This window comes from Thamnophis elegans, chromosome 3 (assembly GCF_009769535.1).
Source record: "Thamnophis elegans isolate rThaEle1 chromosome 3, rThaEle1.pri, whole genome shotgun sequence".
NCBI classification, from domain to species: Eukaryota; Metazoa; Chordata; class Lepidosauria; order Squamata; family Colubridae; genus Thamnophis; species Thamnophis elegans.
Window position 1 is genome coordinate 3,556,855 of NC_045543.1, and position 72,089 is coordinate 3,628,943.

Sequence of the window (72,089 nt, forward strand, 5' to 3'; positions counted from 1 at the left end):
TGTCACGGCTAACATTGAACTCTTCTTCAGAATCAAATTAAAATACTCTCTACCATTTCTTCAACTAGATAAAAATATAGAGATGTAAAATTTTCCTGTCCTACCGACAGTATCTATCCTGCCACAGATGCTACACTATATTGCCAAAAGTATTCGCTCACCCATCCAAATAATCATATTCAGTCGTGAGAGAATACTGTATCTTTGATAAATGATGCTATTCTTCTTTATGATGTACAAGGCAAATTCATATTAGCAGCAGCCAGGGGTGGGCTTCAAAAGTTTTAGCAATGGGTTCTCTTCCCGTTTGCTGCGTGCGTGGGCATGGCTATGGTGGGCGTGGCCTAATTGGCCTCCTGCACCTGGGGGGGGGATTTTTGCCCTCCCCAGGGTTCAGAGGCTTTTTTTCGAGCCTCCCGGAGGGCAAAAACATCCTTCTCCTGGTTCACCGACAAATGCGCGCCCGACAAATGTGCACTGACAAAACCGCAGCGACAAAATGGCAAAATTGAGTAGGGCCTTCTCTGTTGCCGCTCCGGCCCTGTGGAATGAGCTACCCCCAGAGATCCGGACCCTACCCACTCTCATGGCCTTTCATAAAGCTATTAAAATCTGGCTTTTCCAGCAGGCCTGGGGCTGTTGACCTCTTGATTGAGGTCCAGCCCCCCTTTGATTGGGTGCATGTTGTATTTTCTTCTTAATCTTGTTGTATTTTATTGTTTTAATCCTTTTTTAGTATTTTTCATTCTGTAAGCCGCCCGGAGTCCTCCGGGATTGGGCGGCCTATAAATTCAATAAATGAAATGAAATGATGCCAATGTAGCTTTCTGCCTGCCCAAGGACAAGAACTTAGCCCTTCTATTTAGCCCCAAGGAGGGATCTTTGGTAAAGATAGTCATAATGTAAAGTTACCAAGACAGTAAGAAGGGGAAGCAGGTCTATAAGATAGCTTAAAAATTCTCTTGATCTTGCTGTGTAGGACATAGATGTAGGGACATAATATCAGTGATGCTGAGGGTCACTGAAGGAGAGAAGTCACTGGGATAATTGAGGGCTTTCTCTGAAGTGATAACCAAAGTCCCGTTTTTTTAGTTTTCCAATTAACTTATACAGTGTCTACTTGACACTAATAATTACAATATTATTTAGGTTCTTAATTAAGAGCCAAAGGCGGCATTTCTGCCAGCTGAAGTTAAAGCTCTTGCAACTGGAATCTATGCATCACTTGGGTTAAGTGAAGATTTCTCCTTAGCTAAATATGCACAGGCTGTAATTATGTTTCCTAAATCCACTGGTGATATTACCTGACTAGTTTCTTTTTTTTTTTTTTTAGTGTTTTTTTTTAAAATTATAATAGATAAGAAAATTCTGAGCTGGTAGATGTTTTGGATGGCAGTTTTATGGCAAATAAGGAGTGATGGGAGCTATATTCCAAAGTTCTCTGGAGGGCACAAGTGTTGATTGTTTATTGCTGGATCACGATGGAGTACAATCTTTAGTATATATTAATATAAAAGCTGGATATCAATTTAAATATTGTGGAGGCATGGATATGAGTCTCCTTGGACTGTAATGGTCAAGATTCCAGGTCTTTGTGTTCCTAAAACTGCAGTAGCCAATAGGGATGGAGAACACATTTTATCTCCATGCTGTGTCTTTTTGGTTTACTATGAATCTCAACTGCAAATCCAAATTCTCCTCTGCATTGACATGACAGCTACGGAAGGTCAGCTTGGCCATGAGCTCAGAACATTTGAGAAAGCAGGGTCCTTGGCCTAGAGAAATAGAAAAAAAAATGGGATTCAGTGTACCATATCATACATGAACTCATCATTCACATGTAGCTTATGGTAAATCTACCGAACTGAAAAAGATGAAAGGAAAAAGATCTTCGGTGGGGCCGTGTTTGCTGTTCATCTATAAAAATTTGAGACGAGGTGAAGAAAAATCACTGCAGGCATGTGGGGGTTGAAATGTCATCTCTCCCCCCCACACTCCCAATATAGGCATTTTAACATACGTTGTGGGATAGTAGGAAGCTGTTTGCAGCTATTCATCCAGAGCAGGAGTGGGCATCTATAGCTCCTTATGACCTATGGGCTTCAACTCCCAGAATTCCTGAGCCAACATGGCTTTGTTTTCCCACTATGGAAATACAACCTGGCTGTTACTTTCTGTCCTTCCTGGCAAAGAGTTTGTTCCTCTCCTTGTTGCCATGTGGCTCCTGAAAAAAAAGTGCTATAAACTAAGGAGACTATTTTCTCATCTGGCAAACTTGCCTAACAGGGCCACAACATCTTTCCTTCCTTCCTCCCTGCTTCAGTTCATATCAGGGACGTGCAGTCAGGGGAGGCAGGGGAGGCGGGGCCTCACCAGTGTCATGAGGAAAAGAAAAGGAAAATTAAAAGGAAAAAGGCTAAGGTAGTTGCTGCCAGAGTCACAGTGGATGACTCTCCTTAGTGCTTAACTGCAGCGGGGAGGCGAGAGAACTACGGGCCTCCTTTGCATAAGGAATTTTTCGCCTTTTAACCCTTGCTCAGAGTTAAGCAAGGGTTAAAAGGCAAAAAATTCCTTATGCAAAGGAGGCGCATGGTTCTCTCGCCTCCTGATCTGGCAGCAGCAACTCTTGCCTAAGTTGCCTTTTTATTTTTACATTTTTTACATTTTCATCATGGCGGGCGGACAAGAGGAGAGTTGAAATCCTCTGTGACACAGCTGGAAGAGTTATGTGGGTTGGACGGAGGGGGGAGAATTCAAAATTATTGTAATTTAATTTGTAATTTTTTATTGTGAGTAATTTGTGTGTGTTTGTATGCACGTGTTTCTTTCTTCACTTCACTCAAACAAACTCTCTCTCAGAGAGACGCCTGGCCTGTTGGACACAGCGGCGAGGTCGGAGGACGCAGGGGGAAAGGTGGCGGAGCATGGCAGTGGCAGGGACATTCTTGCCGCTGTGTCCAACAGACGTCTCACATTTATGTCCACCATAAACGCGAGATGCCTGGCCTGTCAGACACAGCGGCGGGGTCAGAGGAGGCGGGGGGGCGAGGCGGCAGAGCGCGGCAGTGGCAGGGATGTTCTCACCATTGTATTCAACAGGCATCTTGCGTTTATGGCGGACATAAACACAAGACGCCTGTCGGACACAGCAGTGGGGACGTTGCTTCTCGCTGCTGCCGCGCTCTTGCCTCACCAACCATAATCCTCACCGCACGTCATTGGCTCATATCCATTCCCACATTTGTCCACTATTGATTCAGGGAGTGGAAAACCCAGATATTGTCAAATGTGTCTGAAGTCTCATAGATTGGATGAAGCACTGGAAGGAATGGTCAGAAATTGTAATGACAGACCCATTTCAATGTGGGATTTCAAGAAAAAGGGGGCAAGATTATGGAGATAAAATATGAAAAAGATACCAATGTTTTCCAAAGATGTGTTTGGGACTATACTAAACCAGTTGCTGGGGCAAATCAGTTTGCACAATGCTCATTTGCTTTTATTTTATTTATATCTTTATTTTCAATTGATTGCATTCATTTATTTGTATCCCAGCTTTATTATTTTTACAAATAACTCAAGGCAGTGAATATATTCCAGAGACCTTCCTCCTCCTATTTTCCCCACAACCTCAACCTGTGAGGTGGGTTGGACCGAGTGACTGGTCCAAAGTCACCCAGATGGCTTCCAAGCCTAAGGCAAGGCTAGAACTCACAGCCTCCTGGCTTCTAGTTTGGTGTCTTAAGCACTGGACCAAACTTTTTCTAACACTGACTTGATGTTAGAGACAGGAAGTGCAACCAGCATAGAACCATGAATTCTACTGTCCCCTCCATCTTTTCCAGACTCCATTGGCACCATCTATGAGTGTCCCTTGACTAATTAAAAAGTGTGGCTCAGCAGTAGTTGAGACGTTTTCAGGGGTGGGCTCCTGGGGGTTCACAGGGGTTTGGGAGAACCTCCAGCAAAGATTTTGTGCAGTTCGGAGAACCCCCAAATCCCACTTCTGGCTGGCCCTGCCCACCTCTCCCCTCCCTTCCCAGTAGTCCTCACACAACCTATTTTGGATGCAGCAGAGGCTCGGGGAGGAAGTTTGGGAAGGGTGGAATGTTTCTGGCCCCCAGAGGGTCTCCAGAGCCTGGGGATGCTGTTTTTGCCCTCCCGGAGGCTCGTGGAAAGCCTCCAGAGCATGGGGAGGGCAAAAATACCCCCCCATGATGCAGCAGGCCAACTAGGCCACACCTATCCAGCAACTGGGCAGAGAACCCCTAACTAAAATTTTTGAAGCTCCCCCCCTGGCATTTTGTATTACCTAATTATAGACTTGTTGGATCCTCCCAGATTATAGCCGAATCTGAGCTTTTTTTAAAGAGCACTTATCAGCAGTTTCTGGCCAAAATCCATTATGTGCCCATCTCTTCTATGAAAAGACAAATGGCTTGAATGAAAGCATATTGATCAGCAGGGAATTGTTTCTAACAGAAAAGCTCCTCCTGCATTAGCCAGGGTATTCTTTCCAGAAAGGAATATATACTGTCTATATACTGTCCCGAAAATACATATGAAAATTTAAGATAAAAAAAGTGAAGAAAGAGGAGGGGGGAATGGTTCCCTTCCATTTAATATTTTTAACATTCAAAAGGAGAGGGTTGTGCTTTGAAAGCCCTTGTAGTTTTAAATAAAAAAAATCTCACCTCCTTTGAGATGCTCCCAGATATCCCTGAATGATTCTATTTACCTCTCCCTTGTCTTCCTTCTGAAACTCGTCCTCCCCTTGTACTCTTTTGTTTGAAAAATCAGCAAAGTTTCTCATGTTATTTTTAGTCAGGTAGCAGAGCTCTGGATGCTGGGGACAGCTGGAGTGTGTGGGATGTGGCATGCTATTTATTCTCCTACACTCGGAGAAGGCAACAGATGGGTGGCTACTCTGCTAAATCACAGCCCTTTGACAGTACCTTCCAGATGTTGGACACAGAAGCAATTCTACTTGCAGCATCAAGGCAGATCCTTTCATGTCCACTTTCAGAAGCAGTTGTCTCCTAAGTATCTCCTCCTCCGCCCCGTACTGCTGTTAAACTCCTGAATTTACAACTGTTTGGGAATTTTGATTCCATGATTGGTGGAATTCCATCAAATTGATGTTGACTGTTAGCAACCATATAGTGTAGATAGAACTTTTCCAGAATGATCTCATCTTGGCTGCGGAATGGGGCAACTCGCTTTGGCCAACTCACCCTGGCCAACTCACCACGGGTCAACTCACCCTGGCCAACTCACCACAGGTAAATTCACCATGGCCAACCCATCACGGGTCAACTCACCATGGCACAACTCACCATGGGTCAACTCACCATGGCACAACTCACCACGGGTCAACTCACCATGGCACAACTCACCACAGGTCAACTCACCATGGCACAACTCACCACGGGTCAACTCACCCTGGCCAACTGACCACCGGTAAACTCACCATGGCGAACCCATCATGGGCCAACTCACCATGGCCAACCCATCATGGGTCAACTCACCATGGCACAACTCACCACGGGTCAACTCACCATGGCCAACCCATCACGGGTCAACTCACCATGGCACAACTCACCACAGGTCAACTCACCATGGAAAAACTCACCACAGGTCAACTCACCATGGCACAACTCACCACGGGTCAACTCACCCTGGCCAACTGACCACCGGTAAACTCACCATGGCCAACCCATCACGGGTCAACTCACCATGGCACAACTCACCATGGGTCAACTCACCATGGCACAACTCACTGCAGGACAATTCAATAGTTCAATTTAATTGTTTAAAATAATTTTTTAAAATTGTTTTAATTTTTGTCATTCACATTCTGTCCCTCCTTTTGCATCCTTTCTTTCATGATTTTAGTCCACCCATTCTTTGATATTAATGGAACTCTCGTCTTGTGATGAGTTGTCCCACAGCAAATTGGCTGTGACAAATTGTCCTAGACCTGGGCTGGCCCTTCAAGTCTTCCAGCATTGCCCCCATTGCTGTAATTGAGTTCATCTGCTTTGATGCTGGTCATACTCTTCTTTTCTTCTGGATTCCCCAACATTATCGACTTCACAAGGGAGCTGTGTCTTTGCATCACCTGTCTAAAATAAGGGAATTTGAGCCTGTTGTCTGTGTCTCCAAAGAGAATTCCTACCCTTCCTCACTTCTCTTCCCTCTCTTCCTCCCCACGTTCTCCTATTTACGTTGGGTATTTTGCATCTTATTTTATCTTATAATTCAATAAAAAATATTAAACCAAATCAAGTGAGAATTCCGGATTCATCTGCATTATGATCCATTTGTTTGGAGGACTATCCATGGTATTCCCAAGAATCCTCTCCAATACCAAAGTTCAAAAACTCTTTTCTTTTCTTCGAAGTCCAACTTTCGATTCCATAAAATGTCCCAGAGAAGCTTGCATGGTTCTGATCTTTGTTGATAGATAGATAGATAGATAGATAGATAGATAGATAGAGATAGAGAGAGAGAGAGAGGGAAAGATAGATACATAGAGAGAGATAGATATAGAGATAGATATAGAGATAGATAGATAGATAGATAGATAGATAGATAGATAGATAGATAGATAGATAGATAGATAGATAGATAGATAGATAGATAGATAGATAGATAGATAGGGATAGAGAGATAGATAGAGATAGATAGAGATAGAGAGATAGATAGATATGATAGATAGATAGATAGATAGATAGATAGATAGATAGATAGGGATAGGGATAGGGATAGGGATAGAGGGAGAGAGAGAGAGAGAGAGAGAGAGAGAGAGAGAGAGAGAGAGAGAGAGAGAGAGAGAGATCAGAGGTGGTGTTCTGCAGGTTCTGACCAGTTCTGATCTGGAGAACCAGTAGTGGAAATTTTGAGTAGTTCGAAAACCTGTAAATACGACCACTGTCTGACCTCACCCTCATCTATTCTCTGCCTCCCGAATCCCAGCTGATCGGGAGGGAATGGGGATTTTGCAGTATCCTTCCCTTGGAGTGAGGAGGAAATGGGGATTTCTTCAAGTTTGCATGTAGCATCCTGGGATCAGCTTCAAAGCATCCTGACACTCCTAGAGTGCCTTCAGATTCCAATTGGATTCAGTAGGATTACATCAGCACATTAGATCCTGTAATATTATAAGTCTTGCATGCGCTAATGCTTATTGTGCAGCAGCTCCTCTTGAACTATCTTTGGAGATACTCAGTGCATCGGTTCTTTCCTAAAGAGCGTTGTGGAAAATTGTGTGTTTGCTGTTTCTAACACTGTGTGGAATACAGCCAGGCTTGGAGAGTCTGATAAAACTTAGACGGGTTTAACACTTTGAAGCAGGTACCCAAGGGTGGATGCAGACTTGGTTTTGCAAGTACATCTGTTCTGTTTATTTTTGCTTCTTTGCGGCATTATAAACTTCTGCTCCATATGGATGATCCATATTGTGCCTTTGTGAAATGATATCACATTATGCTTTCCTGCTTTTATCATCAAACACTACTCAAGGAAGAAGAAAAAAATCACCAGGTTTTACCTACATTCATCTGTTCAGCTCAGAGTTCCCTCCAAAATGCATTTGAACAAAACACCTAAAATAAGTGTAATGTATGTAAATGAATAAAGCATCTAAAATAAATGTAATGTATGTAAATGAATAAAGCATCTAAAATAAATGTAATGTATTTAAATGAATAAAGCACCTAAAATAAATGTAATATATGTAAATGAATAAAAAACCAAACTTCTTAGATTGAAAGGAAATTTTTTTAGAAAACACATGTTCCTTCCATTTCTGTCAAACCTGAATAGTTCTACTATGTGTCTGTAATTTTAAGAAAGTTAATAGCTGGCAGCTATACAGGCCTCCCAGCCAATTCTGGAATGCAGTGGGGAAAAAAATCTTTGGAATTTCAAGAAGATATTTATACTTTTAAAAATTCTTTCCAGGATCGTAGTTTTAACAAGCTTTCACACATATTCACCCAGCCTCTAGTTAAAAAACAAAATAAATCTAGTTTGGATTTTTTTTTCTTTCCTTGCTCCTTTTTTTGGCCGCTGTTTTAAAATGTTAGTGTCATCACTACGTATTCTATGAATAATATGTATCTAGGAGACACAGTTGGAGTTTTGGTCATTTGTATGAATCAGTGATTGTGTGGGTATTCATAAGACATATTAAAGTGTCACTGTTTTCAAGGAACAGTCCCGCATGTGGGCTGCCTTCATGAATCGAGCCTATTTCTTAGCAAGGATTGATATTCCCCTATCATGACTTTCATCAGATAAATATCCTACCTCTTCCTTCTTCTTCTGCAAGGGGAAGAACATTGGTCTGAGTATAACCATCTAAAGAGCAGAAATCAGGACTTTAATAAAATAACTTATAACTTTTAGAATCTGTGGAACTTAGCTCAGCTGACATCATACAGTTCAAAGGATGATGTAGCCGCTAGCTGAGTTTATTGCATAATTAGTAACTAAAATCTTTTAGAACTCCTAAAACATTGAAGAGTTCCCAGGAGAGGGAAAATGTTGTTTATTGTCAAGAAGACCCCTGAAAATCCCATCAATTCTATACTGGACAAGCTCTTAGAAGAAATGATCAAAGAATTATTTGTGAGCATTTTGCCTTCAACGACATGAGTTTATCACAGACAAATCATGCTGGATTAACTTTTTACTATCTCATTTTTTATGAGATAATTACTAATTTAGTAGATTGGGGGAAGTGCTATGAATGTACTACACCTTAATAGCAATAGCAATAGCAGTTAGACTTATATACCGCTTCATAGGGCTTTCAGCCCTCTCTAAGCGGTTTTACAGAGTCAGCATATCACCCCCAACAATCTGGGTCCTCATTTCACCCACCTCGGAAGGACGGAAGGCTGAGTCAACCTTGAGCAGGTGAGATTTGAACAGCCGAACTGCAGCTAACAGTCAGCTGAAGTGGCCTGCAGTGCTGCACTCTAACCACTGCGCCACCTCGGCTCTTTTTGCACTTTTGTTATCCTTAAAGACCTGGATGACAATGACTCAAATTTGCAGAAGACATAAAATCAGGAAAAGTGACTTAACCCCAGCAAAGCACTTGGCAAAGTCTCTCATCATATCCTCACTTACAAAATGATAAAATGTGGCTCCCTTATAGAATAGTTACATGGATTCACAGCTGAATGATTATACCAGAGGTGGTATTCAGCCGGTTCGGACCGGTTCAAGTGAACCGGTAGAGGAAATTTTGAGTAGCTCAGAGAACCGGCAAATACCGCTTCTGGTTGGCCCCGCCCTCCTGCCCCTGCTGTTTCCTGTCCTCTATCCCCTTGTTTTTTAGCTCAGCTGATTGACGCAGCAGTGTGGATTGCTGTGCCTGAGCTATAAAAAAAAAAACCACAGTTCAGCTCACCAGTGCTGACACCAAGGGCGCTCTTTGAGTCCTGCACATGCATGCAAAGCGCACGCATGAAGCACATGAAGTCTCATAGAACCAGTAGGAAAATATTTGGAATCTCACCACTGGATTGCACCCTCTCATAACTGCATCCATATGTAAGAGTCGAGGTGGCGCAGTGGTTAGGGTGCAGCACTGCAGGCCACTTCAGCTGACTGTTATCTGCAGTTCGGCTGTTCAAATCTCACCGGCTCAGGGTTGACTCAGCCTTCCATCCTTCCGAGGTGGGTGAAATGAGGACCCGGATTGTTGTTGGGGGCAATATGCTGACTCTGTAAACCGCTTAGAGAGGGCTGAAAGCCCTATGAGTCTAACTGCTATTGCTAGTTTGCAAAGTCGCATCGGGTGGTCTCCTGAGTATTGCACTTTTTCAACCTTAAAGACCTGGATGACAATGACTCAGATTTGCAGAAGACACAAAACCCGGAAAAGTGACTAACACTTTAAAAAGAAAAGTCAATGAGATATAATCAGGGTTGCATGTTGGGTTGAATGGCGAAGGAAAACGCAAACTCTTCCACCTGGAAGGGGAACATCAAAGGTAAAAGGTAGGATTTGGGTAAACATGGCTTTATAAAAGTGCATGTGAAAAGGACCTGGGTGCTTTAATAGATAAGAAGATGAACATGAGCTAGTCGTGTGATGCAGCTGCTAAAATAGGTTGTTACTATTCTGGTTTATCTGGTTTATGGATTTGGATTTGGATTTGGATTTATTAAATTTATAGGCCGCCCAATCCCGGAGGACTCCGGGCGGCTTACAGAAAATGTATTTTAAAAAGAGTTAAAAACAAACAAAGGAGAAGAGATTAAAAGAAGCACATCATGCACCCAGTCTAATCGGGGCTGGACCTCGGTCAAGAGGTCAACAGACCCAGGCCTGCCGGAATAGCCAGGTTTTAATAGCCTTTCGGAAGGCCATGAGAGTGGGTAGGGTCCGGATCTCTGGGGGTAGCTCATTCCATAGGGTCGGAGCGGCTACAGAGAAGGCCCTCCCCTGGGGTACTGCCAGCTGACATTGTCTGGCTGATAGCACCTGAAGAAGGCCCACCCTGTGTGATCTTATCGGTCATTGGGAGGTGTGTGGCAGAAGACGGTCTCGCAGATATCTGGGTTCTAGGCCATGTAGGGCTTTAAAGCTAATAGTTATCTATATTTAGATGATTAAAGGATTTCAATGCAGAAGAGAGAATGTCCTTGTTCTCTTTCACACAGCAGGGCAGGACCAGAAGCAAGAAACTGAAACTGCAGAGAAGTGCAAGTTCAGTTTATTGTGATATGTAACCTGATAAATAATCTGCCCAACCTTGTTGAACAACCATGAGTAAGGTTAGAGCCAGTGGGGGATTCAGCCAGTTCGCACCTATTCAGGAGAACTGGTTGTTAACTTTCTAAGCATTTCAGACAACCGGTTGTTGGAAAAAATCTCCTTTTGTTTTTTCCCACTTTACAGGGCTAATCCTGTAAGGAAGGCAGGAAGGAAACCTTCTGGTGTTGTTTCTAGCCTCATCTTTATTGCCCTGCTTACAGAAACTCCGACCCTCTGGAACGAACTCCCCGTGGAGATTCGTACCCTCACCACCCTTCAGACCTTCCGCGTAGCCCTTAAAACCTGGCTGTCCCGACAGGCCTGGGGCTAAAGACTTCAACCCCACCCGAATAGTATGACTGTTGTGCTTTTTAATGATGTATTGTCTTCATGTGTATAACTTGTTTTGTCCTTCCCTCCCCCTGAATTGTGAGCCGCCCTGAGTCCCCCCAGGGAAAAGGGCGGCATACAAATAAAGTTAAATCCTAAATCCTAAACTGCCTCTCCGGTTAACCCTCATTACATTGTAACAGCTAAGGCAAAACGCCCATCGACCTGAGTGACCTTGAGTTGGCCACGCCCACCCAGTCACATGACTACCAAGCCCCACCTACCCAGCTGGTCATTAGGGCAGAGAACCAGTTGTTAAATTATTTGAATCCCACTACTGGTTAGAACCATACCTTATAGACTCTTGGCCTGCTACACTTCAAAAGAAAGATAATTGAAAAGACAGGTACAGTGTAAATTACAGCATCATGTTGGAATGTTTTTAAAACCATCCATATCACCTTCTTATTATTTATCCCTTTCTACTTGTCCCTGCTGAATGAATATAAACAATTTGGTTTACTAAGCCCTGGGTTCCTAACTAATTCTTCCCCTTGTCACCATTCAAGGTCAATTCAGCTTGCTGTGAATGCTTTCTTACACGGACGCTTTAAAGGAACCTTTGATCATCACTCTCAGGATCTGATTTAGTTAAATATTTTTAACTGCTGTTGAAAATCTGCACAGTTTAAAAGGATGGGAGATTGTAACTCAGAGCTGCTAAGTCTGCCCTAAGGCGTTTTGCTACTTGTGGAAAAGCACAAGGTGGTGTAGTGTTTTGCTCTGCTTCCTCTGTATGGAACAGCCAAATGAACTGAGAGCTGGAGATTCCATCATTGTTGAGGTCTCTCCAACTCCAGATCAGTCATTCAATCACTATTCTTCCAGCTATCCAAAGAATTTTTTTTTCTTTTTACTAAAGTAGTTTATAAGTCCTCCGGTTTTTCTCCATCTTGCAACATATGCTAACTGTTGACAGAGATATGATGGAACATCGTCAGAAAAAATGCACTATGTCGCCATGAAAGAATCTTGCAAGCTATTTAATTAAAAGTAGGTTTCCCACTCACTAGAAATGCTGATGTTCCAGTCACATCAATAGTATATTTCATAGATTTCACATTCCCTCCCACCTCATTGTTTTCTTCACGATGTACCATATTTTTCGGACTATAAGATGCACTGGTGTATAAGACGCACCAAGATTTTGAAGAGGTGAGTAAGAAAAAAAGTTTTTGCCCTGCCTGCCCCAAGAGTGGAAAACAGCCATTTTTCACAAAATGGGGGCATTTTTGCCTTACCCCAACCCTGCTGAACCCTGAAGAGTACTTCTGGGGACTGGGGGAATCACAAAAAAGGATGAGGGGGCAGGACCTCAGGAGGCCAAAAGTGGAGGTATTCGGTCTATAAGATGCATCAACATTTCCACACTCTTTAGGGGCGGAAAGGTGCATCTTATACTCTGAAAAATATGGTATTTTATGGCAACATCCCTCAGTCTCTGCTGATTCATGTGAGCAACTCTTCAATAAATTAATCCCTTGGAAAGGGGGAGCGGCAGAAACAAGTTATGCTACGCAACCCAGCTCTTCATCTCCCTGAGGTAGGAATATTTCTCACCAATAGTTCTACGCTACAACCTGTTGAGCACAGGTCAACCGCCTTTTAAGATCCCTGCTATTTTTGGAGGCTGCTCTGAAGGGAATAAAAGAGTGGCAACCAGAGAGCTTGCTGGCTCTCTTCTCCCAGCGCACAGAAACGGGTTTGATATCACCACCTACTGAAAGACTTATTGATTCCTCAAAGCGAACTCATCAACCCACAATACCCTCGTTTCCCAAAGGGGGCCTTAATTTCCTGTGGCATGGCCTCTGCATTCTGCCCATTGTGAGGCCGGGTACGGAGAGTGTGTGGCACACTCTCTTCCAACGTTTCAGCTCCTTGACAGCTGCTGAAGTTTCCCTTCCGCCCTGAAAGGACTTTTCAGCTTCCATAATGGAGCACCAATGCTGCCAGGGCTATTTTCTCTCCAGCTGTGAGAGTGGCTCTCCAAAAAGCTGCTGGCCAGCTGCTTCACTTCGGCCTTCACAAGGACTCTTCATTGTGTGGTGGCTGCAGCCATGGCTCTAGGGAGAAGCACTCATTGATTGCAGGTTTATTCTCCATGCTCCAATTCGATCTGACAGAGGCCTTGTGGCAGGTGAGCTATAAAGCTGACATCACTGCAGGTGCTGGCTGGCGTCTTTTGCTGGTGGAAAGGAAGCGTCCTCTTTAGTTAATATCCCTTTCAGTCCTAAATAGAAGCCTTTCCAGGAAGTCACAATGCAACCGTAACATAAACTCCTCCTTGGCAGCCTGTGCGTGTATTTGTGTAAACATGTGCGTGCATCTTAGAATGGAGAAGTGAAAAGAGACTAATACAACTTCCCAAAGGGAAGCCTGTCCTGCTAGACGTTTGAGTGTTGTGTATGATTTTCAACATTTCCTCCTCCTTTTCCTGCTCCTCCTCCTCTTCTTCTTTCCCCTGTTCCTTTTTTCCTATCCTGAACTGCCTCTGCGTTCAATAATGCCTCAAGACAATGTACCATCCGATCACTACACAATAATAGATACAGTACATAGGTTGCAATAAAAGAGAGAATCCCCTAAAGTACCAATACCAAACTTGAGTAAGAGATTTATTAATTGCTGAAGGCACTTGGAGACAGTAGCATCTGCGAAGGGATCTCTCCAAACAGGAAAGAGCATCGCTATCCAACCCCTACCCCTTTGGCGCATCTGTTGGCACCACATGCACTTACAGCGAGGCGGGGTTCTGATTTGCATGCCATAAATGCCATCTTACCTGTTTCGATTCCCCCTGCAGTTGTTCCTGCTTAGAAGAACGGTATCATTTTAAAGCAGGTCCTGAAAACTAAACAGTGAAGGAACCAACTCATTTTTGTGGGAAGAAGGGGGTATTTAACCCTTGGACACTGTTTCACAGGAAGTCTGTCTTGTACCTCCAATTAGTCCAGAATGCAGCCGCGCGAGCGATTGTGAGTGCACCCAGGTACACCCACGTTACACCTATCCTCCGCGAGCTGCACTGGCTACCTATTAGTCTCCGAATCCGCTTCAAGGTGCTGGTCGCTACCTATAAAGCCCTACATGGCATCGGACCTGGGTACCTGAGAGACCGCCTCCTGCCGATTACCTCCCTCAGACCGATCAGATCTCACAGGTTAGGTCTCCTCCGGATTCCATCTGCCAGCCAATGTCGGCTGGCGACTCCCCGGGGGAGAGCCTTCTCTGTCGCAGCTCCAGCCCTCTGGAACGAGCTCCCTGTTGAGATCCGGACCCTTACTACCCTCCCGGCCTTCCGCAAAGCCATCAAGTCCTGGCTGTTCCAGCAGGCTGGGGGGGAGCTGAGAAGCATCTACCTCCATGGAAATTGTGAATGTTGGTTTTGTTTTTAATATGTTGCCTTTGTCGCATTCCCCCCTTTCCCTTGTCTTTTGTGAGCCGCCCGGAGTCCTCCGGGAGTGGGCGGCATACAAGACAAATAAATAAATAATACCTCCACTGCTGGCGGTTCGCAGGGGTTTGGGAGAACCTCTAGCTAAGATTCTGTGCAGTTTGGAGAACCCCCAAATCCCACTCCTGGCTGGCCATGCCCACCCCACCCCTCCCTTCCCAGGAATCCCCACGCAGCCCTTTTTGGATGCAGGTAAGTGCAGGACGCACACAGACACTCAGACGTTTGCACCTCCGGAGCCTGAGGAGGCCGTTTTCACCCTCCCAGAGACTCAAGGAAAGCCTCCGGAGCCTGGTGATAGCAAAAACACCCCCCCACACACACACACCATGGTGCAGGAGGCTAACCAGGCCATGCCCAGCAACCAGGCAGAGAACCCCTTGCTAAAATGTTTGAAGTCCACACCTGCCTCTACTGATTTCCTTTTCTGGGAAGCTGTTCCTACAACAGAGCTTAAGTTAATGAATTCCATATTTAGGAAGGTTTAAAATGGAGACATTTGTTCTTTGGGAAACCTGGATTCCAAGCCCAAGAAACGCTTGCAGAGCTAATGATATGTCATAAAACCATCTTTAGCTCCAGTGAAAAAGCCTGAGATCGATGAACTTTCATGTTCAAAGAGTTCTTCTAGCCATTGGTCAGTTTGTAAGGATTGCCACATTGCTCAGCAGGCTACAAGAGCAAAGTGTTCCCTTGCAGTTTCAATTTGGAGCAAAGATTTGCCAAGCTGGGCAAACATCCCAACCGCGCACAATTCATAGGAGTTAAATATGCATCAGAATGTATCCCAGAATAGTGGCAAATGATAGCTGCCGAGTCTATTGTGCAATCTCTGAAGAATTCATTTGAATTAGCCCAAGAGGGATTGCCAGATCTTGAAGCGCGTGGAGGAGATGGCTAGGATTTAAGGAGTCTCTTATAGCTCTATAAGGTGATACTAAATGAAAAACATGTTCTGTATTATCCCAACTACACTGGCTTTTTAAAACCATTGCTGACGGGGAAGAGCTTAGTTGAAACATTTTTCATGTTTAATAAAGACCAGTTTGGGCAGTTTTAAGCCCTGTTTTGGAAAATTCACTATGTTTAACAGATTTAGATTTACTCCCACCCCCCTGCCTCTGGAGAAGTCATAGCAACCCCACCTAATCTGTTTTACTGAATGCATTGTGAGTGCTGTAGAGTGACGAATGGTCTTGATTTGCCTCTAAGAAAGATTACATTGGAGATAGAGCCATTCCCCCACCCCCTGTGATTCAGAGACAGGAAATCTCTATTTTGGAAGTGTCGAACATGTGGCCCACAGACTGGACTAGATTCTTTGGGGAATTACCGACACCCCGCTGTTCTCCAATCAGGAGCAAATTGTTAGCAAATGCCTGCCCTTATGAGCGCTAAGGTGTGTGTTTGCTACTATCGGCATCATCCACCCACTCTCAGTTCTCAAAGTTAATGTGTGATAAGGAAACACAACTGCAAGGGAGAGGAGGACAGTACTCAGTGATGTGGGAAGAAAATAAAAAAAATGCCTAAAATTGCTGCGGAGGAAATAACATGCACAGGAATGGCCACAGAGTGGTGGAGCTGTGGGAAATTTAGCTGGAGAATTTCAGAAACCATTTCAATAAAGGAAGACAAAGCTGCCATTGAGAATGTGTGAATAGCAGCGATGGTATCAAAAGGCTTTGTCCTTACATAGTATCCCCCACCCTACCAGATATCTTGTGTTTTAATGTAACTTTGCAACTTTAATAGGATTTGTATGCCGCCCACTCCCTAGGGACTCGTGGCGCATCTGGCCCATGGGCTCTGAGTTTAACACTCATGAATTAGCCTATGAGAGAGAGGGGGGGGGAGACGGAGTTAGTTAGTTATTGGCTCCAATAGCTTAAATGGATGTGGAATCCCTAGACCAGGAATGTGCATTGCATGCAGTCCTGGACAGGTATAATGCAGCCCGACAAGTCATAAACTTTTAACATTATAGGATTTTATATACATTATTATATATATTTATATGTAGCCCAAGACAATTCCTCTTCACTCAAGGTAGCCCAGGCAAGCCAAAAGGTTGGACCCTCCCCCTCGTCCCACATCAACACACACTCCGAGCCAAAGATAAGTTATGGCATTTAATTAACAGACAAAGAGGTCCTTGGCAGCAAACCGACACAGAGAAGCCGTGGCAGCAATCCAGCCTGCCAAGCTCACAATAATGTTCGCTGACATTAGTTCCTGCGTTGACTTCTGCAAGAGGGGCGTGTGCACAAGCAGTCCTTTTATAGTCTGGAGAGGAGCCTAATGACCACCAGCTGAGTGCAATTACCTCCTGTAATTGCGTAATTGTTCCTTACACCTATTAGCTCTCCAGTGCTGGGCATCTAGGAACAATTCCCTTGGTTCCTCCCCACTGCTGACATCCGGATCACTCTCCCTTGTCTCCTCCCCACTGGTTCAAGGCTCAGGTGCCTCCTGGTGGCCAACCAGCCTCTCTGCGCACTGCTCGGAGTTGGAACCTTGTCCAGGGTCCTCCACATCCTCCAAAGCCGACTCATAGGGCCCCTCGCTGTCGGAGTCTGGTGGCAGCTCCAACGGCTCCTGCTGGGCCACAACAGACAACTATGCCACAAACCAAGACCAACTTTCGATGCACTGCGCCACAGTAACCCTCAGTGCAATCCTTTGTAGACAGAACCTCAATTATTTCTTAGCTTACTGCATTTTTAATCCGTTTCTGAGAATTAGTTCCTTACTATACTTTGCTGAGGATTATCCAAGCTGAGTAATATATTTATCAGGCGATGCATGGTGAGGAGGGGAAGGCTGGAGATTCTAATTACCCAGTGGACTGTTCTTTGCAGTAATAGTAGAACACTCTAAAGGTTTACATGTGTTTTGTCATGTTCTATTCTTTTTCAATATCATCATCCTTACGAAAATCGGAGGTAAAGTGAATACATCTTTCAAACCGATGCATTTGGCCAGTGTGATCGTATTACATTAGTTGTTGCCATCTGCATGGGATTCTATTCCATTTCGGGGCCCTGTTCTACATCTTGAAATTAACTTTTTAAGATCTAGATGATTTGGGCATATTCCAGTTGCTTGCAATTGAATTATTTCAGTCTGCCAAACGTTTACAGAGTGAATCACCTACATGAAAACATTGAACTGACTCCAAGCGATTCCCCTTTGCACAGTAAAGCTGTGACTCCATCCAAAATGTTTTAAAATCCTCCGGAGAAATGATGGCAAAAGCTTTGGGTTCCATGTGTCAAAAATTTGGAAAATGCCTAAATTGATTGCTGGTGTGTCACACCTCCACCCAAGTGGTGAAATTCAAATTTTTTTTACTACCAGTTCTGTGGGTGTGGCTTGATGGGCGTGGCAGGAGAAGGATACTGCAAAAGCTCCATTCACACCCCACTCTGGGGCCAGCCAGAGGTGGTATTTGCCAGTTCTCTGAACTACTCAAAATTTCTGCTACCGGTTCTCCAGAACCTGCAGAATCTGCTGAATTTCACCCCTGCTCAACCCCTGAAAAAAGAGAAACAATTTTCAATTTCTCCCTTCCGTCAGAGGTGGCATTCAGCAGGTTCTGACCAGTTCTGGAGAACTGGTAGCAGAAATTTTGAGTAGCTTGGAGAACCGATAAATGCCACCTCTTACTGGGCCCTCCCCCATCTATTCGCTGCCTCCCGAGACCCAGCTGATCGGGAGGGAATGGGGATTTTACGGTATCCTTCCCCTGCCGCGCACACAAGTTATGCCCACAAGCCACACCCACAAAGTCATGCCATGCCCACCAAGCCACGCCCACAGAACGGGTAGTAAAAAATTTGAATCCCACCACTGCCTCCCATCCTCAATGTTCCTCACCTTGGCAGCATTATTAAGGCTGGGCCTGAAGCAGAGCTATTCACTTTCCGTTGACAAATTTCTATAGTCTGCAGCTGCTCCAGGTCACACAAGAGCTTCATTCTTGAAGCAGCTTTGGAAATTGCTCTTCCACAGTCTCTGTAGCCTCTGAAATCCACGCCAAAGCACCCGCCCCCATTTTTGCGTGATTTTCAGAAGATCCCGAGGTTGCACACAAGCCTGACCTCCCTCTAGTAGCACGACTTCCAGAGGGCCCAGAGACCGTGTACATTGTTCCATTTTTTTTAGGTCTCATAGGTCCTTCTCTTATTTTTCAGCAGGTTGTGTGTGTGTGTGTGTGTGTGTGTGTGCGCGCGTATGTACCCCAACTCCCAAACAACCAGGGATCATATAATGTCTGAAATGATGCAGCATTCCTAATCATCTTTTCTTAGGTGGCAAGTTTGGTCTAGTACAGGGGTGTCAAACTTAATTTCATTGAGGGCTGCATCAAGGATGTGGTTGATCTTTGGGGGGGGGAATGGCCAACTGGGTGGGTGTGGCCAATTGGGTTTGTTTGTCTGTTTGTTTGTTTATTGGATTTATATGCCGCCCTTCTCCCAAAGGACTCAGGGCGGCATACAGCATTAAAAAAAAACATATTAACACATATCATTAAGATGATATTAACTTTTTTTAAAGTTTATTTTAGAATGTTTTTGTTAAAGATTTATACCCTGTATTGGTTCTGGGAAGCTGGGAGAGGGGGGGAGGTTGGGAGGGGGTTGGAGGGGAGGATGGGGGTAGGGAAGTAAATATTTGTAAAAGTTTTTTTTTCCAAAGTTCTCAATTAAAAAAAAAACACATATTACAAAAGTTAAAAGGAAATTAAAAGGGTGGGCATGGCCAGCTTGACGCCACTCCCCAAACTACTGATATGCTTCCTCTTTGCATTGGGTAGATTGGGCCGAATCCATGCTGCCCCAATATTTCTTCTTTGCATTGAGTAGACCGGGCCCAAGCAATGCTGACCGGCCCCTTACATTTTCCAGGACAGTCTTGTGGGCTCGATCCAACCACATTGCTGGCCTGATTCAGCCCATGGGGCTTGTGTTTGACACCCTTGGTCTAGTGATTAAGGCACCAGGCTTAAAAGCAAGAGACTGTGAATTCCAGTCCTGCCTTATCCATGAAAGTTGAGTAGCTTTGCGCCAGTCACTTTCTCTCAGCCCATCTCGCCTCACAATAGCAATAGCAGTTAGACTTATATACCGCTTCATAGGGCTTTCAGCCCTCTCTAAGCAGTTTACAGAGTCAGCATATTGCCCCCAACAACAATCCGGGTCCTCATTTTACCCACTTCGGAAGGATGGAAGGCTGAGTCAACCCTGAGCCGGTGAGATTAGAACCGCTGAACTGCAGATAACAGTCAGCTGAAGTGGCCTGCAGTACTGCACCCTAACCACTGCGCCACCTCGCCTCTTCACAGGGTTATTGTTGTGGGGAAAGTGTTGGATACGTCCGCCGCCTTGAGTTACTTGTAAAAATAACAAAGGTGGGATACATATAAATACATTCAATTAATTATAAAGAAAAGTGTGCTGCTTTAACTAAGGGATAGGAAACAATCTCCATTGCGCAAAGAAATTAGGGTGATTTCCCCTCCTTTGCAGTGCTTCACTGTAAGGCAACTATTTTTCACAGAAAAAGTCAGATAACAGCATGGTTGCCATGGAAACAGGGGCGCTCCCCTTAAGAGCAGTTTGGAGGTACATCCCATCACGCAATAAATTGTTTTATGAGAATGTAAGGACTTTTTGGGGAGAGGGCAGAGGGGCAATGCTAGCAGAAAGCATTTTTTTTTCAAGGACACAGTATTTCGAAATTGTAACTCTCCCCTTCTGCGATTGTTCACATTAAAACAATTAATAACATAGCTCACTCATGCAAGGTTAGAACATTTCATAGTAGAGAAGATTAATTCCTCATCAGCATACAACAATGTTTCATGTATAGCTTAGGGTAATTAATGTTCTTGCAAGTTAAAGTGCTATCTAATTATTTTTCTTTTCCTGTCCTGAAGCAAACGAAGCAAAAGTGTGTTAGGAAGGATTTGTTTCTGCATTAGGTAAATGCTAAATGATATTATGTTCAGTTAGTTCCTTGACATTTTTTTTTTAAATCTAAAGTCTTACTTTCTGCCAATCTACTCTCAACAGTGTCTTCTCTGTCAACATGGTACTAAAACACGCCCTGGGGGACCCTTTTTTAATATTCACAGGCTTTTCACTTTTAGGACATTATCATATTCAAATACAGTACCTTTGAAAGTGAAACTTCAGTAAATGAATGTTAATAGAAAATTTGCAAACTCCACAGGAAGAAAATTGGTTCCATTTTCTTCAGGGATTTGCACTTTTCCTGAACCGATTGCCGAAAGTAAAAACACACAAAGGGAATTGTAATAAAATCATCTTCCCCCCCCTCCCTCTGGGTAATATTAGTCAGCATTTTATTTGGAAAAGAACAGAGCAAAGGAGGACTTATGATAAAGGATCAAACTCTCTGAGGAACCAGTAGGCTATTAACTGGGTGCTGTGATTTCACAAATTGTTTCTAAATATTCTAACTGTTCAAGTGAAGGTAGCAAAAATAATCTTACGTACAACGAACAGTTTGCAGAGAAAATAAAAGTGCAATTTTAGATAGAAATGAAAACCTCACAAAATATCTTCTGACCCTCTTTTACCTTGTGGGTAGAGGAAAACTACTGGCCTTGATCTGCCATTTTAATTTAGAATTAATGTAAAAGACTCAAATGTTACAATGAACACGCTGTTCTGATCTCCACAGGTAATATACCTGTTTTTAATGAGATGTGATATGAAGCATTATCAAGAACATTTTCCTATTTAATCAGTGGCCTTTCTCACATATCCACTACACGAGATTTAGTGAGAGGACATGAAACAGAAGGTTTAAAAATGCAACAATTATTCTCTACAGAGGAAGAAAAGTGACATATAGACTGAAGTGCAGTTACATTTTGGACCAACTAGCAATTTAATGTTATTTCACATTCTTTTGAAATTTTCTAGACTTCATTTTAGTATATGAAACCAATTAATGTAAGATATACATCATCCCAATATTATTAGCAATCTTGTATAATGTCAGAATGGATAACCATAATAATAAAAAAGAAAAAAATAATAATTTGTAGAACTAGAAACAAAAGAATTCCAAAAAAGGAGGCTATATGCCATGAAACTCTTGTTCTTTGATGGAAAAATACAGTTCAAACCCTGATATCACTTATTAAAAAATCCATTGCTATAAATCAGGTATAGAATGTTTGCTTCCGATGTTATTATACAGTACTAATTTTTTTAAACTAGCTCCCATACTTGAAAAATCTGCATGAAGTCTTGATGTGGGTGTGATTGAGTGAAGAATACACACACACACACACACACACACACACACACACACACATGCATGTATAATATGTGTGTATGTATGTGTGTGTGTGTGTGTATATATATATATGTGTGTGTGTGTGTGTTTGTGTGTGTGTTTGTTTGTTTGTTTTATTTGTGCTGATAAATAAATAAAGGGAGACTAGTATAGATCTATTTCAAGCTATTTAGCTCTCATCAGCTAGCCATACTCTTACTGGGATTTGAACCTGGGCTATATTACATACTAGGCAGACATCTTAGCCATTAGGCCACAGGCTGTTATCCGTTATCAGCGAAGCCAGGGTGAAAGGTATCTATTAGATTTTTACAATCCCTGGTATTTATTTATCAGCACAAATAAAAAAACACAAATATAACAAAGGCAACAGTAAAAAAAAATATTGGGTTTCTGTCGTGATGGACTCTTGTGACGAGCCGATTGACAGATGATGGAAGCAGTTAGCTTCCTCCCATAATTGGGGCTTACCAGGGGTTGTAAAAATCTTATATATATGTGTGTGTGTGTGTGTGTGTGTGTGTTTGTGTGTTTGTATGTATGTGTATACACAGAGAGAGAGAGAGAGAGAGAGAGAGAGGGAGAGAGAGAGAGAGAGAGAGAGATACGCATACACATATACTGTGTTTTCCCGAAAATAAGACAGGATATTATTTTCTTTTGACCCCTAAAATATGCACTTGGCCTTATTTTCGGGGAGGCCTTATTATTTTTGAGGTGCAGGAGGCAACAAGAGTGGTCACCTCATGGCTGCTGTTGTGTTGAAATACTTTCAAGGAGGGCTTATTTTCAAGGGAGGGCTTATTTTAGCACATGCGCTCAAAAGCCCAATTGGGCTTATTATCTGGGGAGGTCTTATTTTCAGGGAAACAGGGTACAGAGTAAGAGAGAGAGAGATAAGAGAGAGATGAAGTCTTGGTTGATATATATATACATATGCATACATACATACACACACATATACATACATACATACATACATACATACATACATACATACATACATACACTGTACATATACATTCCAATACATTTTAATTCTGGAATTGCATCTACAGCAACAATTATTAACTGTACTCTAAATAGTCTACCACATAGGCATAAAAATATTTTTGCTAAATTGTTTGTTAAGATCACAGAAAAATATTTTCGTTATTTAAAGGAATACTTCCACTAAACAGAAAATTCAAGCTTGAGAATCCATGTAATTAACTCATGCTAAGGGCATCAGCTTCCTTCAACTTTCAGTAAAAATGGGACACTGACCTAGGGACCAGAGTTAATTCTACCAATCTCTCCAACTACTCTAGCATTTTCGAGGCAGTAATGACATACGGAACAAATAACAAATGTTTGAACTGAATCCACTAGGAAGAAGTAAACTTTTGGGTTTGGTTTTGATTCTGCCTTTTTTGTTGTTGTTGTTCTGAAGAAACTTCTTGGATGAGAAGCGAGACATTTTCAAGGAAAAACCCAGAAAGTCCAGTTGTCTTTGGAAAAACACTTTGGGGACGACCATGAGAATGATTAAGCAGTAGAAAACCTACCCTCTGAAGCCATGGCGGCTCCATCCCTGGAGATTTTCAGGAAAAGATTAGACCAGTGGCCCCCAATCTTTTGGGCACCAGGGACCAATTCTGTGGGGAGAGGTTTTTCCATGGACCAAAGGGGTGTGTGGTTTCATGTGCTGCCTGCATCCCACAGATGGGCCTTTGGTTGTTTGCATGTTTCTGACATGTCGCGGCCTGGTACCGGTTCATTCATTGGGGACCCCTGGATTAGACAACCACTTATCTGGTATGGTCTGATTATTCCCGCTCTGGGTTTTCACACACATCAGGCTCTGTGTTGACTGGATGATCCCTAAGATCCTCCTTCCCAGGGTTGAAATTCAGCAGGTTCTGATAGGTTGTGGAGAACCAGTAGCAGAAATTTTGAGTAGTTAGGAGAACCAGCAAATACCAGCTCTGACTGGCCCTAGAGTGGGGAGGGAATGGGGATTTTGCAGTATCCTTCCTGTTGAGGACTCGGAAAGTCCTCGACATACGACCGGGCAACTAGCAACAGGCCAGGCAACGCCCTGATTGGCTGGGGCGCAGCATCGCCTGTTGCTAGCCACTAGAGGCGCCCTGATTGGCTAGGACGCAGCATCATCAGTTGCCAGACGTTGAAAGCACACCCATTGGTTATCCCTGCTGTGACAGCCCGTTTAAATAGCTGTCAAGCAGGGATGGTGCTGAATCGCCTGTAAATAGTTCGATGTAAATAAACCTCTTGTTCTGGCAGTCCTGGCTCTCATCTCGTCTTTCCGCCGATCTTCAAAACTTTCCCTGGAGTGGGGTGAGGATGGAGATTTTGCAGTATCCTTCCCCTGCCCTCGCCCACCAAGCCACACCACACCCACCAAGCCACACTCACAAAACTAGTAGTAAAAAAAAATGACTTTCACCTTTCACCTTCTTTCCCACCCCTAAGATTCTATTATCTGAAGCTCAGCAATGCTCCACATTTTTTGCTGCCTTTTCAGCTGGCATTTCTGCAAGACTGGGGCTGGTTATCACCTTTAAAGCCCTACATGGCCAAGGACCCAGATACCTGCGAGACCATCTTCCCTACCTCCCTTAGACCAATAAGATCGCACAGGATGGGCCTTCTCCGGGTGCCTTCAGCAGGACAATGCCGGCTGGTGACGCCTAGAAGTAGGGCCTTCTCTGTTGCCGCTCCAGCCCTATGGAATGAGCTGCCCCCAGAGATCTGGGCCCTACCCACTCTCATGGCCTTCCGCAAAGCTATTAAAACCTGGCTTTTCCGGCAGGCCTGGGGCTGTTGACCTCTTGACTGAGGTCCAGCCCCCCCTCTGATTAGGTGTATGTTGCGTTTCTTCTTAACTTTGTTTTGTCCTATTGTTTTTAATTTTTTTTTAATATTTTCATTTCTGTAAGCTGCCTGGAGTCCTTCGGGATTGGGCGGCCTAGAAATTCAATAAATGAAATGAAATGAAATGAAAGACACCTTCCACAGTCTATATGGGTCTCACTTGAAGCCTTATTGGTACTCTCTATTTGGCTTTTGAGAGATTTCCAAATGAACATCACATTATCAACTTAGAAACTTATGGGAGAGTTGGATCCAGGTGTTCAACAAGGGATAACCAATCGGCTCTCTCTACCCTCCATTACGAACAGAGAAGTCCAAATAGAACATGCGTGATAACGATGCGCTTTCATAGGGCTTAAAGGGCTTAAAAGATTGAAGCAGCTCTTACATTTCTCTCTCTCTTATATTCCCGTATATAAAAAAATATAAGAGGTGCTGGTTGTTACTTTTAAAGCCCTACATGGCTTGGGACCGGGATATCTGTGGGACTGCCTCCTGCCACATATCTCCCAATGACCCATATGATCTCACAGGCTGGGCCTCCTTCGGGTACCGTCGACCGGGCAATGCTGGTTGGCAACTACTTGGGGGAGGTCTTTCTCTGTAGCTGCCCCAGCCCTGTGGAATGATCTACCCGCAGAGATCCGGACCCTTCCCACTCTCTCGGCCTTCCGGAAAGCCGTTAAAACCTGGCTGTTCCGGCAGGCCTGGGGCTGTTGACCCCAAAATACGGTCCAGCCCCATTTAGAACGGAGTGCATGGTGTGCTGTTTTTAAATCTATCTTTTCTTTCTCTGTATTTTTTTTCCTGATTTATTTCTGTACTGTAAGCCACCCGGAGTCCTACGGGATTGGGCGGCATATAAATGTTATTAAACTTACAAACTTACAAAAGAAAAACCTGGAGAATGGCATCCCTGCCCATTTTTGCAACCCAACCCCACTCATATGCCTACACTGTCTTTGCTCACTTGTAGCTGGAAAAAAAAAAAGGATATAGGCTGCCTGTGATGTACAGTGTCAATAAAACTCGAAAGGTCCCATGCTAACCCCCAAGTGAGTTACATCTGTGTCTCCATGTTTGCCAGAAAATCCCTTGCAACATGAGCCAATTCCGGGAACCAGCCAAGTCCATGTGCCAAATGTTTCCTTAGAGTAGATTGAGTGAACTCATTGATGTGTTCAAGTCAAGTCTGATTAACCAGAGGTTAAAGCTTTGCCATCATTAACCTGTTTTTTTTTAAAAAAAAAACAGAAAAGGCTAACACTTAGCTATTTGGTACAGAATGTTTAGAAACGCAATGGATCAGTGTGCACTTAAAACCTGCGACTCTCCCCTTGGTGACAGCTAGATACATACCCCAATCCTCTTTTTCTTATTTTGTCACCAGCTTCACTGGAAACCCTAAGCATTCATGTCATTGGCTCCGGAAAGACAGAATACTCAGCTTGAGCATAATATGCTTAATTGGAACTGCTGATTTATTGGCATGTTTCCAAGGAAACTAATTTGGCTTAATGAAGGTGAACGTCAATAAATGGTGTTTAATTAGAACAATATTATCAAACTTTCTACATAGTGGACGGGTGGTTAAACATTGCAGTGAGCCTGGGCTTTATGTCTGAAGAGGACTGCGCTCCAATTAAGGGATAAGTCGGGGAGTGAAAAATGTAACACGTTGACGTTTGTACGTGTTTATTTGTCTGTTTAGAAAGAGTAATAGGCTGGAGCTCTTCTCCAAAAAGTCATACTTTTTATTGTGAATCTAACAATAATTCCTTTACTTGACATCCCTGGTGGTTACCAGCCAAAACAAAATCCAAGGGATAATTCTAATGATTATAGAGAGAACCTAGAGTGGTTTGCTCGAATGAATTAATGAAACATCTCTTCATAAGAAGCTACTTTTTTATAAGCTTTTTCTTTGAATGAAATGTTTATCTCAAATGTGCCATCATGAGGATGGTTTCCCATGGAAGCAAAGGTCTGCAAAAGCTATAAGAGCAATCTAATATATATCAGAATCCAAAGTGGGATCGAGCGTCTCCACCCACATCTTCACCTGAGGGCATCGCTGGCAGCCACTTCCTGAAGTCCATGCTCTTCCCTCTTTTGCCTCCACCTTCTTCTTCTGCCATCACCCTCTGCCCTCATTCCTGCCGCAGTGATTACCTGTGTATGTTTGCAGGAGGAGGCAGAAGATGCACGTGGCAAAGGCGAAACAAGGCCACGCATCCAAGTGGGCAGACCAGTTGGTCCAGAATGCAGCCACCCGAGTGATAATGGGTGTACCTAGATACACCCATGTTACACCTATCCTCCGCGAGCTGCACTGGCTCCCCATTGGTCTCCGGACCCGCTTCAAGGTGCTAGTCGTTACTTTTAAAGCCCTACATGGTATTGGACCTGGCTACCTGAGAGACCGCCTCCTGCTACTTACCTCCCAATGACCAATAAGATCGCACAGGTTGGGCCTCCTCCGGGTGCTGTCGACTGGACAATGCCAGCTGGTGGCCCCCCGAGGGAGGGCCTTCTCTGTAGCTGCGCCGGCCTTATGGAACAAGCTACCCACAGAGATCCAGCCCCTTCCCACTCTCCCGGCCTTCCGTAAAGCAACCAAGACCTGGCTGTTCCGGCAGGCCTGGGGCTGTTGATTAAAATCCAGCCCCACGTGATTGAATGGATGAATTTATTTTAAATAATTGTATTTTTAATATTTTTTATGTTTTTATTTTTGTTGTGAGCCGCTCAGAGTCCCTAGGGAGTGGGCGGCATACAAATCTTATTAAAGTTGCAAAGTTGCAGAGTTCTTAGCCAAAACTCTTGAATTATTTGCATTTAAAAAAGTCTGTGATAGAGGTATTCCCCAAGAGTACAGATTGAGGATACCCAAATGTAAGGAGAGCATATTTGAGGCTGTTCCATGTCCAAAATGACAGAGTACATGAAATCCCATGAATCCCATTGTCACTGGATTTAGAGCGATCCAGAGGAGTTCAGCCAGCACTATGAACATATTCCGCAACACATCATTGAAATAAAGCAGACCATATTGAAATACAAATAAAACAGAAGTATGAAACTTGCACATCCCTTACATAAAGAGGACTTTTTTTTTTACAAAAAAGCCCAGTTTTAATAGTCATATGGTCATGTCTAAATCTTGACTAAGATGATCTACAAATAATCTCAAATATGTTACTTAGTAAAAACAAAAAAATTAAGCTCAGCCACAGAGTATTTTACAGGAGAGCCAGTTTCTTGAAATATTTATTTTGCATGGATCTGGTCCCATATGGTTTGGAGACGGAATGGAGGAATTAGGCAAACAGGAGAATAAGAAATAAAAAAAAAACTAGAGGAGGCCTTTAGAGAAAGACACAATAAATTTCCAAGTGGGGAAATAGGAATCTGACTGAGGAAACAAGCCTGAAAGGGAGGACAGGAAAGGAAAAAAGTTTAAAAACAAAGGGGGGGGGATCTCTGGTGGATTCCTAAAGAGGAGGAGGAGGAAGAAGAAGAAGAGGAGGAGGAAGAGGAGGAAAAAGATGAAGAAGAGGAGAAGGAGGAGAAGGAGAAGAGGAAGAAGAAGAAGAAGAAGAGGAGGAGGAGGAGGAGGAGGAAGAGGAGGAAGAGGAAGAAGAGGAGGAAAAAGATGAAGAAGAGGAGAAGGAGGAGAAGGGGAAGAGGAAGAGGAAGAAGAAGAAGAGGAGGAGGAGGAGGAGGAAGAAGAAAAGGAGGAAAAAGATGAAGAAGAGGAGAAGGAGAAGGAGGAGAAGGGGAAGGGGAAGAGGAAGAGGAAGAAGAGGAGGAGGAGGAAGAAGAAGAAGAGGAGGAAAAAGATGAAGAAGTGGAGAAGGCGGAGAAGGAGAAGGGGAAGGGGAAGGGGAAGAGGAAGAGGACCCTAACCACTGCGCCACCTCGGCTCTTATTATTCAATAGTTTGATTATCTTCTGAGGATGAATTAAGAAATGGAACAGAGGCAGAAACAGCTTTTCTATCCTTCAGCAGAAAGCTCCAATAAAAGTCAAAAAAATCTCTGAGTAGAGAATTAATTGAAAAAGGCGGAGATTGAGTATCCCATGAAAGTTTCTGATTAAGTTAAGTTTCCCTTCTTTTTCTTTTCCCAGATGAGCCTATTCGCCCCAGCTGGACGAGGCCAACAGAGATCTGTTCCCCTTGCTCCGAAGCTGTTTGTCTCCCTGGGCAGAACATCCTTCTCTGCTCCTATATCATATATTTCAGAGGCCATTCCCGGAATACTCTCTCCAAATTAAATTTCTTTAAAGGAAATGAAGCAGAAGTGAAAATAATGAAGCGGTGCCATTATTTGGATTACGGTTATCTTTAATCCACTTTGTCCTTTGAATAAAATAACAGCATAAAGACATCTGCCAATATTTGAAAGGCTTCTGCTTGGATATGAATTATATTTTTAAATTAGACCCTAAAACTGCATCCTACTGCAGTACTTTTCATTTACAGAGTATACACATCCTTGCATTCGATTCCCCTGGCGCCCTTTATTTAATCAGGCTGAGGGCTCTGCAAACCTGTATCCATTTCCACATAAATTTCAGCCAGATACTGTTTGACTTTTACATTTAACCTTACTGGCTGTACCTGACCTCTTTATGAAATATATTACATGCACAAACCCTCAGCCACATGCACAGCCTCTACCCTCCCCACGCTCTCTCTCATACACATACATACAATATGTGTATATAAGTTCTCTCTGTCTCTGTCTCTCTCTCTCTCTCTCACACACACACACACACAGAGACATACAATATGTGTATATACGTTCTCTCTCTCTCGTCCTCTCTCTCTGTCTCTCTCTCTCACACACACACATAAAATATGTGTATATAAGTTCTCTCTCTCTCACACACACACACACAGAGACATACAATATGTGTATATAAGTTCTCTCTCTCTCTCTCTCTCTCTCTCTCTCTCTGTCTCTCTCTCTCACACACACACACACAGACATACAATATGTGTATATACGTTCTCTCTCTCTCGTCCTCTCTCTCTGTCTCTCTCTCTCTCACACACACACATAAAATATGTGTATATAAGTTGTCTCTCTCTCACACACACACACACAGAGACATACAATATGTGTATATAAGTTCTCTCTCTCTCTCTCTCTCTCTCTCTCTCTGTCTCTCTCTCTCACACACACACACACAGACATACAATATGTGTATATACGTTCTCTCTCTCTCGTCCTCTCTCTCTGTCTCTCTCTCTCTCACACACACACATAAAATATGTGTATATAAGTTGTCTCTCTCTCTCTCTCTCTCTCTCTCTCTCACACACACACACACACACACACACACACAGACTCAAGCACCCATTTAATGGAGAAGGACAAGTATATAATCAGATAGATAGAAATCCATCCTATTTAGAAAGGGGGTAGGCGATGTCCTTGTGGGTATCCATGAACTGCTGTGATAAGCAACATGAGCCTTTCCTGTTAAAGGTTAGAGAGGTGTGATGGATACCTTTGACAAATAGATTTAAGGTCAAGAATAATAAAGGCTGTCTGTTGTTTACCCTGCATGATATACGAAGAGTATGTTATGTATTGGGTGGGAGGGCTGGTGATGGTTCTGGAGTTTCTTTTTCCAGATACCTGCTCTTTTGCTATAGTTGAATGGAGTTGCAGCTTAACTGAGAGTCGTCACCTGTAGCCACAGCAAACAGAAGATGATCTGGTCATTCTCCCTTCCATGGGATGAAAATCAGTTCTAAGGCTGGTTGCTGTTGTCACGAATTTGGTGTTTTTTTTTATATTTCATTGCGTCCCCATGTTTTCACCATGCTTCTTCTTACAGATCATTTGCATTTCCTGCCATTAGAGTAAATGTCAGCATTATGAAACTGGCTCTTATAGTTTCTTTATCTCATTTTAAAATGAAGCTAAACCCCCAAGTGTGCTTTCCTTCAATATACTGTACATTACACATCTATGTGGACGTCATAAGGCAAGATTATACAGCCTCCTCTCACTTCTGTGTAAATTTAGAGCCCATGCGTTTCATCGTGTTCTTTTTTAATCCCCTAGTTCAAAACTTTTATTAGTTTATCAAAGTGTAAAATACAAAAATACAAGGAAAAATTAAAATAGTGGTAAAATAAGGAAAAGGGAAAGAGAGAAAGGTGTAGGGTAGCGCGGGGGAAAAGGAAAGAAAAAAACATTGACTTCTGTCTCCTTTTGGTGCTGTAGAATAGGTTGAACCGACAAATGCCCGCTCGACAAAAGCGCACCGAAAAACCGTGGGGACAAAAGCGAGAGATTGAAATCGTGCCAAAGAATGAGGACAGAAGCACACCAACAACAGCGCGCCGACAGAAGCGCGCTCTTAACCTAACCCTAAAGGTAACCCAAAACCTAACTCTAAACCTAACCCTAACCTAACCCTAACCCTGAACCTAACCCTAAACCTAACCCTTACCCTAACCCTTACCTTAACCATAATGGTGCTTCTATCGGCACTCTTTTATCGGCGTGCCTTTGTGGGCGCCCTATAGATGTCGCAGTTTTATCGACGCGGTTTTGTCGGCGCGTTGTTGTCGGACACGCTTTTGTTGGGTCACGGTAGAATAAGGTAATAACATGAAAACTCCCCCTTTTTACATTTATATAGTCATGCTAGCTGATAACCTGGTGTTGCCTGGGTATTTATTTATCCCAACCCTCCTTCCATGAACGTTGCCACAATTTCTAATGTTGGATTTTCCGTCTTACCAGAGGGAGCCCCCTTGTGGAGTACTGTGAAGCTGTTACCATGGCAACTCCACAACACTGTACAGTAGAAGCCATTTTAAAGCAGTACGGTAAAAGCCATTTTAAGGCACAACAGGCTGTATTTTAACAGAACACATACTGCAAGGGGTGTTAGGGGTGTCTTACTCCCACAGTATTGTACTGACATCCAATGGATTCCAAAGAAATAAGATCACCAACCTAATCCAAAAAGAAACCCCCACTAAAGTCCAGGACAGAGAACAAGAAAATGGAAAAGCCCTCCTCCCATACATAAAAGGCACCACAGACAGAATCAGCAAAATCCTCCACAAACACAACATCAAGACAGCATTCTGCAAAGACCGAAAAATATCCACCATCCTAAGAAACCCTAAAGACAAAATTGAGTTAGAAAATCAAGGAGTATATGAACTCCCATGCACCACCTGCCCCACCACATACATCAGACAAACCAACAGAAGAATAAGTGCACGCATTGAAGAACACAAAAACGCAATCAGAAAAGAGGAACCAACTTCTTCCCTGGTCCAACACCTTAAAGCCACAGGACATAAAATTGATTTTAATAAGACTAAAACTATCGCCAACTCTGAACATTTCAACAACCGAATAATCAGAGAAGCCATTGAAATAGAAAAACGCCCACACAGCATGAACAGGCGGGACGATACCTCCCGCCTGCCAGCCATTTGGAAGCCTGCCCTTATTGATAAACGAGTCCCTAACATGATGAATGACACCAGAGCCACTCACAAGAGCCACACAGGATATCACCACCAAACATCCACAAAGAAAACAGACAAAAACACAAACTGATGAGGAGGCACCGAGGACCAGAAGCCAGACTGCAAATGCACAATTAGCCTCTTTAAACCCCTCCTATCCTTACATGAAACCCCCAAACAATCAGAACACACCTCCACTCAATCAGGACACACCTCCACCCAATCAGGACACAGCCAAGCTCCCACCCAATCAGTTCAAACCCCCACTGGCAGTTGAAAGGAAGAAACAGCCGAGATCTCACATTGCTCCTGGAAGCACCAAGCCTGAAGTAGCCTGAAGATGACGAATAAGACTTCGTTGAAATGTCGCCAAGACATCTCCAATTTTACGCGGGAGAAAACCCGAATAACTATATATATATATATATATACACACACACACACACACACACATGACCGTGCGTATATATTAGATTTTTTTTACAACCCCTGGTAAGCCCCAATTATGGGAGGAAGCTAACTGCTTCCATTCTCTGTCCTTCGGCTCGTCTCAAGAGTCCATCACGACAGAAACCCAATATTTTTACTGTTGCCTTTGTTATATTTGTGTTTTTTTATTTGTGCTGATAAATAAATAAAGGGAGACTAGTATAGATCTATTTCAAGCGATTTAGCTCTCATCAGCTAGCCATACCCAGGTTCAAATCCCAGCAAGGGTATGGCTAGCTGATGAGAGCTAAATCGCTTGAAATAGATCTATACTAGTCTCCCTTTATTTATTTATCAGCACAAATAAAAAACATATATATACACACACACACACACACACACACACACACATATGTGTGTGTGTGTGTGTGTGTGTGTGTGTATATATATATATATATATATATATATATATATATATATATATATATATATATATATCTCCCAGCTGTAATTTCACTACCGTAAGAAACTGTAATCATTCAGTTCAGTTTCTCATTATAGGGCATTCTATTCACATTCAGATACTAGATTATTTTTTTGAAGTATTGCCAATTGATTTGTCTGTTTGTTAAAATTATGACTCAGGGTGATTTACAACAATAAATTACCCCTCCCACACACATCACAAATACACACACAACAACAAAAAAGTACATAGTAAAAATTTGGAATAGAACAGCGATTAAAAACAGTGAAACAAAAATATCACAAAATGGAAAAGTATGCTTATTGTGAGATGGCTCTTTTATTTTTAACATCCCTTTATCTATTTTCTTTAGTTTGTTTTTCTATTTATTAATATGCTTGTTAACTGTTTTAGCTCTGTTATACATCATCCCGAGTTGGTTGGTTGTGAGATTGGTGGCTAGTAAATTGGAAATAGAAAAACCCTTTTTTAAATTGACGTTACATTGTGCCAACATCTCTCATTATCAATACAGTACCTATGTAATATGGATGCGTCCGTTCATGTGTATATATTAAAGTCCACTATTTCTTCTTCCACTAATCCGCCATATCTTTTCTTCAAAATTTTAGTCTCTGTTGAATCATCCCTAAATTGTTTGTCAGCAGAAGGTGAATTCGCCCAAATGATTAGTATAAATTCCTCTAACCAGCTTATTCTCATTTGCAGAGATCAATTGTGTTTGAGAATCAGAACACACAATATTCTTTAAAGAGGGGAGGAGTTGGAGAGAGGAAGGGGAAGTAGGGAAGGGAAAGAAGAGGAGGAAAGAAGAAAGGAGAGAAGGAGAGAAGAAGGGAGGGAGAAGAAGTAGGGTAAATAAGAGGGGTGTATGGTAGAGATAGGTTCCTCCTGGTTTTGTCTGGTACGTCAGAAGAGGTAGTGAAAATCTGGTGTACCGGACTGGACCGGTAGTAATGATGGCTTGGCCATACTCCCGAACCTCCATCAGAAGCTTTTTTAAAGTCTGTTTTCCATGCCGGTTCAGGCAAGAGAAGAGAGAGGGTGGGGAGAGGGAGGAAGGAAGGGAAGGGAGAAAGAAAAAGAAAGAAAAAGAAAGAAAAAGAAAGAAGGAATCTCACTTTTTAAGTGGGATTCAGCAAAGTAGAAAAAAATGCTGTTGCTTTACATTGGAACTGAGCATGCCTGGTTGTGGAAACTGGATAAAATGTAGGATTCTTATTTGGTTCTATGTTTTTGATGTTTTGGGGTTTGTGCAAAATGGGCTTTGTGTTTCTAAAAGGGTTTGGATCATTCCCTGCTTGTGAATGGACCCAAACTTTCTATAGGTTCATTATCTCATTATCTATCTGGCAGGCATGTGGAATGAGCCTTTCTGGGAGTAATATTTTATTTGGGGAGGGGGGTTTGCACAGAGGGAAGGGAGAAAGAAAGAAAGAAAGAAAGAAAGAAAGAAAGAAAGAAAGAAAGAAAGAAAGAGAAAAACAGCACAGCAATTTAGGGCTAGAAGGCTGCTTATCTAATCCAACCCCCTGCTGCAGCAGGAAACCTTACATTGTCTGGATTATTTTGGTGCCTCTAACAGAGAGGAAAATTGCCAGAAAGGAGAAGGAGTTTACTAGGACAAGGCTGCCATGTAGAGGAAGGCAGAGATAGTCCTTGACTTGTTACTACAATTGAGCCCAAAATTTTGGTTTCTAAGCAAGAGCGTTGTTAAGTGAAGTGAGCTTCACCACATTTTACCCAATCCATGACATCTCCTGGTGAGTGACATCAAGTTGGTCACGCCCACCCAGCCACATGACTGTTAGGCCACGCCCAGAGAACAGGTAAAAAATTTGAAACCCACCCCTGGTGTATGGGACGGTAGAAAATCAATCTCGATTATATTGTTAATTGTAGGTTAACAAATGGTTATAAATGTTAAAAGACAATACACATTAATAATAATAGTGATGAGATTGTATATTTGTGAATGTGTATATGAGAAATAAATTTTTTTAAAAAAACTTTTCTCAAAGGAACAGGCAATGTTCTGTCAGGGTGACATTTTTCTTTACAAATTGAGTTTCTCAAGTCCAGATTCCGTTGTCAGGAGAGGTTGCCATTGTAAAGGCATAATATCTGTCAGCACTCCTCCATTGAATAATTAGGAAAGAAAACCACGAGACTCCATTGATAGAAATCAAGTGTACTTTTACTAATTATAAATGATCAGAAGCGTAGCGAAGCGAAGACTGATTATTTAGGCGCGAAAGCAAATGATATATAGAATAACCCATTCCCCACCCCTTGGCATCCCAGTTACAGTCCAATCATAATTCTCCCAAGTGTCAGGTGTGAGATAACTTCGAAAGGCATCACCCAGATGGAATGTCGGTGCCGTTGGCCTTGGCGGGAACCTCCTCCGCATGCGCAGTAAGACAGGCGGCAGAAACGCCAGAATCTTCCTCCAGCACAATTAGTAGTCCCCTCCCAAATACCATGCACCCTCTCCCCGTTTCAATGGCAGCCGAAGCAGCAGCAAAACAGAGGCTGACAATATCCAAGCGATGAAGCACCAGGTGCCAGAAAATTGCAGCCCAATTGGAAAATTTTGTAATTGGTGATTCCATCTGGCCTGCGTGTGTTTCCAGTGGCCTTACTTTCAGACTGTCAGAACTGTTCATTACATTTGTTGTGAGATCAAGTGCTTAATATTAGTAATTTAGGAAGTTCAATGGGACATTGAATAGAGTACAACTAATTTTGAACCTCTGGAGGGAGAACCAGTCAAACGGCAATACAGCATATCTAGAAGGAGCAATCTTTTCAGTGTTGCAGTGCAATACCAGACAAGCTTCTGATCTCTTTTGGAAAGTTACCTCTTTTACTGTATAAGGGTAAAGACTTCATCATTTAATCCTCAAATCCTTTCTTTAGACTAACCAGCAGTGCAATGTCAGCTGTGACCAGGGGGGCCAATGCCGACTGGCAACTACGCGGAGGAGAGCCTTCTCGGTGGCAGCTCCGACCCTATGGAACGATCTCCCCATGGAGATTCGTACCCTCACCACCCTCCAGACTTTCCGCACAGCCCTTAAACTCTGGCTATCCCATCAGGCCTGGGGCTAAAGACTGTAACCCACCCGAATGGTATGAATGTTGTGCTTTTAATTATGTATTGTTTTACGTGTCAAATGTTTGTTTCCCCCCCCCTTCGAGTTGTAAGCCGCCCTGAGTCCCCCCAGGGAAAAGGGCGGCATATAATAAACTTTCATAACTCATAACTCATAACTCATTTGCCCAGGTTCGCCTGGTGCAGCAGTTGCGGCCCTACCTGGACCGGGAGGCACTCCAAATGGTCACTCATGCCCTCGTCACCTCAAGACTCGACTACTGTAAGGCGCTCTACATGGGGCTGCCCTTGAAAAGTGTTTGGAGACCACAATTGGTCCAGAATGCAGCTGCGCGAGCGATACTGAGTATACCGAGATACACCCATGTTACACCCATCCTCCGCGAGCTGCACTGGCTCCCTATTGGTCTCCAAACGCGCTTCAAGGTGCTGGTTATCACCTTTAAAGCCCTACATGGCTTAGCAATAGCAATAGCAGTAGACTTATATACCGCTTCATAGGCCTTTCAGGCCTCTCTAAGCGGTTTACAGAGAGTCAGCATATTGCCCCCAACAATCTGGGTCCTCATTTTACCCACCTCGGAAGGATGGAAGGCTGAGTCAACCCTGAGCCGGTGAGATTTGAACCGCTGAACTGCTGATCTAGCAGTAGCCTGCAGTGCTGCATTTAACCACTGCGCCACCTTGGCTCTTAGGACCTGGATATTTCAGTGACTGCCTCCTGCAACATACCTCCCATCGCCCAATAAGATCTCACAGGGTGGGCCTTCTCTGGGTGCCGTCGACTACACAATGTTGTCTGGTGACTCCTCGGGGGAGAGCCTTCTCTGAAGCTGCTCCGGCCCTATGGAACGATCTACCCCCTGAGATCCAGACCCTCCTCATTCTCTTGGCCTTCTGAAAGTCTGTTAAAACCTGGCTGTTCCGGCAGGCCTGGGGTTGCTGATCTTTGATTGAGCTTCAGCCCCATTAAGATCGAGTGCATGTTGTATCTTTTTTTAATTCGCTCTGTCTTGTATTTTAAATTCTTTTAATATTTTTTTAAAACTGTTTTTATGTAAGCCGCCCGGAGTCCTTCGGGATTGGGAAGCATACAAATCCATTAAAATTGAAATTGAAATTGAAACCAATGGAAAATAAGCACCCTAACATTATTTCATCCTAGAAAATAAAATGTGGAGAATATGCTTGTAAGGTTCCAGCAGTTTCCCTGAGCTACTGAAATGCCAAAGAGTGTGAGACTTAAGACGAGGCTTGCAAAAATATCAGCTTTTTTTATGGCCATAGCAAAAGCTGGGTGACAAAACTATATTCAAAACATAAAAATGAATGCACGTAAGGAATAGCCACCCCCTGCAAGAGCGGCTCAGAGTATTATACACATTTTAGGCATATAGAAACAAAGTTTATTCAATCAGAGACAAAGGTTCATCACCAATATGATCTTTAAAGCATTATTTTATTCAAGCTCCTGTTTCTCTCTCCCTTATCCGTGGAGTGTTCCTATAGCCTTGTATAGGGGGTGGCTGCCCCCCTTTTCCAAGTTATTTTTCAGCAAAATGCTTTAAGGATTTATGAGCCAGGAAAACTCCCTAGTTTGGTTCCTTTATCTATGGGGCCTGATATTCCCATGTAACAATTTATTCTATGTTTTCAAGAATGTGCCTAGCTTTGAAGCCAAGAATACAAGCGAGACGCAGCAGTGAAATAACATTTGCAGTAATGCCATCCAGTGTTTAGGTAACAATTTGCTAGGCTAGAAAACAACAAATTTCTGACAGTATACAATAATATAAGCGGAAGCCAATAACAGAGCTTAATTCTTAATAAATGATATCTAGCAGCATATCATATCCTTGCTCAGGCTAGGCCTATTGATTAGTGGAAGTAAGGGAGGGAGGGAGGGAAGGGAGAAAAAGGAAAGAGAAAGTGAATGTGATATGCATGGATAGAAGGAGGGAGGGAGAGAGAGAAAAAGGAGAAGAAGGACGGACCACAAACGTGGCACTAGATGCAGCTTCAGAAGATGCTTTGAAACAGCACAGCAATCCAGGGCTGGAAGGGATCTCGGAGGTCATCTGGTCCAACCCCCTGCTGCGTCCTTATATCATCATGGTTATTTTAGTGCCTCTAACACAGAAGAGAAATTCCCAGAAATCCCCAGGCATTGCCAACATCTCCCCCATAATAAACAAAAAAACAAACAAACAAACAAAAACAGGGCAAAAACTTTATGCAGTATTAAAAAGAATAGAGAATGGGGCTGCCGTGTATTGCTTAATGGACTGTTAACTATATCTAAATCAGTGGTGGGTTTCAAAAAAATTTCGAATCTACTCTGTGGGTGTGGCCTCCTTTGTGGGAGTGGCTTGCCGGCCATGTGTTTTCCTTCCTTTTGTCTCTCTGTCCCTTTTTCCTTTTTTTCTTTCATCTCTCTCTCACTTTTTCTTTCTTTTTTCTTTATTTCTTTCTTCCTTTCTTTCTCTTTCTCTTTCTCTCTCTGTGTGAGTCTGTCTGTCTGTCTGTCTGTCTGTCTGTGTGTCAGTGGTGGGTTTCAAAAAAAATTTGGGACCTCTTCTGTAGGTGTGGCCTGCTTTCCGGGTCCACTGGTGGAACCTCTTCTAACCGGTTCGGTAGATTTGACGAACCGGTTCTACCGAATAGGTGCGAACTGGTAGGAACCCACCTCTGATCTAAATCCACAACCAGATCTGTCATCAAGAGCCAAGCTCAGGAGCCCGAATTGGCCCCATTCACACAATGAAAACCTGCTTGCTAAAAGTACCGTAAACCATGCACAAAGGAGAAGATTAAAAAAAAATCCAATGCAAGAAAACAATTTAAAAAACGAAACAAGTGGAATTATTATTAGAAATAAAATGTAACAGAGAAAATGATAGGTATGGAAATATAAAGTTGGGTTTCCTGAAATGCCACCCTGAGAACCCATCAGAGAAAGTAAATAAGCAAGGGCAACAATGGAAAGGAGGAAAGATGAGGAGGGAAAGGAAGAAAGGGTAAAAGCAGAGGAAGTAAGGGAGTGGAATTAAGAGCACGAGAGAGGGTAAGAGGGAGGAGTAGAGAGGAGGAGGGGAGGAAAGAGAGGAAGAAGAAGGGAAGAAGGAGAGGAGGAAATAAGAAAGCAGAGAAGGGAGGTAGAGAAGATAGAAGGAGCAAGGTTGTTGCAAAATAAAATGCGGTGGCAAGAAAGTGACCCAAACTGTATTCCAGAGGTGGGTTCCTACCAGTTCGCACCTAATCGGTAGAACCAGTTCGTCAAACCTACCGAACCGGTTAGAAGAGGTTCCACCAGTGGACCCGGAAAGCAGGCCACACCTACAGAAGAGCTTCCAAAATTTTTTGAAACCCATTACTGCCACACACGCAGACAGACAGACAGACAGACACAGAGAGAAAGAGAAAGAAAGGAATAAATAAATAAATAAATAAGAAAAGAAAGAAAAAAGTGAGAGAGAGATGAAAGAAAAAAAGAAAAAAGGGACAAAGAGACAAAAGGAGAGAGAGAGAGAGAGAGAGAGAGAGAGAACACATGGCTGGCAAGCCACTCCCACAAAGGTAGGTTCGAAATTTTTTTGAAACCCACCACTGATTTAGATATCTATATCTATATTCTATATATTTGTAAGACAATAACGATAAATGATTAATGATAATGATATAATTAATGGTAACTATAAGAGTGTATATTTGCGAATGAACTTGAAAGAGAAAATAAAAATATTTAAAAAATAAAAATCAAAAATAAACAATGCACGATGTTTGCCCAATAAGTTAAGGTGAAGCTTACCACCACCACCAAGGTTAAGATCACTCCTCCAAACAACCCCAAACCATGTTGAAGATCCATCCAGGCAGGGTAAGCAAGTGTGTGAATGCAGCTGCAGGCAACTTAGTTAAGGAGGCTGTGGGACTAAAGCCACCGTGTGTCTATTTGTATGTGTGTGCATGATTGTATAGCAGCCGAGGTCGTCCAGCCTTCAGGATGTGATTCTTTTCGGACCCAAATTTAGGAGCAGACAAGATGTTGGCTGCCTCTATAAAAAAGATGTGGAGACTCTAGAAAAAGTGCAAAGAAGAGCAACCAAGAGGATTAGGGGCCTGGAAGCTCAAACATATGAAGAACAATTGCAGGAAATGGGCATGTCTGGTTGAATGAAAAGAAGGACTTAAGGGTGATATGATAGCAGTCTTCCGATATCAATATCTACATTACGATTCATAACAGTAGTAAAAGTACAGTTATAGAGTAGCAACAATTTTTTTTTATGGTTGGGGGCAGTGGTGGGTTGCTTATCCCGTTCCAACCGGTTCGGTTGGAACGGGGCCGGCGGCGTCCTCGTGCACGCGCAGTTCACACATACGTCTCCAGCTGCTTGCGGGGAATCTTGTAAACCCTATCTCCAAAATAAATCAAATCAGTTTCTGTCTGGAGAAAAACAAAAACCCACCATTTTTAAAAGTTCTATTAAGAATTAGCTTAGCAGATTGGATTTAACTCACCAACATGGGGAAATAGAAGCTACTGGGCTTCAAATCAAAAAGCCAAGAGAAGAGAGCAGCGGGAAATTCACAGCGCATAAATGAACTCCTAACAACTTCTTAGCTCACCATAGAACCTTGCAGAAACACAAAGAGGAGAAACACTTCCTTCACAACACTCATTTGTATCCTTCTCCCCCCCCCCCAATAAGGTGCTAGTGGCATGTCCCAATTTCAATTATATTTTAAACAATCAAATGCATGCCAACTTATCCCATGCTGAGAGACAAAGAATAATAAATAATAACAGCCGAAATCCTGTCACAGCTTGGCTGCACTTCCAGCCAAACACAATGTTAACAACACTGTACTATATTTCTGGCTTTGACAATGTAAAGAGATAGGATGGGACTGCAGAGCAGAGAGCTCAGGAGGAAGAGCAGTTTGTTGTCAATCAGCTAAGCTGATTGTGGCCAAGCCTGCAAGCTTCTTTTCCCATTTTGCCTCTGACTTAGCAATAGCAATAGCAGTTAGACTTATATACCGCTTCATGGGGCTTTCAGCCCTCTCTAAGCGGTTTACAGAGTCAGCATATCGCCCCCAACAACAATCCGGGTCCTCATTTTACCCACCTCGGAAGGATGGAAGGCTGAGTCAACCCTGAGCCGGTGAGATTTGAACCGCCGAACTGCAGAACTGCAGTCAGCTGAAGTAGCCTGCAGTGCTGCATTTAACCACTGCGCCACCTCGGCTCTTCACTGAAGGAAGCTCCATGTTTTGTTATATCCATAGCATCAGGCTTTGTGTGTAATATCCATAAGTTCTTCGTTTTCCTGGGATTCTGATCAGGAGTTGAAGTCCACAAGTCTTAAAGAGGAACCGAGGTGGCGCAGTGGTTAAATGCAGCACTGCAGGCTACTTTAGCTGACTGCAGTTCTGCAGTTCGGCGGTTCAAATCTCACCGGCTCAGGGTTGACTCAGCCTTCCATCCTTCCGAGGTGGGTAAAATGAGGACCCAGATTGTTGTTGGGGGCGATATGCTGACTCTGTAAACCGCTTAGAGAGGGCTGAAAGCCCTATGAAGAGGTATATAAGTCTAATGCTATTGCTATTAAAGCTGTCAAGTTTGAACACCCCTGGGGTTTTTTTTCTAAAGGGTTAGGGGTGCAAGGGTCTTGTAACTTGACATCTTTAAGACTTGCGTGCTTCAATGCCAGAGTTCCTGAGTCAACATGACTGGAGGAGGAATTCTGGGAATTGAAGTCCACAAGTCTTAAAGCTGTCAAGTTTGAACACCCATGTGGTTTTTTTTTCCTAAAGGGTTAGGGGTGCAAGGGTCTTGACAGCTTTAAGACTTGCATGCTTCAAATGCCAGAGTTTCTGAGCCAACATTTTGGTTGCTAAGCAAAAGCGTTGTTAAGTGAGTTTCACCACATTTTACAAGTTGGCCACGCCCACCCAGTCACATGACTGCCAAGCCACTCCCACTTGGTCACATGACTGTCAAGCCACTCCCACTCGGTCACATGGCTGGCAAGCTGCTCCCACCCAGTCACATGGCCGGCAAGCCACTCCCACCCGGTCACATGGCCAGCCAGCCACTTCCACAAAGCAGGCCACACCTACAGAAGAGGTTCTAAAAAAATTTGAAATCCACCACTGCTTTGCATCCTTATGGAATAGAGAGAGGACTCACTGGAAAGACCCCGATGTTGGGAAAGATTCAAGGCCAAAGGAGGGCAGAGGATGAAATGGTTAGACAGTGTCATGCATGCAATGAACATGAATTTGGGTCAACTGTGGGAGATAGTGGAGGACAGGGGGTGTGGTTCACAGGGCGAAGAATCGGGCACAACTTAGAGACTGAACAACAACATTGAATAGCTGCACAGGACTGGAAATACAGAAACCAGGAGAAAATTTAAAACTCTCCAGAAACACAGCATCTGTGCTGAATATCCTTACTCCTAAATAAACAAAAGGGAAAGAAGATCAGCACATTGCTTGTGTTTGCAGAGCATCTTGTTGGCCTCACATTTGCCTAGCCGCCACTTTCTTCCCCATTTCGTAATCCAGTTTGACTCCTGTTCCTAGAACTGGTGGGCAATGTTTAGCCCTAAATGAATGTGTCTTCTTCTCCAGAAACAGCTCGCAAACATTCAGTTACTTTATAAGCACTTGAGCGGCATTAGCCAAATCCCACATCACTGAAAACATCACTTCAACCATTAAGAGCCGCAGGGGCGCAGTGGTTAGAATGCAGTACCAGAGGCTACTTCTGCTGACTGCCGGTTGCCTGCAATTTGGCAGTTCGAATCTCATCAGGCTCAAGGTTGACTCAGCCTTCCATCCTTCTGAGATGGTTAAAATGAGGAGCTAGATTGTTGGGGGGCAACAGGCTGACTCTGTAAACCATTAGAGAGGGCTGTAAAAGCACTGTAATGTGTTAGAGGGTTTCCCCACTGGAAATTCAATGGATCTAGCAATCAATAGCTATAGCAATAGTTAGACTTATCTACCGCTTCATAGGGCTTTCATCCCTCTCTAAGCAGTTTACAGAGTCAGCATATTGCCCCCAACAACAATCCGGGTCCTCATTTTACCCACCTCGGAAGGATGGGAGGCTGAGTCAACCTTGAGCCGGTGAGATTTGAACAGCCGAACTGCAGAACTGCAGTCAGCTGAAGTAGCCTGCAGTGCTGCATTTAACTACTGCACCACCTCGGCTCTTCACCTTTATCTCTGTGCTATTAATGCTCTCTGACTGTGATAGCTCAACTGACCAAACAGTTTTCCAAGCAGAAGAGGGAATACATCCACATGCTCAAATGACTTTAAAAAAATTAAAGCATGGTTAAATATATATTAAATATTGCCAACAGAAATGACACAAAGGCTTATCGAACCTTTGCAACTTGTTTTACAACTAAGCAAAGAATAAGGAAAAGGGAGTAGCAGTATTCTGCGGAAAGGATAGGAGTCTGATCACAAAAATTAATATTCATATATTCATTCTGACACATTTTATGGAAATGTGGAAAGCAAAAATGAAAGGTAAACCAACACATGTCATCAACCTTTCCTTGTGTTACACCGTTTTAAGTGCAATGCTCATTATATGCCTCTAATAAGCAACAACAGACACTCATACACTCTGTAGGGGAGGACTAGCAGTACGCAAAGCTGCAAAGGGAGTTGTTATGTCGAGGATACTTAAGTTACTTCTCCAGAACATCCAGGAGAGCCTCAGAAGTTACACGACGAACTTCAAGAAGCAAACTGTCCTTCACTGAGACACCTGTCCATCAAAACACAATGTCAGGATTGCATTTATATTCCTTTTAGAATTTGGGCCTGCCACACTTTCTCTTATTTCATTACGCTGTTTCTTTAAGTATAGTCAATGGGAGGGGGGAATAGAAGGAGTAGGATTTTGGAATGTATTGTTTTTCATTCTTTGCTAGAAGCCAAGGCCATCCTTTGTCTCCGCACTTTCACACCTGACCAGAAGCAGCTGGGCATGGACGCCAGCATGGAAGAAGGAGATTGGACCATGTGATGGATTTGTGGGTGTGGGGACAAGATCATGAACTTTTACCTGGGTGGGATTCTGATGGAACCTCCAGAGTTGGGACCCCACAGCTATGTGCCAACATGCCTGCTTTATTAAATTGGAACTTTAAGCATAGTTTTGCCTTCGATTCTCATTTGATTTCTACATGGTATTTGGAACGCTGAGACACAACTACCTCAAACTGGTCTTGTGGCTACCATCTTCACCACAACAAACTTAGTAAGTACAGGTAATCCTCAACTTGTGACCTCAATTGAGCCCAACGTTTATGTTGCTAAGTGAGAAATTTGTTAAAGTGAGCTTTTTCCCCCATTTTACAACTTTTCTTGCCGCATTTGTTAAGTGAATCACTGCAGTTGTTAAGTGAGTAACAAGGGGAGCCTGGCCTCCCCATTGACTTTGCTTGTCAGAAGGTTGCAAAAGGTGATCACATGACCCCAGGACACTGCAACCATCATAAGTACGAATCAGTTGGCAAATATTCAAATGTAAATCACCTGACCGAGGAGATGCGCTGTACCGGTCTTAAGTAGAAAAAATAGTCATAAGTCACTTTTTTCGGTGCCGTTATAAGTTTGAACAGTCACTAAGAAGAGCCGAGGTGGCGCAGTGGTTAGGGTGCAGTACTGCAGGCCACTTCAGCTGACTGCAGTTCTGCAGTTCGGCGGTTCAAATCTCACCGGCTCAAGGTTGACTCATCCTTCCATCCTTCCGAGGTGGGTGAAATGAGGACCCAGACTGTGGGGGCGATATGCTGAATCTGTAAACCGCTTAGAGAGGGCTGAAAGCCCTATGAAGCGGTATAGAAGTCTAACTGCTATTGCTATTGCTATGTCACCCTTGCCAAGCATTTATACCAATACAGATAGTCCTCAACTTATAACAGTTCACTTGGTGACGATTCAAATTTACATCACTGAAAAAAGTGAGGATTGTTTTTCACACTTATGACCATTCTGGCATCCCCATGGTTACATGATTTACATTCGGATGCCTGACAGCTATACCAGCTATATCCCACCAACCTTGCTGTAACAGAAATCTGTGACAAATTTCTTTCATTGTGCTACATGGTAACAATATCATATAATTTGGGGTTATTGTATACACCGCTAAGCACCAAACTAGGCAACCTCCTTTCCTTGAACAACAAAATCTGCATAATTTGACAGGATTTATAATATCCAGAGCAACTTTTCTATCTATAGCTTTCTGTCTATTTTGAAATGATAGCAATGACGTGTGACCTTTGAACTCTACGTTGCTTTGAAAGAATTATTATAGAAAATATTTTGAGGATAATGATTCTATTACACTGTCAGTGTACTTATACACCGTTTTATTGCACGATTTTGAGATCCCATTTATGCAAGTTTATCCCACATTCATGCCACCCCCTTATACACTATGGATAGCCTTATATTCAGAGTGTAAGTTGCCCCTGGCTTTTAGCAACTGCTGAATAAATAAATATGCTTTGAATGTGTTTGCATTGTAAATTGTTCACCTCAAGTGGAAATTGAAAACGGGTTCAGCGGATTCACTGCAAAGTTAACCCTCAAACATTATAACAATTCCTAGCAAATCTTAAACTTTCGATATACATTTCTTTTGGAACGGATGAAAAAGCTATTATCTCACAGAGGCGCCAATATGATACCATTTTAAACTAATGTTCAGCTGTACCAGAGGTGGGTATTCAACAGGTTCTGACCAGTTCTGGAGAACCGATAGCGGAAATTTTAAGTAGTTCAGAGAACTGGTAAATACCACCTCTGACTGGCCCTGCCCCCATCTATTCTCTGCCTCCTGAGTCCCAACTGATCGGGAGGAAATGGGGCTTTTGCAGTAACCTTCCCCTGCCATGCCTACCAAGCTACGCCCACCAAGCCATGCCACGCCCACAGAACTAATAATAAAAAATTTGAATCCTATCACTGGAGAGAATGTATTTATTTTGGGTTTGTTCCAGGGGTGAAATTTGGCAGGTTCCGACAGGTTCTGGAGAACTAGTGGTGGAAATTTTGAGTCATTTGGAGAACCGGTAAATACCACTTCTGGCTGGCCCCGCCCCCATCTCTTCTCTGCCTCCTGAGTCCCAGTTGATAGGGAGGGAATGGGGATTTTGCAGTAACCTAGCCCTGGAGTGGGGAAGGAATGGGGGTTTTATAGTATCCTTCCCCTGCCACGCCCAAAAAGCCACACCATGACAGTTATGCCATGCCAACCAAGCCACGCCCACAGAACCGGTAGTAAAAAAAATGAATCCCACCACTGAGCTGTACTGTAATGATGTGTGCACAGTAGTGTACAGGGAGGTGCTACCTTCTACCTGCACAACAATGGTGGGTTTCAAAAATTGTTCGAACCTACTCTGTGGGTGTGGCCTCCTTTGTGGGAGTGGCTTGCCACCCATGTGACCGGATGGGAGTGGCTTGCCGCCCATGTGACCGGATATGAAGATGCCGACGACACTTGTCAGAACCACCTTAAATTACCTCACACACAGCACTGGCATGCATAAGAATAGGATGTCAACTTGTTTTTTAAAAGGCATCTTTGGTTTGCGTTAAAACAACTTCAACACACGGAATGTTCTGATTGCACCACAAACGCAGGAGTCATCCTTACCTTTCACAGAGGCCCTGAGTTTTATAAATATGAGCATGATAGTGTAGAATAATCATATCCAAGGACCAGTGGTGGGTTTCAAAAAATTTTGGAGCCTCTTCTGTAGGTGTGGCCTGCTTTCCGGGTCCACTGGTGGAAGCTCTTCTATCCGGTTCGGTAGATTTGACGAACCGGTTCTACCGAATAGGTGCGAACTGGTAGGAACCCACCTCTGCTGCACAAGCAGGTTGACCTATTAAAACAAATAGAAAGAAACTCATTTTCAGGAACTTTGGTGGAACTCAAGTAAGAAGGAGATGCTTTTCTCTGGCAGCACCAATCCTGTAGAACAGCCCCTAGGTGAAGATTAAGTTAGCCCCAGAAATGCCTGAAGATAGATTAATTTCAGAAAACTTTCCGCTGATTTTACGATGCAATATTTAACCTTCATTTGGCTGTTTTTATTGTCGTTAGTATGATGTTTCATCGAAATATTAAATATTTTCCCCTCCCGAGATTTGGACCCTCACCTCTCTCCCGGCCTTCCGAAAAGCCGTTAAAACCTGGCTGTGTCGGCAAGCCTGGGGTTGATGAGTTCTCTTCCCCTCTCGACAGGTATGGTTGTTGGTTATTTTAAATGCGTGTCTTGTATTGGTATGTTCCCTTCCCTGTTTGAGTTGTTCGCCGCCCTGAGTCCCTGCAGGGAATAGGGCGGCATATAAATAAAACAAAACTTCAAACAAACTTCAAACTTCACTAAGTTAACAACTTTTTTTAAAGCTAGGGTAAACCACCACTTACATCACACATACAATATCTTTTTAAAAGGAAACACTAAAAGTTCAGGCAATCCAGTTGTGATGCAAGATGAGAGTGGTCCTTTGTTGCATGCTAAGGCAGCATGCTTTCGGGTGCCATGGTTATCACAATTACAAAGAATAATTCTGGAGCTGAATTTTTATTTTACATCAAAGTTCCTGCCTTCAACGGGTTGTCATTCAACAGATTGTAATTCTAAATGACAAAAATCCTGAAGATTTTAGGATTGACTCAGACCAGGTAAAGCTGGGGAAGCAATATTTGGGGACTGATTCTATGCATACAATTCTCTTCTATTTGCATGCATGCAAATTGGTTGCTACAGTGAGCAGCACAGCCACTCACAACCCCTATTTACAGAAGCTGCAGAATAGAATTATTTATAGAATAAAATTCTTTATCAGCCAAATGTGATTGGACACACAAGGAACTTGTCTTTGGTGCATATGCTCTCAGTTTATAGAAAAGAAAAAAAGAAGACATTCATCATAAATCATAAGATACAACACTTAGTGATAGTCATAGGTTACTAAATAAGCAATCAAATTGTATTAGGAGACAAATAAAACAATATAAATCGTAGAGATGCAAGCAACTTGGTTATAGTCATAAGTGGGAGGAGATAGGTAATAGGAAGGACGAGTAGAAGAATAGTAGCACAGTCTTAGTAAATAATTTGACAGTGTTGGGAGAATTAGTTGTTTAGCAGAGTGATGGCATTCAGGAAAAAAAACCCTGTCTTTGTGACTAGTTGTTCTGGGGTGCAATGCTCTATAGCATCTTTTTGAGGGTAGAAGTGGAAACAATTTATGTCCAGGATGTGAGGGGTCTGTAGATACTTTCACAGCCTTTTTTTGTTTTTGACTCATGCAGTATGAAGGTCTTGGATGGAAGGCAGGTTGATAGCAATTATTTTTTTCTGCAGTTCTAAATATCTGTTGAAGTCTGTGTCTGTCTGGTTGGGTTGCAGAACCAAAGCAGACAGTTATGGAGCTGCAGATGACAGACTCAATAATTCCTCTGTAGAACTGTATCAGCAGCTCCTTGGACAGTTCCAGCTTCCTGAGTTTGCGCAAAAAGAACATTCTTTGTTGTGCTGTTTTGATGACATTTTTTATGGTTCACCGACAAATGCATGCTCGACAAAACCACGCCGACAAAACCGCAGCGAGAAAACAGCGAGGTTAAAATTGCGCCCACAGAAGCGCGCCGATAAATGTGCACCGACGAAAGCACGCCATCAACAAACAATGCGAAAACAACATAATAACCCTAACCCTAACCCTAACCCTAACCCTAACCCTAACCCTAACCCTAACCCTAACCCTAACCCTAACCCTAACCCTAACCCTAACCCTAACCCTTACCTTACCGTAATCACACTTTTGTGGGCACGGTTTTGTTGGCGCTCTTTTATGGGAGCACTTTCGAACTCGCTGTTTTCTCCCCACGGTTTTGTCGGCATGCTTTGGTTGGGTGCGCATTTGACGGGTCACGATTTTTGATGTTAGGTGTCTATTTTAAGTCTTGAGATACGACAGAACCTAGAAACACAAAGGTCTCTACTGTTGATACTGTGTCCTCAAGTATTTTAAGAGGTGGTAGCATATGAGGGTTTCTCCTAAAATCTACCACCATTTCTCTTTTGAGTGTGTTTAGTTCAAGGTTGTTCCGGTTGCATCACAAGGCTAGTTGTTCAACCTCCCATCTGCATGCAGATTTGTCGTTGTCTCAAATGAGACCAATCACTGTTGTGTCATCTGCAAACTTCTTTAACAGAGGAATCTTTTGAGATGCAGTCATTGGTGTATAGAGAGAAGTAGAGTGGGCACATAGACATTGCCCTGGGAGGTGCCTGTGCTAATTGTACAGGTATCTGTTGTGATATTGCCTGGCTTCCCCTGCTGCTTCCGGTCAGTTAGGAAGCTTATGATCCATTGACAAGTGTGGTCAAATACAGCCAGCTGATTTAGTTTAGTTAGAAGAATATCTGGAATGATGGTATTGAATGCTGAGCTGAAGTCTCCAAAGACGCTCCCAGGGAATCTTCTCCCGAGCCAAAGGAATTCTGTTGGCCTCTGTAATGGCATTTCTACAAGTCAAGATGGCACCAGAGACTGCAAATTTGCTTTGCATGATACCAGCATTTAAAAAAGTCATAACAGGGAGATGGGAAAACGGTCATATTATTATTTAGAAGATAGACAGGGGTCCTTCACCACCCAGAATTCCTGAACCAGCCAAACCAGGTACAAACCAGGTTTACCTAAGCCAGGGACTACAAAAGTTGGTTCTTTTATGGCTTGTGGACTTCAGCTCTCAGAATTCCTGATCCAGGCAAGGAAGTTTGGGAGTTGAAGTCCACGAGTCATAAAGGGACCATCGTTCCCTACCTCTGACTTAAGCTAACTTTTTTCCACTTACTACACCTGTGACTGGAAAGCCAGTGTAGCATTTCTCGTGGCTGTTCCCCATTTCTGTGAGTTCTTTGACTCCTAATTTTCTAAATGAGGAAAAAAATACTCTTCTTTTTTGTTTCATTACTTAAAAAAAAAATCATTTGTATGGCTTAAGCGATCAGTTATGTTTGTTACGTTTTCAATGTAAGTTTGAGAAAATCCTGTCTAGACTGAAATACTTTGGGAGTGTTTTGCAAAGTACTAAGTCTAGTCATCGAGCAGGCAGCCAGTGGCTCCCATTGGACGATTCCTTTGCTCCTGGGTTTTCCCCAGAGGCGGGTTCCTACCCATCTGGACCTGTTTGGCCGACTAGGTACTAACTCAGCCGGACACGCCCCCGAACTGGTTCTATCGGCAGCGCCATAGGCAGCACCATCTTGATTTTTGCTTCTGCCCGTTTGCAGAAGCAATTTTTTTTTTACTTCTGTGCATGCAACACACCCTTGAGCAAACTGGCAGTAAGAGAAGCTGGAACCCATCCCTGGTTTCCCCAACTTTCTGTAATAAGGAACCAACGAGGAATTGTTTTCCTCTATGTGGATAAATTCTCCTGGGCATATATGCTACATGCATTCCAGTTTATTCATGCACCTCTCTCTCTCTCTCTCTCTCTCTCTCTCTCTCTCTCTCTCTCTCTCTCTCTCTCTCTCTCTCTCTCCCCCCCCCCCCCCAATTGGTTATCAGTGGAAGCCAAATGTATTCTGAGCTACGGGTTTTACTATTTGTCACATTTCAAACCCGCATTTTCAAACCCACATTTATTAAAGAAGGGAATATATTTTGTGTGTGTGTGTGTGTGTTTGTGTGTGCGTGCGTTCGTGCATGCGTGTGCGTGTTTGAAAAACAGCTGTAGAATTAAATTCAGCGGCACTGTGATCCCGGGGAAAAAAAAATTACGGACGGATAAGCGGTGACAAAGATATCACATTCTGTACAACATAATACATAGAAGAAACAGTTATCCAAAAAAGACAAGGCTGCTTAAATTTCATGCAACTTTCTCCTGCTAATTCTGGGCACAGTGTCAGAAGGCACCTGTCAAAAAAAAATGTCATTACAGATAGAATTCTGACCTACTCAATCTCGGTGCTGGAATCTATAGGGTCCTTACTATTGTCAGTACACGAGAACAATTAGGCTTTATGATAACACACAAAGAAAGGAAGAATCCCAACGTGGCAGCCACTTACGGGGAACCATGCCATTTACTGGCAAAAACCAGTGATTAGACCACAATAGAAGCAGTAGATTAGTGATTTGCTTTCTCTCTCTCTCTCTCTCTCACTTGCTCACTCTCTTTGAAAATGCATAGAAACCCACCACCTGGACAATACATTTTCCACCTAATCATCATCACAGAAAAGATATTGTATTTGACAGGTCAAAGATACCTTCACAAAGAATTGCAGGCTTTCAGCTTACGAATGCATAATGGGTGTTAATTTACTAGTTAGGCTGTTCTGTCAGCTGAGTTTCAAAGCCTGAAAAGCTATATCTTAAGAATTCATTCGGGGTGCTGAAAATCAATCAGAAAGCTGTTTGCACTTTTGAGAAGGCAACGTCTTTCTGTGCAAGTTGGATATTGTCTGTTCTAATGACTAACTTTATATTCTCAGGGCCTATCGTGTTGTGAAATTCTAGGTTCTTTTTTTTTTTTTCAGTCAGAAGAAAGTTCTGTAGAATCTGCTTCTCTGTCGAAATTCTCTTGATGTAATATTCAATTGGTTTCAATTTAGTTTTTTTTCAGCAACATATTTAACATATGGTATTACAGGTAAATTAAAAGTAAAGGTAAAGGAGTGGGATAGAAGAAAGATGGGTAGAGAGGGATGGGAGAGAGGGTGGGAGGGAAGGTGAGAGCTGAAGGGAGGGAGTGGATCGGGAGAGAGGAGTGGTAGAGGGGGAGGGGAAGTAGGCTAGAGGGGGATGATGGAGGGAAGATAGAAAGTTGGACGGGATGGAAGAAAGAGGTGTATAGAGTGGAAGAGGTATATTGGGTTTCTATTTTGGGGGGTATTGTTGACAAGAGGAATTGCTGCGATTATTGTTTAATGTTGTATGGCGTTGGCTATGCACAGTATATATGTGAGTGTATGAAAATGAAAAAATGGAAAATAAAAAACATTATAAAAAATAATAAAAAAAATAATAAAAAGTAAAGGTTCCCCTCACACGTATGTGTTACTCGTTCCGGACTCTAGGGGACGGTGCTCATCTCTGTTTCAAAGCCGAAGAGCCAGCGCTGTCCGAAGACGTCTCCGTGGTCAAGAGCCGAGGTGGCGCAGTAGTTACAGTACAGCACTGCAGGCTACTTCAGCTGACTGCAGTTCTGCAGTTCGGCTGTTCAAATCTCACTGGCTCAGGGTTGACTCAGCCTTCCATCCTTCTGAGGTGGGTGAAATGAGAACCCAGATTGTTGTTGAGGGCGATATGCTGACTCTGTAAAACTGCTTAGAGGGGGCTGAAAGCCCTATGAAGCGGTATATAAGTCTAACTGCTATTGCTATTGCTATGACTAAACTCCAAAGGTGCATGGAACGCTGTTACCTTCACACCAAAGGTGGTTCCTATTTTTCTACTTGCATTTTTACAAGCTTTCGAACTGCTAGGTTGGCAGAAGCTGGGACAAGTAACGGGAGCTCACTCTGTTACGCGGCACTAGGGATTCAAACCACCGAACTGCCAACTTTTCTGATCGACAAGCTCAGCATCTTAGCCACTGAATCACCACATCCCTACTGGTATCTACTTATTACTTAATGACACGGGACTATCATTTCAGGATATAATCCTAACATACCTTCGTATTGCCAGATCTCTTCCCTTTTCTTTGTGCTTATTTCAAATACTTTTTTTCACAGCCCTTTTCAATTCTAATGATGATAAGAAATCCAGCGCATCTAAACCGATTGTTTTTTAAAACTTTTACAGTAAGTACGTGAAACCAGTCTGGCATCACTCCTTCAGTTAGAAATGGGTAAGAGTTCAAAATTATTTCAGGTCCATCCCTGCATTCTTTTCTGATAATTGTTATCATTAACCCCAGGAGGGAGAGCAAAGGTGTTCTTGTACATGTACCATTGAACACTTGTTTCCGCTACATTAAACACATTAAACTCTGGCATTCAGAACAGATTTCTGAACTAGGCCCTGAATCAACTCACACAGGCAAGAACTAGCTCTGGTAGCTTTCACTACCTAAATTGAAATGTAAAATTCTCCTGTGGATTTTTGCTGGGGTTCCAAATCATTTAGGACTTTACCTGAAGCCAATGGAGATATCCACTGCATAACAGCATAGTGGTGTGTGTCAGTGGTGGGTTCTGCGTGGTACGGCCCGATACGGGTGTACCGGTGGCCGCTGGGAGCAGCGGCCACTGTACCGGAATAGAGTTTCAGTAGGGCTACCCACCCGCCTGCGTTCTTTATCTATTTTTGAGGGAAACAGGCCAATTGTCCACGAATGCACAGCGTATGGTGCCTGCGTAACCTCACCGAACAGCTGGGATGTTGCCGGTGGATGTCCAGCCCTGTCGCAGCGTACCGGTTGTGATGGGATCCAAAACCCACCACTGGTATGTGTGTGTTTGTGTGCGTGTGTGTGTGTTGTGACCAAACTATTCACATGAGAAAAAATATTATTGTGGTCTGCTTCATAGATAGATAGATAGATAGATAGATGGATGGATGGATGGATAGATAGATAGATAGATAGATAGATAGATAGATAGATAGATAGATAGAAAGATGATAGATAGATATAGATAGATAGATAGATAGATAGATAGATAGATAGATAGATAGATAGATAATTAGATAGATAGATAGATAGATAGATAGATAGATAGATAGATAGATAGATAGATAGATAGATAGATAGATAGATAGATAGATAGATAGATAGATAGATTCGTAGATTTTCATGGGTGTAGGTATGCTGGTCTTGTTGTATTCGGGTCTTTTCCATGTAAGATTGAGATTGTCTTGGCAACGTTTCGGCGAGGTCCCACTTGCCACCTTCAGGCTGATGTTTTTGGGAAAAGACCCAAATACAACAAGACCAGCATATGTATGTATGTATATATTTGTTCCAGCCTAATTCTGGAATGCCTCGAGCAATTTCAACCAAACTTGGTACTCAGATGACTTCTTCTCTGGAAACAAATACTGTGGGAGTAAGACACCCCTAACACCTCTCGGCATGTTTGTTCTGTTAAGATACAGACTGTTGTGCCTTGAAATGGCTTCTATTGTACTCCCGTAAAGTGGCTTCTACAGCATAGTGGAGTTCCCACGGCTTCACAGTACTCCACAAGGGGGCTTCCTCTGGTAAGGGGGGAAACTCCAACATTAGAAATTACGTTTGGTCTGGACATTTCCCCCCTATAAATAAATACCCGGGCAAGACCGGGTTATCGGCTAGTTATAATTTTTTTCCCTAACCTAATCTTCCAGCTCTTCCAATGGTGCAATCATCTTGCTGTCTATCCACCTTGCTGTAAGTCATATTTTCTTTTCTCCCCCCCCACCTTTCCCAGCATTATGTTCTTCTTCAGAGAGCTAGATCTTTTCGTTTTTATATAATAAAGAAAAATACAAAGTGCCACAATTCCAGCCAAGATTTTAGCTGGATTTTAGATTATCTCTATGCTACAATGGTCTAAATTCAAGCAGTGCAAAGAAATAACTCAGCCTTCTAATTACAGTATACTTCTCATTTGCTAAATGGGCATTTGTCACAACGGTTTCCTGCTTCTTGGGGAAGCCAGGAGATTTTGGAGGAGGTTAGAAGTAGCTGAAAAGGATAATGAGCCATCCAAGGAGTGGTTTAAATATCTCTTTCCAAGAATTAGGATTTGTCAAACTCACATGGCATTATCTACTTCCTTATTTTTTTATGTGTCATAGTAGGAATTGACTGTCATCTGGGTTGCACCTGATTCAAATCAACACAGAAAGCATGGCTATTAGTCTGGACTCAGAAATCTTCTGGTTCATTTGCTTCTTGCTCACTTTATTGTCACTCTCCATCTTTGTTACTCTCAATGGAAAAAGTAACTTCAGAACTAAAATCTGTTAAGAGAATGGCTCAAATAGAACTATTTATGAAGGCTGTAGTGGCAAAAAAAAAATATTGTCAAGTTTTACATTTTTCATATTTGGACATCCTCTCTACCATCCATCCATCCATCCATCCATCCATCCATCCATCCATCCAGAGGTGGGTTCCTACCAGTTCGCACCAGTTCGGTAGAACCGGTTCGTCAAATCTACCAAACCAGTTGGAAGAGGTTCCACCAGTGGACCCGGAAAGCAGGCCACACCTACAGAAGAGGTTCCAAAAATTTTTGAAACCCACCACTGACACACACACACACACACACACACAGACAGACTCACACAGAGAGAGAAAGAGAAAGAAAGGAGGAAAGAAATAAATTTAAAAAAGAAAAAAAGAAAGAAAAAGAGAGATGAAAGAAAAAAGGAAAAAGGGACAGAGAAACAAAAGTAAGGAAAGAGAGAGAGAGAGAGAGAGAGAGAGGGAAAGAAAGAAAGAAAGAAAGAAAGAAAGAAAGAAAGAAAGAAAGAAAGAAAGAAAACACATGGCCAGAAAGCCACTCCCACCAGGTCACATGGCCGGCAAGCCACTCCCACAAAGGAGGCCACACCCACAGAGTACGCTCGAAAATTTTTTGAAACCCACCACTGCATGCATGCATGCATCCATCCATCCATCCATCTATCATCTATCTATCTCTGTAATATATCTAGAGATGATAAACAGAAAACTTAGGAAGCTTGAATTAAAATGTATAAAAAGAGAGAAAAGTAGGTAAATAGCTTAATACCTATCTATCCTTCTTTTTTATTATTTTTTTATTTTTTATTAACAAACATGTAAAATACACATGCACAAAACCTAGACATACACCACATTTACACAATACAATACGAACAATATCTATCCTTCTTTTTATAGATATTAAGTTTTCTAAGCTACATTTTCTGTTCATCCTATCTTGTCAAATTATTGCTCTGGCATATCATTCAGAAGTCAGTGGACAACAATATGTTCAAATCTCTCGGTTCACTCAAAATGTGAGCACTTTCAAAACTGATGTGTTTTTTTTTAAATCTCTCAGATCCATCACTTTGTTTTTCTTCTTTTTTTATTGCATGACTTTTTTTAAACCAAGATGCTGATTGTTAAAATATTGGAATACAAAGGAAGTGGTGGAAAAAAAAAACCAAGATGATACAGAGAGGCTGCCACATTTAAATCAAAAACATAGTATATATAAAAAGGTAAATAACTTTTTAGTGATACATCTTCTTCTTTCCTTCCGTTTCTCCAACCACAAGCATATTTTGACATTTGAAAAAGAGACAGAGGGAGGGAGGGAGGAAGGGAGGGAGGAAGGGAGCGAGAGGGAGGGAGGGAGGAAGGGAGGGAGGGAGGGAGGGAGGGAGGAAGGGAGGGAGAGTGTGAGCAAAGGTGGTATAGAGCCAGTTCAGGCCAGTTCTGGCGAACCGGTAGTGGACATTTTGAGTAGTTCGGAGAACCGGCAAATTATCCCATCGGCCCCGGCTTCCCACCCCCATCGTTCCCTGTTCTATATTCCCTTGTTTTTAGCTCAGCAGATTTGTGTGGTAGAGCAGATTGCCATGCCTCAGCTAAGCTAAAAAAATAGCTCAGCTCACTAGCTGACTCCGAGGGCCGTCTTTGAGTAGTGCGCGCGCATGCAAAACACACTATCATAGAACCAGTAGGAAAAGATTTGGAATCCCACCACTGAGAGGGAGGGAGAGAGGGAGAGAGAGAAAGGGGGGAGGGAGGGAGAGAGAGAGGAGGAGGAGGAGGAGAGGGAGAGTTTTGCCATTGAAGCATGCAGTATTGTCCAATTTTACTTCCCCTACTTGAAAGTGGCAGAATGAATTCCCTAATCGTTTTAGGCAAGTGATTACTATGATATTTTTCCCAACACATTTTTAATAGCCATTGATTTTTTTTTCTGCTATTTATATTGGTTGCAGCAGCAAAAGTCTTCTTAGCTTTATGAGCCACCATTCAAGCCTTTCTTTCATAGCAAAATGATATACCGAGGTGGCGCAGTGGTTAGGGTGCAGTACTGCAGGCCACTTTAAGCTGACTGTGATCTGCAGTTCAGCGGTTCAAATCTCACCGGCTCAGGGTTGACTCAGCCTTCCATCCTTCCGAGGTGGGTGAAATGAGGACCCGGATTGTTGTTGGGGGCAATATGCTGACTCTGTAAACCTCTTAGAGAGGGCTGAAAGCCCTATGAAGCAGTATATAAGTCTAATAAATAAATAAATAAATAAATACCTTGAGAGAGAGTATCTTACTTTATGTAGATTTATCAAGTCTTTCAGTTTATCCAGTGTAATGGTAAAAGTTCCCCTTGCATATATATATGCTAGTCATTCCCGACTCTAGAGGGCAGTGTTCATTTCAGTTTCAAAGCTGAAGAGCCATGGCTGTCCGAAGGTGTGACAACGATTAAATGCCGAAGACGCATGGAACGCTGTTACCTTCCCACCAAAGGTGGTCCTTATTTTTCTACTTGCATTTCTACATGCTTTCGAACTTCTATGTTGGCAGAAGCTGGGACAAGTAACGGGAGCTCACTCCGTTACGCGGCACTAGGGATGAGAACCACCGAACTGCCGGCCTTTCTGATTGACAAGCTCAGCATCTTAGCCACTGAGCCACCACATCCCTTTTATCCAGTATAATTAAGAGTTAATTAAGATGGTTTATTTTGGGGAGCAGTTCTACAGTCAGTGGGGGTCACATTATATATAAATTTAATCAGAGTTGTGTTGCTCCAGATCGGCCGAGCCTGTAGTAGCGGCGGCGGGAGGCTCCACCATCTGCCTGGATGCTTCTGCACATACACAGAAGCGTCACGCACAAGAACGCATGAGCGAATCAGTAGTAAAAAATTTGGAAACCCACCTCTGAATTTAATACATCATAATACATCATCATCATTACATATTTCTGCCTAAATGCTATTCCCACTGAATTTGTGTTTAATGGTTATTTCATGTGCACAAGATCAAGGTGCACACATATTTCCAATCTCAATTAATTTATAATCATTTTACTGGGCTTATACAAGTTAACGTTAATATATTTGTTGCCTTCTTTAAACTGGGAGGAAATAAAAGTAAATTAAAAACTTAATTCAAATCTCCATGGCCTGGTTAGAATGCTCTGCCTTTATCCCTCCCTTCTTTTGACGGATTTTGCTTGCACCAACTGCATTGGAATGAACCCATTTCTTAATTATATCATGTAGTGTCTACATAAAATGCACAAGTTGAAAAAAAAAAAAGAGAGAGCTGGAGGGGAACTGGAGTTTGGTAAGGTTTTTTTTTTTTTTTTTGGAAAGGCTGAAATTAGCTTAATTATAATCAGTTGCTTGAAGGGCTATATTACAGTTGCAGTGATACCAAAATGCAACCACCATGATTAAAGTCATAAATTGAGTGCCAAAGGAAATAATACTTATTAACTTCCTTTCATAGGGCAAACATTTCCATTAATGCATAGAGAACAATTATAATTTTTTTTTTTTTGCTTTCCACTTGCAATAGCAAAAGTTGCACTATTAAAGAGGCAGAGCACCATCTAACCAAAACGGAGCACTTTTGAACTCTGCTACATGGATTTAAGAAGGCTGGGGAGCTATCTGCAGGCAGGACAAGAAACAATGGAGGGAAACTAAACAAAGAAAGAAGCAATGTAAAATTAAGGAGGAATTTCCTAACAGTGAGAACAATAAACCAGTGAAACGGCTTGGTTTCAAAGTTGTGGGTGTGCCAGCACTGGAGACTTTTAAGAAGAGACTGGACAGCCATTTTGTCTGAAATATGATAGACCCGTGATGGCGAACCTATGGCACATGGGCCACAGGTGGCACACGGAGCCATTTGTCAGCGCACGCGAGGCTTGCCCTGTCAGCTGGCTGACTTCAGCCTCCTTTTGAGGCCATTTTTTGGCCTGCAGAGGGCTTCCCCTTCAGGGAAGCTCCTGAAGCCTCTGGACCATGAAAAGCCAGACCTACGGGCAAACCAGAACTTTGGGAACGGACTTCTGGTTTGCTTATAAGGCTGGTTTTAGCCCTCCGGAGCGTTCCGGGACGCCTCCTGAGGGATCCTGAAGACTACGAAGGATTAAAATAGGCCCTACGAGCAACCCGGAAGTCACTTCCGGTTTGCTCGTGGCGTCATTTTTTGCCCTCCGGAGCCTTCAGGGAAGCCTCCTGGAGGCTCCTGGAGGCTCTGGAGGGCTAAACCAGCTTTACGACTTCCGGTTTGCTCGTTGAGCTGGTTTTGCATGCTATGGAGGCTTCAGGGATGCCCCTGAAGCCTCTGCAGGGCCTCTGGAGGGGGCGGAAGGCTGTTTTCGCCCTTCCCAGGCTCTTATAAAGCCTCTGGAGTGAAAAAAAGAATGCTAAAAATAGGGGGAACGCTGGTCATGCGCGTATGCACGCTGTGGTCATGCACATAGCATTATGGGTGTGGCACGCCCATGCAAGACCCCCCTGCACTCCCCTCGCTTTTGGCGCGTGAGCCAAAAAAGGTTTGCCATCACTGTTATAAGCTCTCCTGCTCGAGCAGGGGGTTGGACTAGAAGACCTCCAAGGTCCCTTCCAGCTCTATTATTCTATGTTCTCTGCTCCTCTCCTGTGTTCAGGCTGACTGACCTGTAAGTTTGAGAAAATCCTGTCTAGACTGAAATACTTTGGGAGTGTTTTGCAAAGTACTAAGTCTAGTCATCGAGCAGGCAGCCAGTGGCTCCCATTGGACGATTCCTTTGCTCCTGGGTTTTCCCCAGAGGCGGGTTCCTACCCATCTGGACCTGTTTGGCCGACTAGGTACTAACTCAGCCGGACACGCCCCCAAACTGGTTCTATCGGCAGCGCCATAGGCAGCACCATCTTGATTTTTGCTTCTGCCCGTTTGCAGAAGCAATTTTTTTTTACTTCTGTGCATGCAACACACCCTTGAGCAAACTGGCAGTAAGAGAAGCTGGAACCCATCCCTGGTTTCCCCAACTTTCTGTAATAAGGAACCAACGAGGAATTGTTTTCCTCTATGTGGATAAATTCTCCTGGGCATATATGCTACATGCATTCCAGTTTATTCATGCATCTCTCTCTCTCTCTCTCTCTCTCTCTCTCTCTCTCTCTCTCTCTCTCTCTCTCTCTCTCTCTCTCTCTCTCTCTCTCTCTCCCTCCCTCCCTCCCTCCCTCCCTCCCTCCCTCCCTCCCCCCCCCCCCCCCTCTCTCTCTCTCTCTCTCTCTCTCACACACACACACACACACACACACACTATTGTAATTATCACAAGCCTCCAACTGTCCCTTCGGGAAATGACCAGATCAGCCAAAAATCTGAAGACACACTAAATCTGTGACTCAGCTGTTCTTCATCTGCACTACTCCTTATCTTAAACAAGTAAGCCTGTAACAATATCTGATGGGTACCTTGGGAATAATGTCAACCACCCACATCAGAAAATATGTTCCACCAATGTTGCTCTCACCAATACCACTGAAGCTGTTTGATCTCCTTGTGTCACAGTTCTGTGTTTGCACTATTGTAGAGATCTCTCCTATTTTGAACCCAACACCAAGACTGGGAGAAATCAGTCCACTGGGGAGGTGGATCTTCATCTAAATAAAGGTGTTTATGGAGGACACATGGATGAAGTTTATTAATACAATTAATACAAGAACATCTAGTATAGGACATGATTAGATCAGCTCTCCCAGTCATTACTAAGCTACACGAATTGATGGAATCCATAAAGAAATATGGCAAGCAACCATATCTAAAAAAGAATCAGTCGAGATTCCAACCAAACTCATCCAACAAATCTGACACAGTGATTAAATCAGTGGAACAAGATCAGTCTACATAGCAGTCAGAGGTGGGTTGCAAATCTCGGTGCTACTGGTTCGCTCATGTGCAATGCTTCTGTGCATGTGCAGAAGCATCTGGGCAGGTGGGTGGAGCCTCCTGCCATGGCCACTACTGGTTCGCCTGATCCGGGCCGAACCGGAAGCAACCCAGTGTGAAAGAAAGAAGATTGAACAAAATGTGCAAATCACATTTTTCACTTTAATTTAACTTTCTACCCAAATAATACTTAAGGTCATCTTGCGTGGATTGCAGCCCTCCCTCTAAGAGCCCAGAGGTTTAAGCTGGTTTCAGAAAGAGCTGAAGAACAAGAAACATTACTGTTGATTCATGATGAATCATTGTGGAAGACAAATAGTAGCAAGAAGTAAATACGTGCTTCAATAATTGTAGAAAAAAATCTTCAATTCTGTAGACTATATTATGATATGAAATGTCCTTAGAAAAATGGGAATCCCAGAACCTTTCCCTGTGTTTCTCTGCACAATCTGTATATGGGAAACGTATCTGGATAGAACATGAAGATTCTTATTTTAATCAACCTGTATGATGAATATATATTGATGGAACTTGGATTGGAAGATGAAAGAAGAAACTCAACAACTTTCACAGTTAGTCCTCGATTTGCAACCACAATCGAGCCTAAAATTTCTGCTGCTAAGCAAAACATTTGTTAAGTTAATTTTGTCCCATTTTATGACCTTTTCTGCCACGGTTGTTAAGTGAATCACATCAGTTGTTAAGTTAGTAATATGATCCTTAAGTAAATCTGGCTTCCACATTGACTTTGCTTTTTGGAAGTTTGTAAAAGGGGATAACGTGACTCTGAGACCTTGCAACCGTCATAAATATGAATTAGTTGCTAAGCGTCCAAAATTTGATCACATGAGCAACAGTCGTAACTGTGAAGAACAGTCATAGATCACTTGTTTCAGTACCATTGTATCTTTTAACAGTCACTAAATGAATTGTTGTAATGAATTCTGAAAACTGAAAATGCAAATTACCTGTACTTTCTTATAGTTGATTTTTTAGTGTGAATACCAATACATTTTATTATATTTTTGTTGGCTTCTATTTGTTAGTCATTGTAATCTGTACCATTAAAAAGGGTTAAGTGACAGTAAAAAAATGGCTAAAAATAAATACTACATTTCTATGCATATTCTGTATGATGAAAAGATCAGTAATATCAGTGGAGCTTTCTTCACAGCAGTGTCCCCCTAAGGAATTATAACAGTGCTTTCACTTAAGGGCTTCAGGCAGGAAAGAGGAAAATTTTAATGGGATCTTATTGTGCAATATATTTTTTCACTCTTGCTTTGAGAAATCATGGGAGTTATATCCCCCACACATCTGGAGATACGGAATTGGGGAATGTTGTACGATCATCTTCTTCTACCGTGAAAGGTATTCGTTGGAACAATGACAACAACAACAAAACCTGTCTCGGATTTCTATTTGTGTTCCAAGTCCCCAAACTGGTGAAAGTGGTTCATAAAACTTTAAAAAATGAAGCAGTAAAGGAACAGAATTACATGGCAATCATCTTACAAGACATGAGGAATTTGCCCAGAAGTTACTGACCTGATGAATCAAAATTCCAACTTAAAAAACAAATACAGTCAAAATGAATCTGGAAATGATAGTTCAGTAAGCATGATGCAGTTGATTTTTTTTAAAGGTAAAGATACAGGGTTTGCCCATATGAATAGTCATTGGTATGTGTTGTGACTCAGCAGAAGTTTGTTGTGAGTTGAGTCGGGATGCAGGAATAACAATGCAGCTGGGGCTCATTAGTGTGGTCTTCTGGAGATAAAAGGACTGATGATGCCACACCCTAGTTGCAGAAGTCAACGTTCGTTGTTCGTTTGTGGTTCGTCGTTCATCGGTCGTGGTTTGTTTGTGAGAGGCACTTGGATAAGTGATTTGCTTTCTGTAACCCTGATTCAAAGAGACACTTGGAGAAGTGATTTGCTTTTTTTCTGTACACCTGGTTTTGCCGTAAAAGATCTTTGTTTTGCATTCTGTTATCTTCTTGCCAGAGACTTTATTTATGTTTATTTTGGGTTCACAGCCAGCAGAAGCCAGGACTGATAAAGTTATTTCCTTTTAAGTCTGTCTGACTGTCGTCTGTGAACCAGCGAAGAAGGGGGGGGACAGAACAGGTATGGATGGTACATTTAGCATAGATGTTACATCCCTTGATATTTATGTACAAAAAAGAATGATATAGTGAAACACTTTTGTCAAGAGCTTGTTGCAAAAATCAAATCCAGAAAGCACACACAGATAACTGATTCAGCAGGATTCCTTAACTTCTTTATATGCATAATAACACATGAGTAAATATACAATACCAATAGTGGATTCTCAAACATGATAGTAGTTACAGGCAAAACACAGGCAGAGGAGAGATTTGTTTCCAGTTTCAATTCAGAGAGCAGACTAGATTAGTTATCTTGCAAAGACTCAGAGCAACATAGCTAAGCCACACCCAGGCTCTGAGCCATCTGGCATGGCTCTCAGTCACCAAATAGTTTCCATTGGCTGACCTGTTACCATGCCTATTCATCGGCTGACCTTGTTACCATGTCTCTGCCAGTTCATGAATATTCTGACAACTTTATTTTCAGAAGACCATCAACAAAATCTCCCAGTGATGCCTCTAGATGATATAAGACTCTGAGCAGACAAAGAAAATAGATTCCCAGAATTGTCTCTACTGTTTGTGAAATGGGAGGCAGAGATAAATTCAGTGGAAATAAAATAAATAATAAAATTTAAAATAAATTTTTCTTCCCTTAATTTGACTGAAAATGTGTGGGTCCGTATTCAGAAGGAAGAAAACAATGAATTAAAGGACAACAACTGGAAGGAACAAGCGTATAAATGTGTGATTCTTTCAAAACATTAAAATAAGAATATTGGATCAGGATCATGGTGCAGCTCAGTGCTGTTTGTGAGGATAAAACAGAAAAGCCTTTCTTTCAAATATCCTCTAGAAAAAAATTGAAATTCTGCAAAAGTTGAGGAGAAACTGGAAAATACATAATTGCAAAATATGTCTGTTGAAAAAGCTGAAGTATTTTGGCTCACTACCGTAATAGATTCAGGTAGGAAATAGAAGTAAATAATTATAGACCACAAAGTCGCTTTTTCTTAGATTCTCGTTCCATGTTTTTTTTTTTTTGAGGAACTCAAAGCTGTTTGGTTCAGCATAAGACAGGAAGCAAAGAAAGTAACACAAGTAATGTTGTTTATCTAGCTCAATAGATATATATTCAGTCTTTCCTAAACAATCTGCATGAATGTTTTATCCATATGGGACACTCTCTGGGGAACAATCTACTTGGGATGACTTAAACCAAAATGTCCATTAAGTCCATGAATGACATATTTTACACCATTTTAGTCCATTTTTGTCATTGTGTGGTTGTAATCTACAAATAGTATAAATGGAAGAAAATAATTTCTGCTTCACCTTGAATACTATCAGTGGTGGGTTTCAAAAAAATTTCGAACCTACTCTGTGGGTGTGGCCTCCATTGTGGGAGTGGCTTGCCGCCCATGTGACCGGATATGAAGATGCCGATGACACTTGTCAGAACCACCTTAAATTACCCCACACACAGCACTGGCATGCATAAGAATAGGATGTCAACTTGTTTTTTAAAAGGCATCTTTGATTTGCGTTAAAACAACTTCAACGCACGCAATGTTCTGATTGCACCACAAACGCAGTAGTCATCCTTACCTTTCACAGAGGCACCGAGTTTTATAAATATGAGCATGATAGTGTAGAATAATCATCTCCAAGGACCAGTGGTGGGTTTCAAAAAATGTTTGGAACCTCTTCTGTAGGTGTGGCCTGCTTTCCGGGTCCACTGGTGGAACCTCTTCTAACCGGTTCAGTAGATTTGAACCGAACAGGTGCGAACTGGTAGGAACCCACCTCTGAATACTATGTACTGTATATTATTTTTCAGTGATGTCCACAAGACATTGTATGACAGGGAATATCCCTATAAGAGTTCACTATCTTAATTCTCTCAATTTTTGGCTTAAGATCAAAAATCATTAGAATTGTCTATGGAAATTGTCAGTCACGGTAGTCCCCATAGTTGCTTTTTCAAAAGGCAACTGGACTTCGTTCTTCCTTGAAGACATTTTGCTTCTCATCCAAGAAGCTTCTTGGATAGAAAAGTGAAACATCTTCTAGGAAAAGCAAAGCCCAGTTGCCTTTTGAAAAAGCACCTTTGGGTGTTCATTAGAATGGTATTGCAGAGCCTTGAAGCTTCCCAGCTGCAAGCTTGAGCGTCTTGAAGGCAAACTCACTAAGACAACATAAGTCATCTTATCGCCGTTATCTAATGTGATCCCATTAGAGAGACTGAATCTTTATTTCAATGATTTCAATTCATTCTAAGGTTCTAAGAAAATATAGACCCATATGCTCGTTAACAAGTCTGTCCCCCATCTTGATCTTTTCTAATGATTTGTAAGTAGCTATTATAGATTTCCACACAGATTGCATACATTTCTAGTCAGGATATAGAAGAGGTTGTATCACAATTGTGGTGCACTAGGACTTCAGAAGTGATCTCGCATGGCCATTTGAGGCTTCTTTTGGTTTTCACTAAGTCCTCTGGTGTTTTGAATGAATAAGATTTTTCCACATGTTCAGCATTTAAGAGGCCTCCTACGGAACTGGGGGAAAACCTGAATGGTCTGGGGTTCAGTACTAAAAAGGAATGAGGGAATTGGTTTAAGCTTTTCAAGATCTCGCAAAAATATTTCCAGCTAGATCCAAGAAGAGCATGACTTTCCCATTATAATACCATCTAGTGCAGAAAACATAAATTTTCATTTGAAGCATAAATATGAAGTAGAAGCAGCATTGTAAGATAATGTTACACATCTTAACAAGAAACAGAATTTTGGATTGCTCTGGTGGAAAGAATGGATACAAATCACCACCACAGAGAAAGAAAGAAAGAAAGAAAGAAAGAAATAAAGAAGGAAAGGAAAGAAAGAAAGAAAGAAAGAAAGAAAGAAAGAGGGAGGGAGGGAGGAAGGGAGGGAGGGAGGAAGGATGGAAGGAAGAAAATTAGCAATTTACACCCATCTTCTGACAACCAAAGAGTCATTGTTGGCCCGACAGAGGGTGGAAATATTTTTAAAACATTTACTCTGGTCTAGTGGTTATGGCACCAGACTAGAAACTAGGAATCCTGCCTTAGCCTTGAAAACCAGCTGGATAACCAGTCACTCTCTCTCTCTCTCTCAGCCCAACTCACCTCATAGGGTTGTTGTTGTGGGAAAAGTAGGAGGATGAAGGTGTGCTAGACATGAGTTATTAGTAAAAACTAATAAAGGCAGGATATATTGTAAATAAATAATTTTTAAAAAACCCTAACTGCTCAATGCTTTGTACCACTATGGGGGAGGTAGAGAAATGCAAATATCATTTGTATTTCTTCAAAGAATGGTACCTATATAATGGCAGAGACTGACTTGTAGAGCCTGCATTGATGCTTCCTTACTATATGTGAGCTGTGCAGTAACCACAACATTGAGGCAAATTGTCAATAGCAATAGCAATAGCAGTTAGACTTATATACCGCTTCATAGGGCTTTCAGCCCTCTCTAAGCGGTTTACAGAATCAGCATATCGCCCCCACAGTCTGGGTCCTCATTTCACCCACCTCGGAAGGATGGAAGGCTGAGTCAACCTTGAGCCGGTGAGATTTGAACCGCCGAACTGCAGATAGCAGTCAGCTGAAGTGGCTGCAGTACAGCACTCTAACCACTGCGCCACCTCGGCTCAAAATACATAGTCTGAACTAGTGTAATAAAATTCTCAGGAAGAATCTCAATTTATGGATTTTGCATTACAGTGAAGAAAAAAAAGTGATTTCTACATGGATAAAATAAAATAAAATTACTTATTTTTTTTTTCCCTCAAAGCAGACAGTAATTTCATCAGACTTTCTAGTTAGCTAGCTCATCTCATAAGCATTTAAGAAAAAGAAGTGGAATTCCTTTCAACTTTTAAAAGAAAGTTATTGTTTTTGTTTACAGAAAACCTGTCCGTAATGATATGTTCAGTGGTGGGATTCACTTACCTTCCCTACTGGTTTGCAAATGTGAGCACCGCCTTCTGCACATGCACAGTTCTCATTGGGGACACATTGGGGCGGGGGGGGGGGCGGAGCCTCCTGCAGCCGCGGCTACCAGTTCGCCCGAACCAGGAAGAACCGCCTGAATATCACCTCTAGATATGATTAACAAAAAGAAAAAACAATGTTTTATACTAAAACAGTCAAGTAATTTGTATTTCATGACCAGATCAAAAGTTACTATCATTATTAAATAAGCTTATGAAAATACTAGGGATTTAGATAAGAGTAAAAAATATAAGAATAGCAGTTAGCAATAGCAGTTAGACTTATATACCGCTTCATAGGGATTTCAGCTCTTTCTAAGCGGTTTACAGAGTCAGCATATCGCCCCCAACAACAATCCGGGTCCTCATTTTACCCACCTCGGAAGGATGGAAGGCTGAGTCAACCCTGAGCCGGTGAGATTTGAACCGCTGAACTGCTGAACTAGCAGTCAGCTGAAGTAGCCTGCAGTGCTGCATTTAACCACTGCGCCACCTTGGCTCATTGGCTCAATTCTCAAGAAGAATTGAAATGCACGTTAAAAAGAAATTAAACAAGCAAAACAACCATCGCTTTGGGACTTGTATTTTAAAAATGAGTAGGAAATGTCTGTAATATAAAATAAATACGGCTGAGGAAAGACAGGAAACGTAAAAGAATCAAATGACACAGGTTGCTTAGCAACAAAGAGAAGATAAACAACTGGTAAGTATGTATGCATGTAGATGTGTGGGTACATATATGTTTGCAATTAAATGAGAGCCGTATCCTCACAAAGACTTTGTGGAAACAGTTTAAGGCCACAAATTATTGAGAACCAATTTACTTTTAATTTATCCATTGGCACGGATATATGTATCCAAATCAGTGTGGGTTTCAAATTTTTTTAGAACCTATTCTGTAGGAGTGGCCTGTTTTGTGGGAGTGGCTCGGTGGTCATGTGACCAGGTGGACGTGGCCAACTTGGAAAATGTGGTGAAACTCACTTAATGACACTCTTGCTTAGCAACCAAAATTTTGGGCTCAATTGTGGCCATAAGTTCTCTTTCTTTCTTTCTTTCTTTCTTTCTTTCTTTCTTTCTTTCTTTCTTTCTTTCTTTCATCTCTCTCCCACTTTCTTTTCTTTTTTCTTTTTTTCTTTCTTCCTTTCTCTTTTTCTTTCTCTCTCTCTCTTTCTGTCTCTCTCTCTTTGTGTCTATCTGTCTGTTTCTCTCTCTCTGTGGCTCTTTGTCTCTCCCTCCCTCTCTCTCTCTTTCTCTCTCTGTCATTTTCTCTGTCTGTCTGTCTGTCTGTCTCTCTCTGTATCTCTCTGTCTCTCTCTCCTCCTTCCCCCATCTGTCATCCTGTGTGTGTTTGTGTGTGTGTCTCTCTCTCCCTCCCTCTCTATCTCTCTGCTCTCCCCACTCCCTTCCTCTCTCTCTGTCACTCTCTCTCTCTCTGTGTGTGTGTGTGTTTGTGTGTATCTGTGTGTCTGTCTGTCTCTCACTCACTCACTCACTTAATCACTCATTCTGTCTGTGTGTCTCTGTCTGTCTCTGTCTGTCTCTTGGTCTCTCCCTCCCTCCCAACCTGCGGATGGGCTCGTCCTTCTTTTTAACCAGGCGATCTTTCCTAAGACATAAAAAAGAACCTTAATTGCAGGCTCAACAAAAGAAGTGGAAAGAGATACTGAAGCCAGGAAGCTGAAACCTGGGACTGGAGAAAAACCTTTTCTGTCCCCAGCCCATCCGGGAAGACGAGTGACACGAGGGGCATCTCTCCCCCTGCAGATGGGCCTTAGTCAGGCGATCTTCGTCTGTGGCACAAGCCCACGGACACATGCTGCCCTTTTCTCTCTGATCGCTGCCTGGTTAAAAAGAAGGAGGAGGCTCCACTTGTCTGGAGCCCATCTGGGAAGACGAGGAACATGAGGGGCACGCCTCTCCTGCACATGAGCTCCGGACCCCACACATATTTCACAGCTGCCTCATTTCCAATTGGGGGGATCCATGCAGAGAATTTCTCACCCCCCCCCCCAAATTGGAAACAAGGCGGCTGTCAAATACAAGGTAGCGGGTCCCACAGAAGAAGGAACATGAGGGGAGTTTGCGCCAGCTGCCAGCCATCCAGAAGCGTCTGGGACTGTCGGGCTGGAAACCCAAGCCCATTAGCCCCAAAAGCTGCTGTGTCAGCAAAGAGCTTACTTACCCCCTCAGCAGGCAGCAATAGAGAGCCAAGGGCTCTCTATAGGGCTCTTAGGCATGGTGTGGATGGGCAGGGGGAGTGAGCGGATGAGTGGCGACCAGATGGGCAGGGCCCAGGGGTGAGCGAGTGAGTGGGCGTTCCACCGCTGAAACCGGTTCTAAACGGCATGGTAGATTTGTGGAATTTATTCTAGTGAACCGGTTAGAACCGGCAGGAACCCACCTCTGATCCAAACCAATATAGCAATAGCAGTTAGACTTATATACCGCTTCATAGGGCTTTCAGCCCTCTCTAAGCGGTTTACAGAGACAGCATATTGCCCCCAACAACAATCCGGGTCCTCATTTTACCCACCTCGGAAGGATGGAAGGCTGAGTCAACCTTGAGCCGGTGAGATTAGAACCGCTGAACTGCAGATAGCAGTCAGCTGAAGTGGCCTGCAGTACTGCACCCTAACCACTGCGCCACCTCGGCTCAATATAAGTACAAACTGGCTACTGACCCATTCAGCTGTTTTCCTTATTTTAAAAATTATAGGATATTGTAGAATCCATTTTGGCCATCCGATGAAGAATTTTGTTTTTAAAAATTGACATTATAATCAGCAAGAGTTCTACAAAGATTTGGGGGCAAACAGTGAAAACACAAAGGAAATAGACCATCAATGCATAAATGTACCGTTGCTTTCAGAGGAGATCAGGATGAATTGCGTACAAAACAGCAATCACCTTTGCCAAGCATGGATATTGTAGGAATCTAACTGTAACGAAAGCATCATTTTGGTTTTTTCCTTGCTGATTGAAGCAAGCTCCTTAATTTTGACTCTTCTTGTCTTCAACACTTCTGGGAGGCTAAAATGCAGTGGTAATACCCAAATTACAAAATAATTGTTGCTATATTTTCAGGATCAAATTAGACGTGTGCCTGTATGTACTGTAGAGATACACACAGACTATTTGCATATTATTTTTCAACCATAATGGTCCTCAGAGCATATATATATGTTGCATTTGTGCTGATAAATAAATAAAGGGAGACTAGTATAGATCTATTTCAAGCTATTTAGCTCTCATCAGCTAGCCATACCCTTACTGGGATTTGAACCTGTGCTGTATTACATATTAAGCAGTTGTGTTAACCACTAAGCCACAAGGTTCTCCTCCTTTATCAGCTGAGCCAGGGAAATAGGTATGTATTTTGTGTCACAACCCCTGGTATGCCCAAATATGGGAGGAAGCATACTGCTTCCATTTTCTGTCTATCGGCTCATCACAAGAGACCATCACGACAGAAAGCCATTATTTTTACTGTTGCCTTTGTTACATTTGTGTTGCATTTGTGCTGATAAATAAATAAAGGGAGACTAGTATAGATCTATTTCAAGCTATTTAGCTCTCATCAGCTAGCCACACCCTTACTGGGATTCGAACCAACAGTAAAAATATTGGGTTTCTGTCTGTCTGGTCTCTTGTGACGAGCCGATAGACAGAGAAAGGAAGCAGTAGGCCTCCTCCCATATTTGGACATACCAGGGGTTGTGACACTAAATACATACAGATGATAGATAGATAGATAGATAGATAGATAGATAGATAGATAGATAGAGATAGAGATAGATATGTATGTATGTATGTATATATATACACACACACACACACACACACACACACACACACACACATATACATTTTATATATATATATATATATATATATATATATATATATATATATATATATATATATATATATATTATTATTATTATTAGATTTTTACAACCCCTGGTAAGCCCCAATTATGGGAGGAAGCTGACTGCTTCCATCATCTGTCAATCGGCTCATCACAAGAGTCCATCACGACAGAAACCCAATATTTTTACTGTTGCCTTTGTTATATTTGTGTTTTTTTATTTGTGCTGATAAATAAATAAAGGGAGACTAGTATAGATCTATTTCAAGCTATTTAGCTCTCATCAGCTAGCCATACCCTTACTGGGATTTGAACCTGGGCCATATGGCATACTAGGCACACTAGGCAGAGATCTTAGCCATTAGGCCACAGGCTCTTATCCGTTTATCTAATATCTAATATCTAATAATATCCGTAAAAATCTAATAGATACCTTTCACCCTGGCTTCGCTGATAAACGGATAAGAGCCTGTGGCCTAATGGCTAAGATCTCTGCCTAGTGTGCCTAGTATGCCATATGGCCCAGGTTCAAATCCCAGTAAGAATCTCCAATTCTACGCGGGAGAAAACCCGAACAACTAGAGACCTACATACACACACACACACACACACACACACACACACACACACATACACACACACACACATATATATATACACATACATATACATACATACATACATACATACATACATACATACATACATATATATATATATATATATATATATATATATATACACACATAAA